The 60,948-nt window shown below is 41.4% G+C and overlaps 1 protein-coding gene across 1 annotated transcript; it reads right to left on the reverse strand.

Moving 5' to 3' along the window:
• Nucleotides 1–28,497: 28,497 nt before the first annotated feature.
• Nucleotides 28,498–52,243, reverse strand: abhd5a (abhydrolase domain containing 5, lysophosphatidic acid acyltransferase a). The gene is made up of 7 exons (XM_043688722.2): nucleotides 52,186–52,243; nucleotides 44,345–44,430; nucleotides 38,589–38,961; nucleotides 34,572–34,726; nucleotides 33,939–34,053; nucleotides 31,875–32,061; nucleotides 28,498–29,128 (listed from the first exon to the last, which is right to left on the reverse strand). Exons 1-7 carry the CDS (start codon nucleotides 52,233–52,235, stop codon nucleotides 29,039–29,041), a joined length of 1,056 nt encoding a protein of 351 aa, XP_043544657.1. The 5' UTR covers nucleotides 52,236–52,243; the 3' UTR covers nucleotides 28,498–29,038.
• Nucleotides 52,244–60,948: the final 8,705 nt, after the last annotated feature.

The following is a 60,948-nucleotide window of genomic DNA, read 5'->3' on the forward strand; positions in this document are numbered from 1 at the left end:
ATCACTTGCTCATCATTGGCAAGTGACAGCCCTTTAAGTGCTACTGCTTCACCAGATTTCCCGTCTGATTGCTATAGAGAGTGGTGTAGTGATAGTGTCATTGGATGAATAATCCAAGAACACCAGGATTTGAATTCCATTGTGGCATATGGTGAAGTTTAAATTCAATAAATATATGGAATTAAAAGCCAGATGAAAGGTGAACACATAACCACTGTTATATGTCATGAAAACCCATTTGGTTCACAACTGTCCTTTAGGGAAGGAAATCTACCATCTGTACCTGGTCTGGCCTACATGTGACTCCAGACCCACTGCAATATGGTTGTCATTTTACTGCCCTTGTGGCAAATAAAGCCAGCAACATTCATATCTCATGAATAAACTAAAAAGGACTGTGAGATCTGTACTTCCCTGAACTCAGTACTCAGTACACTCAGTACAAAAGCCAATTGAAATTTGGAGGTGGAGCTAATCTTGAAAGATTGAAGAATTTAAATTCAGTCAATAAATAAACATGGAATAATAAGCCAAATTGTCAGTTATGTGACCACATAATGACTGAAAACCCATCTGATTCATCAATTCACTTTTCACTGATGTCTGTTCAGGTGAGGAAAACTGTCATCCTTATCTGGTCAGGCCTACATGTGATTCCAGACCTGCCTCAATGTCATTGACTCTTAACTACCCCTTTGAAACGCCCGAACATGCTACTAGATTGTATTCATGAAAGCAGTAGGTTCACCACTATCTTCACTAGGACAACTTGGGATGGGGCTTAGATGATGGTCTTGCCAACAATGTCCACATGCTATGAATGAATTTTAAAAATGCTCTTACCTGCTGTCATTCTTTGCATTTGTAACTGATCCTTGCAAACTTTGCAACCAAACAGATACTGCTTCTCTGGCAAAAATGCAAAATAAATAATTTACAGTAATTGGAAGATATTGAACTCTTTGCATCATTACAGTATATTACAGTAACTATGTCTTGACTTTATTTACCTTGGTTTCATCATCTGAGCACTGCTTATCTACTGTGTAGTTTGCTGCTGTTGCTCATATTGTTGGCCTGAATTCCACAGTATTGTATCTAGATGCAGCGAAAGAGAAACATCCTGCACTTTGGAGCAGTAGAATTTTGAAACTGCACCTCTTTACTTGCATATTCCCAAGGCAGATGAGAAAGCCAAAGCATTAGCTGTCAGCTGAGAGTCACTCTCCCACCTCTGAGACAGAAGATTATAGTTTGAAATCAGATTCCATACTTATGAGCACATGATCCAGAATGACACATACAATGTAGTAGGAGAAAGTGAGGTCTGCAGATGCTGGAGATCAGAGCTGAAAATGTGTTGCTGGAAAAGCGCAGCAGGTCAGGCAGCATCCAGGGAACAGGAGAATCGACGTTTCGGGCATAAGTCCTGAAGAAGGGCTTATGCCTGAAACGTCGATTCTCCTGTTCCCTGGATGCTGCCTGACCTGCTGCGCTTTTCCAGCAACACATTTTCAGCCCACATACAATGTAGTATCCAGGGAGTTCTACCCAGTCAGAGTTGCCATGTTTTGGATGAGACATTAACTTTTCTGACCTCTTATTAAATTTAAAAGATCTCACTGTACCATTTCAAAGAAGACCAGGAGAATTTTCTCTAATATTTCAGCCAATATTTAGCCCTCAATCAACATTCAAAGGCAAATTCCACAGCTGTGGAAAGGACGATGGATGAAGACTCGCCATCTGAGGTAGTTTGGGCTGAGGTTAGGAATAGGAAAGGTGAGCTCACCCTGTTAGGAGTTTTTTACAGGCCTCCTAATAGTCCTAGAAACGTAGAAGAAAGGATTGCGAGGATGATTCAAGAGAAGAGTGAAAGTAATAGGGTGGTTGTTATGGGGGACTTTAACTTTCCTGATATTGATTGGGAAAGCTATAGCTCAAGGTCGTTAGATGGGTCAGTGTTTGTCCAATGTGTGCAGGAGGGTTTCCTGACACAATATGTAGATAGGCCAACAAGAGGTGAGGCCATACTGGATTTGGTTCTGGGTAATGAACCAGGCCAGGTGTTAGAATTAGAGGTAGGTGAGCACTTTGGGGACAGTGACCACAATTCGGTGACTTTTACTCTAGTGATGGAGAGGGATAAGTGTGCACTACAGGGCAAGAGTTATAGCTGGGGGCAGGGAAATTATGATGCGGTGAGGCATGACTTAGGATGTGTGGCTTGGAAAAGTAAGCTTCAAGGCAAGGGCATAATTGATATGTGGAGCTTGTTCAAGGAGCAACTATTGAGTGTCCTTGATAAGTATGTACCCGTCAGGCAGGGAGGAAAGGGTCGTGTGAGGGAGCCGTGGTTTAATAAGGAATTGGAATCCCTTGTTAAATGGAAGAGGGCGGCCTATGTAAAGATGAGGCGTGAAGGTTCAATTGGGGCGATTGAGAGTTATAAGGTAGCCAGGAAGGACCTGAAGAGAGAGCTAAGAGCAGCAAGGAGGGGTCATGAAAGGTCCTTAGTTGGTAGGATTAGGGAAAACCCTAAGGCTTTCTATAGGTATGTCAGGAATAAAAGAATGACTAGGGTAGGAATAGGTCCAGTCAAGGATAGTAGTGGGAAGTTGCATGTGGAGGCTGAAGAGATTGGGGAGACATTGAATGAATACTTTTCGTCAGTATTCAATCAGGAACAGGACATTGTTGTCAATGTGAGTACTGAGTCACAATTAAGTAGAATGGATGGCTTTGAGGTATGTAGAGAAGAGGTGTTGGAAATTCTGGAAAGGGTGAAAATAGATAAGTCCCCTGGGCCTGATGGCATTTATCCTAGGATTCTCTGGGAAGCAAGGGATGAGATTGCAGAGTCATTGGCCTTGATTTTTATGTCCTCGTTGTCTACAGGAGTAGTGCCAGAAGATTGGAGGCTAGCAAATGTGGTTCCCTTGTTCAAGAAGGGGAGTAGGGATAACCCTAGTCACTATAGGCCGGTGAGTCTCACTTCTGTTGTGGGCAAAATCTTAGAGAGAATTGTAAGGGAAAGGATTTATGAACATCTGGATAGGAATAATGTGATCAAGGATAGTCAGCATGGTTTTGTGAAGGGCAGGTCGTGCCTCACAAACCTTATTGAATTCTTTGAGAAGGTGACTAAGGAGGTGGACGAGGGGAAAGCAGTAGATGTGGTGTATATGGATTTTAGTAAGGCGTTTGATAAGGTTCCCCATGGTAGACTACTGCAAAACATACGGAGGTATGGCATTGAGGGTGAGTTGGAGGTTTGGATTAGGAGTTGGCTGGCTGGAAGAAGACAGAGGGTAGTAGTTGATGGCAAAGGTTCATCTTGGAGTGCCGTCACTAGTGGTGTTCCGCAAGGATCTGTTTTGGGACCATTGCTGTTTGTCATTTTTATAAATGACCTGGAGGAGGGGTTAGAAGGTTGGGTGAGCAAGTTTGCGGATGATACGAAAGTTGGAGGAGTTGTAGACAGTGAGGAAGGATGTGGCAGGTTACAGCGGGATATAGATAAGCTGCAGAACTGGGCAGAAAGGTGGCAAATGGAGTTCAATGTAGCTAAGTGTGAGGTGATTCACTTTGGTAAGAGTAATAAAAAGATGGGGTACTGGGCTAATGGACGGATACTTGGTAGTGTGGATGAGCAGAGGGATCTTGGTGTCCATGTACACAGATCTTTGAAAGTTGCCACCCAGGTAAATGGTGCGGTGAGGAAGGCATATGGCGTACTGGCTTTTATTGGTAGAGGAATTGAGTTCCGGAGTACTGAGGTACTGTTGCAGTTGTATAAGACTCTGGTGCGGCCGCATCTGGAGTATTGTGTGCAGTTTTGGTCGCCATACTATAGGAAGGATGTGGAGACACTGGAACGGGTGCAGAGGAGGTTTACCAGGATGTTGCCTGGTATGGTAGAAAGATCGTATGAGGAAAGGCTGAGGCACTTGGGGTTGTTTTCATTGGAGAAAAGAAGGTTTAGGGGTGACTTGATAGAGGTGTACAAGATGATTAGGGGTTTAGATAGGGTCGACAGTGAGAATCTTTTTCCACGTATGGAGTCAGCTATTACAAGGGGGCATAGCTTTAAATTAAGGGGGGGTAGGTATAGGACAGATGTTAGGGGTAGGTTCTTTACTCAGCGAGTCGTGAGTTCATGGAATGCCCTGCCAGTAGCAGTGGTGGACTCTCCCTCATTATGGGCATTTAAGCGGGCATTGGATAGGCATATGGAGGATAGTGGGCTAATATAGGTTAGGTGGGCTTGGATTGGCACAACATCGAGGGCCGAAGGGCCTGTACTGCGCTGTATTCTTCTATGTTCTATGTTCTATGTTCTATCTGCTCATGATCACGTTGCTGTTTGTGAGAGCTTGGTCTGTACAAGTTGTCTATCAGGTTTCTTGAGGTCATGAAATGTTCTCTATTAATTTAGAGTTTGCTTTCTTAAAGTAGAACTGAGGAATCAGATTTCAGGTTAGGCTGAGTATGGGGGGAGATTGTCCAGGCATGGTCCATCAGGTGGCTGTCTCACCTGAACATTGTTTGCTAACATTCATTCTCTGGGGGGTTGGCAACACTAACAACAAGTCCATCAGGAAGTGGTCAGCACGTAGTGTCCTTGAGACCCTTCGGGAAAAGGAGAGGGCAGATCCTGTCGAGTGGTTCCCTGAGCAGACTGTCAAAGCCATTTGGCAGAATGCCTCATCGCCAGAACTTTCCAACAAGCACCAAGACATGGCTTGGCTGGTGGTGAGAAGGGCTCTGCCTGTGAGGTCCTTTATGCACGCTCGGACTCTCTGCCGCACCGCACGCTGCCCTCGAAGCGGCTGCGGGGGGGACGAGACTGTCACACACCTCCTTCTGGAATGTGCCTACGCAGAGGAAGTCTGGAGAGGAATGCAGTGGTGTTTGTCGAGGTTCGTCCAGAGCAGCGCCGTGACGCGGGACTCCGTTCTCTACGGCCTGTTCCCCGGGACGCACACCGAGACGAACATCAACTGTGCCTGGAGGATCATCAACTCGGTGAAGGACGCTCTCTGGGTGGTCCGAAACCTGTTGATCTTCCAGCTGAATGAGTTGACCCCGACTGAGTGTTGCAGACTGGCACATTCCAAGGTCCAGGACTACGTGTTGAGGGACGCGCTGAAGCTTGGGGCAGCTGCCGCCAAGGTGCGGTGGGGGAAGACCACCGTCTAACATCTGCCTGCCTAAGAAGAACAGGGGGCCCACGCAGTCATTTGGGCTCCGCTGGTGCCTCAGCTCAATGTAATTGCACCAACCTGTGAATAGGAATGATTACCCTGTTTCGATACGCAAAGAAATGGAATGTTTACAGAATGATGACATGTCCAATTGTATAGATTAAATATATATGAATAAAGTATATTTTTGAAATTAAAAAAAACACTAACAACAAGGCATTACTCATCTCCAGCTGTCCTTTGACAAGATAATAGTGCATCTTCTTCTGGAACCTCTGCAATCCAGAGAGCAAATGTTGCTCATCCCAGCAGCATTTGTTCTAACATATATAGTCATCTGACAAGCCAAGAGCAAGCACACGAGCGACACTACATAGAATTGACCAATACTCTCTGGTGTTCAAAAGAGTGAGAGATGATATATTTGAAGCCTACAATTCTTAGGATGTTTGATAGGGAAGATGCTGGGAAGATATTTCCCTTGGGTGGCTTTCAGGATAGGGAGTTGGACATCTAGAACTGCTTCGTGAAGAATATTCTTCACTCAAGAGGCAATATTTCTTCATTGAAGTGTCACCAAATGTTCCCACTCAAGTTAGCTCTCTTTAAGTTTCAAATATAGTTCAATACTGCATTTAAACAAATTAAGGAGCTACACACCTAAAACAAATCACCTACATATTCACCCCACCGTCAGAAATTTAAAAGGGACTGTTGCTCAGAAGGTTTGTGATTCATTTGAATTCTATACACCAGGGAACTGTGAATATTCATTTAATGAGTATATTCAAGACAAAGATTGACAGACCTTGGACATTAAGGGAATTATGGGTATAAGGCAGGTAAATGATCTGACTGAATGGGAGAGAAAGCTCAAGGGACTGAATGGACTCCTGCTGTCATTTCCTATGTTTCAAAAAACAGTAAGTAAACAGTTACTTCCTACTACCAAAGATTGGATGGCTTCAGTTTCTCTCTGTCAAGCAGTAATCTTCACGTGTTCCATCGCATAAATTATATTTTAGCTTCCCTGCCAGAAGAGACTAATAACCTAATACTTCCTGAGGAGACTCTCAGCTGCATTAGTTGCAGATGTCTGATTGATTTTAAACAAAGAGCCAGATTTCCCTAGATAGCCTCTTGGCCTGTCACTTATATGAAGGATTATTTTGGAACTGAAAAAGTGCTCCACAGTGCATTTTGAGGATTACTAAATTGGCAGCAGGTAATTATGTGGCCATTATCCAGAGCTACAAGGGGTAACATAGAGATAGCTGCAAATAAAAATCACTTTTATAAAATACCTTTCATAACCTCAGAACATTCCAAAGTCCTGGATCTGGCAGGGGCATGGGTATTAATAGGGTAGAGACAATTCCAGCTTGAAACTTTAGGCACACTGTTTGCTCAGGTGAAGGGGGAGCAAATTCAGCCACAATGTAACTGGGCCTACCATTAAGTTGCCAACAGGTTAGCCTCACAATTTGATTTGGAGTCCGTAGGCAAATCAAGTGAGTGGCCCCTTAAAGATTATTTACAGACAGTCACACTTAGGTGATAACTTAAATGAGTAAATATCTGCATGGTGACTTTCCGGCAGGTATGGGGGGAGGTATTGCTATGCAGGTATGCAGCTTAGAGAGAATGCTGCCTGGCTGAAGTATTCATCACATGACCTTCTCCCTCCATTTGCTCCACCTTCATGCTTCTGTCATTCATTGTTGATTGTGGCAGTACCCTATCTTTCTGTGACTTACTGAAAGTGAACTGCAGCCTGCTAACAGCAACCACAATGTGGGACAAAGTATACAAGAAGCGGTATTGGGTGCTTGTGATAAAAGGATAGAAATAATCACGAGTGTGTTTAATCTCAGGAAATCTCGGATTGGCAGAAGCAACATGGATGCAGAATTCATAGAACACTTCCAAGAAAGTTTGGAACTGACCAGAGAGCAGGTTATTTTAGATTTGAAATTGTGCAATGTAACAGAATTAATTAATGACTTCAGAGTTACAGCACATCTAGCAGCAAACACTGTATGATTGCATTTTACATCCAGGTTGAAAAGGAGTAGTTTGATTATAAGACTAGTATCTTAAACTTAAATAAGGGCAACTATGTGGGCATGAAATCTGAGTTAGTCCTCACCATTCATGATTAACTCAAGGAACTGGGGAAAGAATCAAACTTAAGAAAAGATATATTACTGTCCAAGGATAAGTAACAGATCAGGTGGTCAGAATATGAAGAATGGCAGAGAATGACTGAAAGGTAAATCAGGAGGAAAAAATTCAAGCATGAGGAGAAGCTAGCTAGGAATATAAAATTGTATTGCAAGAGTTTCGACAGATATTTTAAAAAGATAAGGGTAAGGAAAGTGGGTGTTTGGTCTGTCAGAGAGTGAAAGTGAAAAATTAATCGTATTTAATGAGGGAATGGCAGAAGAAGTTAACAAGTAATTTGGTTTTGTCTTCACTATAGAGGATATAAAATATTTTAGTAACAGCTTAAATCAGGAAGTGGATGAGAAAGGAGAACTTGATGAAATTACAGTTATGAGGGAAGCAGTACTAAGCAAACTGATGGAGCTGTGGGCTGGTATTCTTTTGGGTTCAGCTGGACTTCAGCCTAGAGTTTTAAAAGAGGTTGCTAATGGTGCAGTAGGTGTTAGTTTTCTAGACTCAGAAAATGTTCCATTGAATTGGAAAGTAGCAAATATAACTTTTCTATTCAAGAAGGAGGGAGGTAGTAAGCAAGAAACAATAGGCCAGTCAACTTGATGTCTGCCATATGGAAGATGTTGGAATTGATCATTAAAGAGAATACAGCTGCCCACTTAAAAAGCTCAAGGTATTTGGGAAGAGTCAACATGGTGTCATCAAAGGGAAATCATGTTTAACCAATTTATTTGTGTCCTTTGCAAAGTAACATGTCCTGTGTATAAATGGGAGCCTGTATACTCGGATTTCCAAATGACGTTTGGCAAAGTGCCAAATCAAATTGCAGAAAACAAAAACTGATGGTGTTGCGTGTAACATATTAGCATGGATAGAAGATTGGCTGGCTGGCAGAAAACAGAGAGTACGTACAAATGGGTCCTTGTCTTACATGATGTGATAAATGGGGTTCTGAAGGGGTCTGTGCTGGTCCTCAACTTTTAATAATTTATATTAGTGTTTTAGATGAGAGGACCAAAGATATGATAAATTTGCAAATGACACCAAGTTAGGTTTGAAAGCACTTTTTAAAAATTTGTTCATGGGACATTTTATGCTGCTGGCTAGGCCAACACAGATTGGTCATCCTTAATTGTCTGGACGACGGTTCAAAGTCAACCATATTGCTGTGGGTTGGGAGTTACATGCAAGCCAGACCATGATAAAAATGGCAACATTCCTTCTCGAAAGGACATTAGTGAACTGGATGGGGTTTTTAACAACAATCAACAATGGTACACGGTTATCACTAGGATAGCATGTTTTTCTACATTTTTAAAAATTGAATTTTAGTCTGGGTTTCTGAATCATCAGACCAGTGACTTGTGGGGTGCACACAAAGATATAGGTAGGTTGAGACAATGGGCAAAAATCTGGTAGATGGCGTATAATATGGGAAAATATAAAATTCTTCACTTTTGCAGGAAGAATAAAAAACTGAGTGTATTTAAACGAGCAATGTTTGCTGACATCTGAGGTGTTATGGAATTTAGTTGTTCTGATGCATGAGTCACAAACGTTATATAAATGCATATAAACAAGAAGGTTAATAGAATGCAATCCTTTATTATGCAAGGAATCGAACATTAAAGTAAGGATGTTTTAGGCTTCAGTTATAAATGGCACTGCTCTGACAACATCTTGAATACTGTGCGCAGTTTTGGTCTCCCTATTTAAGGAAGGATGTAAATTAATTGGAGGTGATTCAGAGGAGGTTTACTAAATTGATACCTGAAATAAGTGGGCTGACTTATGAGAATAAGTGGGACAGATTGGGCTTTCTTTCACAGAGGTTTAGAGAATGACAATGCAGTACAGAAGGAGCATTATTAGGGGTAATATAGTCCTGATTTCCTGATCAGGTGGATATAAACAATCCTGCAGTCCTACTTCAAAGAAATTCTGGAGAGTTCTCAACCAATCTCTCACCCAACATCATAAAAAAAAAACAGATTATCGAGTAATGACCACATTGCCATTTTGGAAAGCTTGTTGTGTGCAAAATTATCAGGTGTATTTCCTACATTGTAACAGTAACTGCTCTTCAAACTAATCTCATTGATTATAAAGTGCTTTGTGACATTCCATGGTTATGAAAAGCATTATATAAACGTGAGTCGTTTTTGTCTTTCGTCTTTACTCGCTCATTCCCTGTGCCTGCATCTGCACATGGCCTTAAATATGTACTCTTAACATTTCTGGGTGTAAAAGCCAGATGCAACTGAGAGAAATGTAGGGTTGAGGAAGGAATGTTGACAGAAAAAGAAGGATTGAAACAGCAGAAACGTCTGAGTGAAATTGGAATGAAATGAATCAGAAGAACCAGGATGGTAACAGATAGAAGTATAATTGCATTATGTTATTATTAGTTCAAGTGGGAACGGAGAATGATATTAAGTCAATGTGGTTTCGATTCGAGAGACAGTAATCTTTATTACAAGGAATCATTTTTATGGGAAAGATACAATTATCTCCAAAGCGAATGCGGATAGCCACAAATTAACTAAAATGATATGAACTCACAATTTGAAATAAAACTTCTCAATAAAGATGTAAGTAGCTGCTTTGTTGGTTTGTGAATATGGTTTGAAATTCCTGATATTAAACTGTGTACAATACTTAAGTGACTAGTTTACTACTTCTATTCGAAATAATATTTTAGTCTTTTTGTTGTGAAGAATAATATGTTGCAACTCATGAATGTGTAACTTTTTTTCCCTCAGCTAATTATTTTTCCACATCAAAAATATTTAATCAGGGTTGAGCTTTAACATTAATGGCTCTATTCTGGACCACACTGTTAGCCTTTGCACAATTGAACGGTTCTCCAGCACAAAGCAAATGCAGGAACTTGGCAATAGATCAAATGACAGTTTGGCATCAGCACTGGTTCATTTACTCTCACTCTCTTAAAAGCTTTCAATATGGGCTGGAATTTAGCATGAGAGTAAAATAGAACAGCCTTTACCTCAAGGGCATGGAAAGTAGAGGAGTGGATGTTTTAGTATAGTTACCTCATGGAATACAGGGAGAATTAGCCATTTGGATACAGAATTAGCTCAAAGGTAGAAGACAGAGGCTGGTGGTGGAGGGTTGTTTTTCAAACTGGAGGCCTGTGACCAGTGGAGTGCCACAAGGATCAGTGCTGGGTCCACTACTTTTCATCATTTATATAAATGATTTGGATGTGAGTATAAGAGGTATAGTTAGTAAGTTTGCAGATGACACCAAAATTGGAGGTGTAGTGGACAGCGAAGAAGGTTACCGCAGATTACAATGGGATCTTGATCAGATGGGCCAATGTGCTGAGAAGTGGCAGATGGAGTTTAATTTAGATAAATGTGAGGTTCTGCATTTTGGGAAAGCAAATCTTAGCAGGACTTATACATTTAATGGTAAGGTCCTAGGGAGTTTTGCTGAATAAAGAGACCTTGGAGTGCAGTCATAGCTCTTTGAAAATTGAGTCGCAGATAGATAGGATAATGAAGGCGGCGTTCGGTATGCTTTCCTTTATTGGTCAGAGTATTGAGTACAGGAGTTGAGGAGGTAATGGTGCGGCTGTACAGGACATTGGTTAGGCCACTGTTGGAATGCTGCATGCAATTCTGGTTTCTTTCCTATCGGAAAGACGTTGTGAAACTTGAAAGGGTTCAGAAAGGATTTACAAGGATGTTGCCAGAGATGGAGGATTTGAGCTATAGGGAGAGGTTGAATAGGCTGGGGCTATTTTCCCTGGAGCGTTAGAGGCTGTGGTGTGACCTTATAGAGTTTTATAAAATCATGAGGGGCATGGTTAGGATAAATAGACAAAGTCTTTTCCCTGGGGTTGGGGAGTCCAGAACTAGAGGGCATAGGTTTAGGGTGAGAGGGGAAAGATATAAAAGAAACCTAAGGGGCAAACTTCTTCATGCAGAGGGTAGTACATGTATGGAATGAGCTGCGAGAGGGTGTGGTGGAGGGTGGTAAAATTGCAAGACTTAAAAGGCATCTGGATGTGTATATGAATAGGAAGGGTTTGGAGGGATATGGGGAGGGTGCTGGCAGGTGGGACTATATTGGGTTGGGATGGTCGGCATGGACAAGTTAGTCCGAAGGGTCTGTTTCCACGCTGTACATCTCTATGACTCTATGACTGTGTATAAAGCTTGTTGACTCCTCTTGCCCCCTCAGCTTGTGAGTAACTGTGCCAGTGCTGGATATCAAACCTCACAGACGATACATTGGCCTTGAAAGGGTGCGGCACAAGATTTATAAGAATTATACCTCAGCTAAAAGATTGTATTATGAGGACAGGTTACATTGATAAGGCTTGTATTCCCTTGGGTTTAAAAGATTAAAGGGAAATTTCATTGAGTTGTTCAAATGATTCAAGAATTTGATAAATAGAGATAAACTTCTTTCTCTGCTGAAAGATATCCAGAACAAGGAGGCAGAAGACCTGAATGTTTTAGCCAGACTGTTTATGGGATAATGCCAGAAAACATGCTGTTACACAGAGGGTATTGGTAAGCTGAAACTATCGCCCTGTTGAGACCGAGAAGTTTATTGAAAATTTCAGCACTGAAATCAATAAATTATTGTGAGGTAAAGGTTATGGAACAAAGGCAAATAAATACAGTTAAGACATAGATCAGCCATAATCAAATTCAATGGTGTAACAGGCTCAATCTCCTCATGTTCCTAAGGGAGGGATCTGAATATTGGTGGGCCAAGCCGCTTTATTCCAGACTACCCAAAAGGCTTAGTACACAAGTAGCAGTTCCATTTAGAATGGGTGATTAACAACAATGAGAGAGGTTTTGGGTCTGAAGCAACCATAGGGACAGAACAATCCACACAGGGTTTTAAATACAAATATTATATCACAGTGCAAATAACTTTTTGAACAGCCAGAAATGCTTGGGCTTACTTAACATCTGATTCCTGCAGCACTAGTAAAAGGAAAAAATAGCATCTCTATACATCTGTCACAACCTCTAGAAATCCTAAAGAGCTTTATAGTCAATGAAGTATTTTTTTAAAGTGTGGTGTTAGGATCTCAGTTGATGGTATTACTGGGCAAGTAAGACCCCTGAGGGATGTGGAAGTTTTTTTTGTTGACCATGGAGGTTAGTCACTGAATATATTCACAAGAATCTTTATCAGGAGAATATATGTTTACTTTAAAAAAGACAAAAACATAAGCTATTGGAACAATCTCATTACAACATCAAGAAGAAAGATTCATCCATTTTAGCCCAGAAACAAAATTAGAGATAGGCAAACTTCAGTGAAGAGTTACCCTTACTTTCACACTAAAGTTTCTTGCTCAGTTGGCATGGCTGTTAATTGGCTCCCTTTTGGCAAATTTCTGCATACTCACTAGATGTAATTTTCTGCAGTTAGTGTCTCTCCCAAGGCTCTTAAAACAAGCTAACTCAGATCACTATTATTGAATACTGTTCCTGACACTCATGACTTCAAATAGCCTTGTAGAATGTCTTCCTCCCTGACACACTTAGGAGCTTTTTATTCTCACTGACTTTGAAACATTTCAATGCTCCCCAATCCTGACTGCTCAGATACTGCTACTAACAGCATCTCTATTGCTATGGGCCTCTTCGCCCTGCTCCTCACTCCTTCTCTCTCTCTTGGTTAATCATAAAACCCAAGTTGGCAAACACCTGAGCAATTATCTATCCCAGAAGCACGCTGGTCATCTAGCTGATATCATTTAACTTTTTGCCAACACCATTTAGAACTCAAGGTTTTGGCAAATGTGACAAGTATGGTCTATCCTGGGCTCTCAGCTTTTTATAAGTTATTTCAATAACTGGGCTGAGTATATTGAAGGCATGGTAGCTGAATTTACAGGTGACACAAGATAGATAGCAAAGTATGTTGTGAAGGTGATATAACAAGGATGCAGAGTTGAGAGTGTGATGCTGGAAAAGCATAGCAGGTCAGGCAGCATCCGAGAAGCAGGAGAATCAACATTTTGGGCATAAGCCCTTCATCAGGAATGAAGCTTGTGGGCTGGGGAACTGAGCGATAAATGAGAGGGAAGGTTGGAGCTGGGGGAAAGATAGCTGGGAATGTGATAGATAGATGAAGGTGCGGGTGGAAGTGATATGTCAGAGGGGCGGGTGGAGCGAATGGGTGGGAAGGGAAAAAGATGGACAGGTAGATGGTCAAGGGGGTGGTGCCGAGTTGGAGGCTTGGGACTGAGATGAAGTGGGGGGAAGGGGAAATGAGGAAACTGGTGAAATCCACATTGATCCCTTGTGGTTGCAGGGTCCCAAGGCGGAAGATGAGGCATTCTTTCTCCAGGTGTTGGGTGGTAAGGGTTAGGCAATGGAGGAGGCCCATGACCTGCATGTCCTTGGTGGAGTGACATTTTAACTCTCCCTTTCACTCCACCAAGAACATGCAGGTCATGGGCTTCCTCCATTGCCTAAACTTTACCACCTGATGCCTGCAGGAAGAATGCCTCATCTTCTGCCTTGGGATCCTGCAACCACACAGGATCAATATGAATTTCACCGGTTTCCTCATTTCCCATCCCCCTATCTTATCCCAGTCCCAAACCTTCAACTCGGCACTGCCCCCTTGACCGGTCATACCTGCCCATCTTCCTTCCTTTCCACCCATCTGCTCCACCCTCCCCTCCGACCTATCACTTCCACCTGCACCTTCATCCACCTATCACATTCCTAGATACCTTCCCCCCCAGCGCCACTCCCCCTCCCATTTATCTCTCAGCACCACCCCCCCCCCCCCCCCACCCCCACCCCAGCCCACAAGCCTCATTCATGATGAAGGGCTTATGCCCGAAACATCGATTCTCCTGCTCCTCAGATGCTGCCTGACCTGCTGTGCAAATCCAGCACCATGCTCTTGACTCTGATCTCCAGCACCTACAGTCCTCACTTTCTCCTTATAACAAGGATGCACACACAAACATAGAATGGTCAAAGATCTGGCAGATGGGTAAACGTAAAATTATTCACTTTGGCAAGAACAATAAAAAAACAGAGTATTACTGAAATGGACAAAGGTTGCAGAATTCTGAAGTTCCAGAGGAATCGAGGTGTTCTAATGCATGAATTGCTGGTTAAGGGTTAGTATGAAGCCCAAAATCAGAAAGGGTAATAGGATGCTATCCTTTATCAATGAGGAGTTGAACGTAAAAGTAAAGCTGTTATACTTTAGTTATTAAGGACAGTGGTGAGAACTTACCTCCAATACTGTGTAAAATTTTAATCTCCTTTTTGAGGGAAGCATGTAAATGTGTTCAGAGGCATTTACTAGATTGGCATGGGTTGTCTCCAGGTATTCTGGTTTCCTCCTACAGTCCAAAGATGTGCAGGTTAGGTGAATTGGCCATGGGAAATTGCCCATAGTGTTTAGGTTAGGTGCATTAATTAGGGGAAATGTAGAGCAATAAGGTAGGGGAGTGGGTCTGGGTGGGTCACTCTTCGGAGGTGGATTTGTTGGGCCAAATGGCCTGTTTCCACACTGTAGGGAATCTATGATTTTATACCTGGAATGATTATTATTTTATGAAGGAAGATTTGTCAGGCTGGGCTTGTTTTCACTAGAGTTCAGAAGAGCAAGGGGTGATTTAATTGAAGTTTATGAAATTTTGAATGATATTGGCAAGGTGAACATAGAAATGATATTTACACTTGTGGGTGAGCCCAGAACTAGGTTACAATGTTTTAAAATTAGGGATCATTCTATTAAAAAGAGATGAGGTATTTATTGTCTCAAAGGGGAGACTACATTGGAACCTCTCTCCCTGAGGAGGCAGTGGAGGCTATCATTGAATATTTTTAAGTTAAAGGCAGATAGATTCTTATTAGGCAAGGGAGACAAAGAACATTCGAGGTAGGTGAGAATGTGGACTTGAAACACAACAGATCAGCCATTATCTTCTTGAATGGCAAGGCAAGCTTGATGTACCAAATGACAGTCTATTCCTAATCATATATTTGTATTTATTTCTGATCTCTTAAGGGGAAGATCTTCACAAACTAAAAAGTTAGACCCACTTTTCCTCCAAATTAAAACCCAAGTTTGCAAATACTAATAACATATTATGAACTTTGGATGAAATGTAGTTACTGTTGCAAATAACAGCAAACTGATATGAATAGCAATGTGCTCATGACAGCCTTACTGGTTGTGCCTTCAATCATCCAGACCCCATGTTCTGGAATTTCCTCCCTAAGATTCTTTGTCTCTCTCTCCTCTAAGATACCGCTTAAACCCACATCTCCAACTGAGCTTTCTGACACACACACACACACACCTTAACACCACTTCTACCACACAACATACATTTATGTCTGATTCTGTGAAGTGCCTTATTATATTTCTCTTAATTGAAAAAAATGGTAAAAGTTCAAGTTGAAGTTGTTGATGCTGCAATTTTGAAGTGGACATAAAAATTCAGACATAGAACTGTCAATTCCATTGCCCATATTTCCAGTGGTAATTCCATGAATAAAATAATCATCAGTAATTTCAGTGAATAAGCAAATACTATACCTACAAACAGAAGGGAGGGAAGAACACAGGAAAATTACAATCACCAGAAAAGTGATACTGAGTAAATTGTTGGAGCTGAGTGCTGATAAGCGCTCGGGTCCTGATGGACTTTATCTAAGGTCTTAAAAGAAGTGGCGAGTGAGATAGTTTGTTCATTGGCTAAATTATCTAAAGCTCCCTTGATTTGGGAATCCCATTCGATTGGAGAATAGCAAAATGTGACTCCTTTATTCAAAAGGGGGTGGGGACAGAAAGCAGGAAACTGCAAGCCAATTAGTCAAAATGTTTCAAGCTATTACTAAACAAGTTATGACAGGCCACCTGGATAAATTCAAAGTAATCAGGCAGTGTCAACATGGTTTTGAGAAAGGGAAATTATGTTTAACCAATCGATTGGACTTCTTTGAGAAGATAATGTGCTGTGGACAAAGAGAAATAGTGGATTTACTTTACTTAGATTTCCAGAAGATATTTGATAAATAGCCATTTCAAAGATGATTGAGGAAAATAAAGCTCATGAATAAGGAGTAGGATATTGGCATTAACAGCAGATTGGCTGGCTAACAGGATGTAGAGAGTAAGCATATATTTATCTCTTATATTTGGTTGGCAACATGCAACAAATGTTCTGGTACAAGATTTGGAACTGTTTAAAAATTGTTTATAATTTATATAAATGACTTGAATGAAGAAATGGAAAGTATGTTCACTTAGTTTGCTGATGTTACAAAGATTATTAATTAAGATATGGAGAGGATACAAGGAGGTTATAAAAAGATATTGATAGTTTAAGTGAGTGGGCAAAGATCTGGTAAATGGAGTACAACGGGAGAAAAGGCAAAATTGTCCATTTTGGCAGGAAGAATTAAAAAGCATATTATTTAAATGGTGAGAGATTGCACAGCTCTGAGATGCTAGGAGATCTGGGTGACTTAATGCCTGATTCACAGCTGATTAGTATATAACAAGGTACAGCAAGTAATCAGGAAAGATAATAGAATGTCATAATTAACAGTGAGGGAATTAGTTATAAAGTGGGGAGGGTATGCTTCAGTCATGCAGGTCACTGTTGAGACTATGTTTCGAGTACTATGTGCAGTACTGGTCGCCTTATTTCAGGAAGGATGTAAAAGCTTTGAAAGAAGTTCAGAGAAGATTTTCCAAACTAATACCCAAATCTGTACATTACCTTATGAAGAAAGGTTGGACAGGCTCAGATTGTATCCACTGGAGTTTAGAAGGAATTAAAAGCAACTGCATTGAAACATATAAGTTCCTGAGGAATTTGGCAAGTTAGATCTGGCGAGGATATTTCTCTTATAGGAGGGGATCACAAAAACTAAGGGTTAGTGTTTAGAAATGAGGGACTGTTCATTTAAAAGAGAAATTATGTAATTTAGAATCATGAGGAGCATGGACAGAGAAAATAAACAAGGTATTTTCCCTGGATTAGGGGGGTCCAGAACTAGAAGACATTGGTTTAGGGGTGGGGGCAAGATTTAAAAGGATCCTAAGGGGCAGTTTTTTCATGTAAAGGGTGATGTATGTATGGAATGAGCTGCTAGAGGAACTGGTGGATGCTGGTACAATTACAACATTTAAAAGGCATTTGTATAGGTATATGAATAGGAGGGGTTTAGAGGGATGTGGGCCAAGTGCTGGCAAATGGGACTAGATTAATTTAGGATATCTGGTCGGCATGGACAAGTTGGACCGAAGGGTCTGTTTCCATGCTGTATATCTCTATGACCATGCCTCAGACAATTGTAAATCTTTGGAATGTTCTTCCTGGAAAAGTGGTGAAAGCAGAATCCTTGAATATTTTTAAGGCAGAGTTGGGTATGTTCTTTATAAGCAAGGGGGTGAAAGGTCATCAATGGTAGGCAGAAATGTTAATTTGGAGTTAAAATCACATCAGCCATGATACTATAGAATTGCAAAACAGGGTTAAGGGGCAAAAGGCTTCCTCCTGCTCCATGTCTAATACTGCACCACTGTGAAAATTCAAAGATTACAAAATTTTAATCATCCTGTGATTTTTCTTGACTCAGAAATGAATGTCCTTTTAAGCGGTAATATGCCATTGTTTTACAGTCTCTTGGGAGAATGGTCAAAGAAAAATACATTTCAGGTGCTCAGAGGCAATCATAATTTTGTACAGAGCTCTAATCTAAAGTACTGTCAATTATTCTGGCGGCTATACCATAATAGGCACATATTACGATAGAAATTGACCTGCTTTGCATTGCTGTTTTTGGAGTTAAGACATATCAATTTAACAATAGAACTCACATCCAATGTTGCTTGGTCACAATTCACTCAGGGTGGCTGGGTTGCTGTGGCAACATGCACCTTTACATGCATATTGTAGTTTGAATAGCAAGGAAGGGGACTCCAACATTCTTTCCAGCACATGACTGACCAGGAATCTTTTCTGCTCTTATGATCTGCCATTGGTTGGTGATGGAATGATTTTAGATTGATACTCAACCTGCTAGCCATGGTGGGTAAATGGAGTTAAGATAGCGATCTCCCATGATCAAGTTCAATGGTGGAACATGTGTAAGATTCTGGCTAGCTTCATGTCCCTATGAGAAGGACTCAAACCTGGAGTTTCTCATTCAGAGGTAGGGCCAGTACGCACCAAACCTCCTGAGCAGGTGTCAGACTCACTGGCAAATTCTTGTGGTGCATGAGACAGGCTCTGGATCACCTAAATTCTCTGAGAAAGGGCTGATCTGACAGTGGTTCTTTAAACTTACACAAGGTTTTGTTAGAGTTGATATGGAAAGAATGTTTCCGTTGTCAGGAAGGACATAACCAAAGGTCATTACTATAATAAAGCTACAAATCACACAACACCAGGTTATAGTCCAACGGGTTTATTTGAAAATACAAGCATTCAGAGCCATGCTCCTTCATCAGTTAACTAGTTAAAAATCACACTATTGTGTGATTTTTAGCTTTGTCCACCTCAGTCCATCACCATCACCTCCACATCATTACTAAGACAGTCATTAAGAATCTAATATGGAATTCAGAAGAAACTATCTTATCCAGAGCTAGATGAGAATGTGGAACCTGTTATCACAGACAATGGTTGAAATAAATTGTACAAATGCATTTGAGGAGAAGCTGGCCAGGCGTACGGTGGAAGAGGGAATAAATGGTGACCAATGGCAATGTTGGTGATATTTCCCACAATGCCACGGCTGGCACCTGTATATGGCACAAGGTAAACATTGTTTGAGGCAGTTTGCTTTCACTAATCTTCCTTCATTTGCACTAAGTATCAGTTCAAGTAGAAGAGGCAATTGTCTTAGTTAACTAGATGATAGATGATTTACTGCACAATAGCAATAACTTATGTTGCTAGTCACAAATAGTTTCTAAGGAATCTCAAGGGTTGTACAGAACATGCCTGCTCCCTGTGACAGCTAATATGGAAGTCATTACATTGTCTGAGTGACATCATTACACTGGGTGGAGTTCAATGCAACATGAATACTAATCCCTTCACAGCCATTGCCTTGCATAACAGTGATGATATTAGATGAGGAAAGATATGGGGAGGTTCAGGTGCTGCTTAAAGGCCAATATAGACTAGTTACCCCAAATGGCTAACCTCTGAACTGCATGACCTCTTGGAGTACTGCAAATGCTGGAAATCAGAGTCAAAATGTGTGGTGCTGGAAAAGCACCACCGGTCAGGCAACATCCGAGGAGCAGGAGAGTCGACGTTTCAAGCATAATCTGATAAAGAGCTTATTCTTGAAACTTCGAAGCCCCTGGTCCTCGAATGCTGTCTGACCAGCTGTGTTTTTCCAGCACCACACTTTCTGACACTGCATGACTTCTGTAATATTATGGAATTCTGTAAAAGGAGTCTTCTACAAAATATATTGCCAAGGAGAAGGGAAGAGGTCAGATGTGTGTTTGATATCCTGGTGCAGTCACTGTGAATGCCAAAAAAAAAGTGGTTTTAAAATTCAGTAATTTTGCTGTGAAAATAGACTGTGCAACTATTCCCACCTCCCACATCCTGACTCAACACTTGGGCATCTGAGCCGCACATTATGCTACTTGATGCCCCCTCACACTACCACCATGATACACACATTACAGTTTACCCATCCAATTGGAGCACGAGGTTAAGTTGTGGTCTGCCTCAGGCCTTCCCCTCAGGGCTGGACTGAGCCGAAGACATGTTTATGTCCTCAATGGCTGTGTAGAAGGAACTGCAATGCACTATGGGGAGAGGCTCCTGATCCACAAGGTATGGAAGGCAACTGATTGATAAGACTAATTGCTCACTTTGTCAACTAGAAAAGAATCAGAGAAGTCTTACTTAAGTATTGAAGGTCAGTTTAATAATGTTACAGTCTTCATCTGAGCCCTATGAGAGTAAAATAAATTGTAATTTGCAAAAAATGTGGGTTATTGCATATATTTCTGAGGAAATTTTCATTCAATATGTTTCATGTTGCCAATTCATCTACAAATTAACCCAGATGCAAGCTGAACATAGATTGATACAGCAATTTGACAGAGGCCATTTGACCCATCATATAGTGCCAGCTCTTTGAAAAATGATACAGATAATGTCATTCCTATTCATTCCCTTTTTCTTTTATGCAGTACCTATCCAATGCCTTATTGAAAGTTGGTACTGAATCAGCTTCTGCCAGCCTTTGAAACAGTATATTTTCAGATCACAACTGCTGCATGAAAGAATTTTTCCTCATCTCCACGCTGCCTCTTTTGCAAATCACCTCTCTGGTGCAGACCCTCCTACTACAGCTATACAGTTCATATTTAATTATTTTGCATACATGGTGATAATGGACTGTGCAGAGAACTGAACAAATCCAAGAGGAAATGGTAATAATATTTGGCAGGGCAAGTGACTGGGAGGGAAGTGCAGAATAATTTCTGGATTTGACTGAGCTGAAGGATTAGAGTAGTTCTTTCCAGATTTGTACATGCCTTGGTCTTTGCCTTTCCAGGGCTGGCAGTAATTATACTTGATAAAATAATGCGTATTATTCAAGGTGATGGCATATAGAATAATGAGTTACTGTCCTTTTGTTGTTAGCCCGAGGCAATAAGTAGAATGACCTTAGGTGGACATGGGGAATCAAATCATTAAACTGTAAATAACAGCTAATCACTTTACCATTATTGCTTGCTGCATCCCCCATTATCACAATCCTAGGGTTACCATTGACCAGAAACTTAACAGAATGAGGCATATGGATACTATGGTTATAAGAGCTGGCCAGAGTCAGGGAAATCCTAATTAACTCACCTCCTGACTGTATGAAACCAGTCCACCATTCACAAAGCACAAGTCACAATAGTGGAGAATACTCTCAACTTGCCTAATTGATGCACAGTTTGGGTTCTGTCAGGGCCACTTGGCTTTAATCCTCATAACAGTCTCGGCCTAAAAATGGACTAAGTGTTGAATTCAACAGATGAGATACAAGAGATTGCCCTTGACAACAAGGCACTACTTATCTGAGTGTGGCATCAAAAAGGCATAGCAATGGTGGTGTCAATGGGGATCAGGAATAAAACTCTCCATTGATTGGATCATACCTAGTTTAGGTTCCGAGATGTTGGGTGTGCTTGTTGGAGGCCAATCATTTCATTTCATAAGAAATTGCTGCAGAATTCCTCAGGGTAGTTTTAAAATGTATTCTTTCATGGAACCATGGTTACAACATTTTTATTACATATCCCTAACTGCCCTCAAGAAATTGCTGATGAACCATCATCTTAAACAGCTGCAGTCCAAGTGATCTGGGTACACTCACAGGGCCATTAGGGAATGCCAGGGTTTTGACTCAACAACAGTGACAGAACAGCAACACAATTCCAAGCCAAGGTGATGTGTGGCTTGGAGAGGTGCTCCCCTACATCTACTACTATTGTACTTTTAGCAGGTAGAGGTTATGGGTGTGAAAGGTACAATCAAAAGTTTAACCACTACAGAACAGGTTGTAACAGTTTTGTCCAGTTATGACAGGGTTATACATTTCAATGAGATCCCCTCTCATTCTTCTAAACAGCCCCAGTCAACCCAAGTTCTTATATGAAAAAACAGCCATCGTAGTCTTATCTAGTGGCAAATATTTGTTTTCTTAGGTAAGACCAAAACTGTTCGTAATACTCAAGGTGGAGTCTCATAAAGGTCCTATACAGCTGCAGTATGACTTCCTTGTTACTGTATTCAAACCTTCTTACAATGAAGGCCAACATACCATTTGTCTTCCTAACTGATTGCTACACTTGCTTGGTTACATTCAATGACTGGTGTATAAGCAAGCATTCCATACTAATGAATTTAGCAGCACAGATTGACATTCCCATTTCACAATGGCACAAATAAAAATCATTAGCAACAAGGAATGACTTGAAGGGTTCTGAAAAATCAAAGCATAAAAATATATAAATAACCCAATAGGTAAAAGAAAACTCACACTGGCAATAGGACAAAACTTTGAGACATTGGAATCAAACCTTTCAAGAATTGCAGATGTGATAAAAAGTGAGCAATGATGCCAATATACTGTAAAATAGTTGAGAATGACTACCATTGTCATCAAAACAGTATTTGACAATATATGGCATCAAGGAACCTGAGCAATACTAGAGTCAATGGGAATCAAGAAAAAACTGTCTCCACTGTTTGGAGTCATATCTAATCCAAAGGAAGATAGCAGTTCACCGTTACCTTCTCAAGACACTTAGGGATAGGCAACAAATGATAGTTTAACCAGTAATGCCTACATTCTGTGAATGAATAAAAAAAAAGTAAACAGAGTAGGCAGGCAACTGATAGACGGAATTTATTCTGAAGGGTGAAGTGATGTATTTTGACAGAAAGGATAGAGAGAGCAAATATAGACTTAACAGAGGATGTATAGCAGTCTCCCACAGATCACATCACATTTAAATGAGAGTTGAGGCCAATTTTGATTCCAATGCAGCAATCTCTGTCAACATCTAATTTGCTCTCAATCCTTAACCCAGGCTTTAGAAACATGAAACAAAATTGCACTCAACTTTTAAAAAAGGAAGAGTGAAGTAATGTAAAATATTAATGCTGCAACCTCTAGTTGCAACAGGAAGCAAGCATTTCAAAATGAAAGCTAGATCCTGAGCAGTTCACTAGGAATTGATTGAATAAGGAATTGAATCTGTTGATTCTTAACAGAGGATGTGTCTAAAACAATTAGCAGAGCATATCTAGCCACAATGGTTCTGCATTAGAACAGAGTTTCTGCTCTGTAAGTTTAATTCTCATATTTGGGAATTGACCCCTCTATGAAACCGTGAGCATACAAGGTAAAAAAAAAAATCATTCAAAATATTGCTAAGAGACTTACACAAGAATTAGAGAGAGATTATGGCACAGTTGTAATGTCATGACTCGTATTCCAGAGGATCAGGTTAATGTCCTAGACATGAGTTCAAATCCAACTACAGCAGCTGGTGAAATATAAAGCTAACTTCAGCTATGGTAACCACAGAACTACTAAATATTGTAGAAATCCATTAGGCTGACCTTCTATCCTACAAAGACACACACATTTAAGGGAGGAAATCTCTTTTCTTCACCCAGTATGGCCTGCATTTGATTGCAAAACTACAACAAATTGTTGATTCTCAAGTGCTGTTTGAAATAGTCTAGCAAATCAAGGAGAATTGAGGATGGCAATAAGTGCTGGCCTTGCCAGGGGCACCTTTGATAAAGAATAAAGGAGGAGCAGGAGTTAATCATACGGTCTGTTGAGCCAGCTCTGCCATTCATTACAATCATAATTGATCTTGGGCTTCAACTTCATTTTCATACCTGCACCTCATATCCCTTGATTCCCTGACAGACCAAAAATCTAACCATTCAGCTCTAAATACATTTTCTGATGGAACATCCACAGCTTTCTGAGATGGGGAATTAAAGAGAACTAGTATCCTTTGAATTAAACAATTTCTTACCATCTCAGTCCTAAAAGATCAAACCCTAAGATGGTATCCCTGTGTTTTAAAATGCTTTACCTATTGTGCAGGCCAACACAATATTATACTGTGAAAACTTGTTAAATTTAGCAATTAGCCTGCAATCTATAGGATTAACCTTTTGCCTGTGTGTGACGATGCTGCTCCTTTAACAAGGTTATTCTAATTAGATTAGATTAATTACCTACAGTGTGGAAACAGGCCCTTTGGCCCAACCAGTCCACACTGACCCTCTGAAGAGCAACCCACCAGACCCATTCCCCTGATTAATACACCTAACATTACGGGCAATTTAGCATGGCCAATTTACCTAACCTGTACATCTCTGGACGGTGGGAGGAAACTGGAGCACCTGGAGGAAACCCACGCAGACATGGGGAGAATGTGAAAACTCCACACAGACAGTTGCCCGAGACGGGAATTGAACCCGGGACCCTGGCGCTGTGAGGCAGCAGTGCTAACCACTGAGCCACAATGCCGCTTTGGTTTTTTTTCAGAGGGGTCGTAAAAGCAGAGGTTCCGATATGTCTTGAAATATCTACTTGAAAAAGCTTTTAAGTGCTTTTTAAAAAACACTTGTACAATGAAAAGCAAGTGGCCAGTTCTCCCATTTCAGGGTTTTTTTCTGGTTTGGTTTTAGCAAGCAGTCTATTTGAAGTTGCTGGTCAAGGTTTTAGCTGGGAACCCAGAGAAGCTGCTGAACCCAAAGAAACAGCTCCATGCCGAACCTCTCTTTCTCTGTCCCTCTGCAATCTCTCTCCTGTAAGAACACATGGTTGAATTTACCATTTTGCCAAGAAAGGGATTACTTAGATTACTTAGTGTGGAAATAGGCCCTTCGGCCCAACAAGTCCACACCGCCCCGCCGAAGCGCAACCCACCCATACCCCTACATGTACCCCTTACCTAACACTATGGACAATTTAGCACAGCCAATTCACCTGACCTGCACATTTTTGGACTGTGGGAGGAAACCCGAGCAGACACGGGGAGAACGTGCAAACTCCACACAGTCAGTCGCCTGAGGCGGGAATTGAACCCGGGTCTCTGGCGCTGTGAGGCAGCAGGACTAACCACTGTGCCACCGTGCCGCCCTCATAAGGATGATCACCTTATTGGGATTGTATTGTAGACCCCCCCCAATAGTCAGAGGGAAATTGAGAAACAAACTTGTAAGGAGATCTCAGCTATCTGTAAGAATAATAGGGTAGTTATGGTAGGGGATTTTAACTTTCCAAACATCGACTGGGACTACCATAGTGTTAAAGGTTTAGATGGAGAGGAATTTCTTAAGTGTGTACAAGACTAGAGAAGGTGCAAAACTTGACCTACTCTTGGGAAATAAGGCAGGGCAGGTGACTGAGGTGTCAGTGGGGGAGCACTTTGGGGCCAGCGACCATAATTCTATTCATTTTAAAATAATGATGGAAAAGGATAGACCAGATCTAAAAGTTGAAGTTCTAAATTGGCGAAAGGCCAATTTTGATGGTATTAGGCAAGAACTTTTGAAAGCTGATTGGGGGCAGATGTTCGCAGGTAAAGGGACGGCTGGAAAATGGGAAGCCTTCAGAAATGAGATAACAAGAATCCAGAGAAAGTATATTCCTGTCAGGGTGAAAGGGAACGCTGGTAGGTATAGGGAATGCTGGATGACTAAAGAAATTGAGGGTTTGGTTAAGAAAAAGAAGGAAGCATATGTCAGGTATAGACAGGATAGATGGAGTGAATCCTTAGAAGAGTATAAAGAAAGTAGGAGTGTACTTAAGAGGGAAATCAGGAGGGCAAAACGGGGACATGAGATAGCTTTGGCAAATAGAATTAAGGAGAATCCAAAGGGTTTTTACAAATATATTAAGGACAAAAGGGTAACTAGGGAAAGAATAGGGCCCCTCAAAGATCAGCAAGGTGGCCTTTGTGTAGAGCCACAGAAAATGGGGGAGATACTAAATGAATATTTTGCATCAGTATTAACTGTGGAAGAGGATATGGAAGATATAGACTGTAGGGAATAGATGATGACATTTTGCAAAATGTCCAGATTACAGAGGAGGAAGTGCTGGATGTCTTGAAACGGTTAAAGGTGGATAAATTCCCAGGACCTGATCAGGTGTACCCGAGAACTGTGTGGGAAGCTAGAGAAGTGATTGCTGGGCCTCTTGCTGAGATATTTGTATCATCGATAGTTAGAGGTGAGGTGCCAGAAGACTGGAGGTTGGCAAACGTGGTGCCACTGTTTAAGAAGGGTGGTAAAGACAAGCCAGGGAAATATAGATCGTTGAGCCTGACCTCAGTGGTGGGCAAGTTGTTGGAGGGAATCCTGAGGGACAGGATGTACATGTATTTGGAAAGGCAAGGACTGATTAGGGATAGTCAACATGGCTTTGTGCATGGGAAATCATGTCTCACAAACTTGGTTGAGTTTTTTGAAGAAGTGACAAAGAGGATTGATAAGGGTAGAGCAGTAGATGTGATCTACATGAACTTCAGTAAGGCGTTCGACAAGGTTCCCCATTGGAGACTGATTAGCAAGGTTAGATCTCATGGAATGCAGGGAGATCTAGCCATTTGGATACAGAACTGGCTCAAAGGTAGAAGACAGAGGGTGGTGTTGGAGGGTTATTTTTCAGACTGGAGGCCTGTGACCAGTGGAGTGCCAAAAGGATCGGTGCTGGGCCCTCTACGTTTTGTCATTTACATAAATGATTTGGATGCGAGCATAAGAGGTACAGTTAGTAAGTTTCCAGATGACACCAAAATTGGAGGTGTAGTGGACAGCAAAGAGGGTTACCTCAGTTTACAACAGGATCTGGACCAGATGGGCCAATGGGCTGAGAAGAGGCAGATGGAGTTTAATTCAGATAAATGTGAGATGCTGCATTTTGGGAAAGCAAATTTTAGCAGGACTTATACACTTAATGGTAAGGCCCTAGATAGTGTTGCTGAACAAAGAGACGTTGGAGTGCAGGTTCATAGCTCCTTGAAAGTGGAGTAGCAGGTAGATAGGATAGTGAAGGCAGCATTTGGTATGCTTTCCTGTACTGGTCAGAGTATTGAGTACAGGAGTTGGGAGGTCATGTTACGGCTGTACAGGACATTGGTTAGGCCACTGTTGGAATATTGTGTGCAATTCTGGTCTTCTTCCTATCGGAAAGATGTTGTGAAACTTGAAAGGGTTCAGAAAAGATTTACAAGGATGCTGCCAAGGTTGGAGGATCTGAGCTACAGGGAGAGGCTGAACAAGCTGGGGCTGTTTTCCCTAGAGCGTCAGAGGCTGAGGGGTGACCTTATCGATGTTTACAAAATTATGAGGGGCATGGATAGGATAAATAGACAAAGTCTTTTCCCTGAGGTCGGGGAGTCCAGAACTAGAGGGCATAGGTTTAGGGTGAGAGGGGAAAGATAAAAGAGACCTAAGGGTCAACGTTTTCACGCAGAGGGTGGTACGTGTATGAAATGAGGTGCCAGAGGATGTGGTGGAGGCTGGTATAACTGCAACATTTAAGAGGCATTTGGATGGATATATGAATAGGAAGGGTTTGGAGGGATATGGGCCGGGTGCTGGCAGGTGGGACTAGATTGGGTTGGGATATCTGGTTGGCATGGACGGGTTAGACCGAAGGGTCTGTTTCCATGCTGTACATCTCTATGACTCTAAGGGTGTTATGGGATGTTGCAGATATTTGGAACAGCATCATTCAGTTGCGATAAGAGTTGATTTTTTTTTTTAGATAGATTAAGTTATTCTAAATTCAGTTCTCTTTTGTTTGTGTTTCATTCAGTAACCTATAAATAAATTCTGTTTTGTTTAGAACTGGGACAACTGCATTACTCTTAGAATATCTACTTTATACTTGCTTAAAACAACTAGAAAAGTTAGGGTCTGGGACTATCTCCTTGAAATGTTTTGAGGGGTCTGGCCTGGTCCATAACATGTATCTCTGCAGCACACAGATGCATGAATCCTTTCATTACATTTAATAACTGGCTTACAATCTACAGAACATACTTTTTGCCTATGTTTCTCATTGCAGTCCTGTTGTTGCCATGGCCAAGGCAATGTCCAATCAGTCCATCAGACTGAAAGAAAGCAGAAAGCAATGTTCAATGACCATAGGTTAGCTTCCAGCAATAGGAGTGCTATTCTGTTACTGAGGATATCAGATGTTTTATCTTCATCTTTCACTCTAAACAGAGGTGATGTACATTACTGAAATCCTTCTGAAGTTTAATGCAGAGTTCTGATTGTTGAACTGGTGCTAGAAGTGTCTACAGACAGCCAATTACAGACACCGATCAAAGTATCAATAGAATGTGATTCTTGCTGTGAATTCTTTGGAAGAGGGAACTGAGCAGCAATTGGTTACCACAATCTTCGACTAAGACATAAAAAGATCCTCAGTGACACAGCAATTTATCAAATTTCTCAGAAATGCCTCAGGGTGTTCATGGAGTGCAGTGACTTCACTTATGCGAGCAAATAATATAGAGAAAATGAACAGAAGACTAGGGCAAAACATATTTTGAAATAATCTGTTGTCTAAGGTGTATTTTAAGTGTAAATTTAAATTAATAAATTTCTCTTAAAAGCTTTTACATTTTCAATCAAAGCAAAAATCTCTGTAATCAGACCATTAAAATTGTACAAATATATTAAATAGTTAAGACATCAGAATTAATATTGCACAATTAAATACTGCAATGGCAGAGGTAATCAAAACTAAAACTTGGTATAATAATACTAAATAGGTTCAAAACAATGTTTCAACAAAGATGAAAGAAATCAGCATGAGTTTCAGTTTGAATTTCAAAGTTTCAGAAAGAATTATGCAACTTCTGATGCTAAACTAATGTAGTTACATTGACTTCCTTGCTTGCATTCATTACATTTTGAATTAGAAATGCAGAGGTTAGTTAGAAGTGCTATAGAAATCCAAGATTGAATGATTAATATACAGAACTGCAGATTCTTAGCACTGTCTGATTGGCAACGTACAGGAATGCAGATTCTTGGTGTTGTGATTGTTAAAGTACACAACAGTAAATTCTCGGTACAGCTATTAGTCTATAGTACTACAGATTCCCAGTACTGTTTGATTGAAGTCTTCTGGTTGATCAGCATACACATAATGGCCTGCACCTCGAATTGCCTATAAAGCAAAACGAATGACAAATGTGTTAATGTTGACAAAATATATTGAACAATTTCTAGTTTTGACATTTAATGCAACTTTACATCAAAGTTGTTACATTTTATGAAGCTTTCAGAGTGTCCATCTGACCTATGAGATTTATAAGTGTTTGTAGTATGCTTGATCAACAGCCAACAAGCCCCATTGTTAATTGCTTTTAAACAATGGATTAGTTTAATTCCTCTACAAGACTATATTTCAGACCACAAAAAAAAATCCAGAAGCCTTAATTCAAAATATGAAAACCAAATGATCTAACAGCAAACAAATACAGTCACATATTAACGGACATTTTTTCTCACTCCTTGAATAAATAAAATGAAAGAAACAAACTAAGCTTTTGTATATAACTTTCAAAAGCAGGTAGCATTTTTCCTTGCTTCCAGGAATATCAACCTATCTTTCCAAGACTCTGGAAAAGTGTCCTGACTCCCTTGTAATTTTTAGATCGTATTTTCATCAGTTTATCTATAAGCTAGTGCTTCCAAATAAACCTGTTGGACTATAACCTGGTGTTGTGGGATTTTTAACTCTGTTAAAAAAAATTTGCATTTCTATCATACCTTTCACAACTTCATGAAGTCCTAAACCACTCTGCAGTGAATAAAGAAATTCTTGATTTGTAATGTAGGAAGCATGCAGTGACTGCTCACAGCAAGCTTCCACTGTTCTCTGGGATAACTCCCAAGGATAAAAAACACCCGAAAATTCAGACCGGAGTCTTTGAACAAAATTACCTTTAGAACTAACAGATGATTCTGCCTAATAGCTGATGCTAAAATTGTTAAATCACCAAGGACATTTCACTAGGCAGTTGTGTTTTCTAGAGATAAGACGTGTATGAAAGACTTCTCAAGGAAAGTGGTTTGTAACGAAAACTGCCATGTTTGTGACAGAAAAGAAGGACCTCATTATAGTCTAACAAATCTAAGAGTACGGTGAATTGTAAAACATCAAACAATCAGGCTGACCTCAGGTGGCTGATTAGAACCTGACAATCAGAAGTTTCGAATATGCATGTGGTTTGAACTAATAACACTAAAAAAATGAATTACTGTTCATTTGGTAAAGCAACCTTGGTGATTTGAACATTTTGGTTCCAGCAATTAATTAGAATCATGTTCCAATTCTAAAAGTTATTTTGTTCAAATTCTCTAGTCTGAACTTCTCAGGCCTTGATTTAACCCCATGGGTTTTCTAGAAAATGACTTAATTGCTTGTTTGATCACTGAAAAGGAAGGCATATTGTCGAAGATTTTCATCTTGAACTCATCAGGACAAATGTAAGAATTCCAAATTGCAATCATAACAATTATATTACATGAGAAAAGTATGATAATTAGTTGACAATAAACTCGAAGTGGTGAAGGTATTGTCATGAAGAAAGAAAAAGACACCATAGGTTCCCAAGCTCCTGGGTAATTAAACAAAAAGTGAAAAGCCTTGAGAAAGGATCCCTGCATCTTTTTAAGGACAGATTTCTTTCATATGTTTGTACATAACGTAGATAAGAACCTAAGAAATAAGAGCAAGAATAGGCCTTGAAGCTCACAAGCTTGACCAGCCAATGAATAAAATCAAAGTTAATCTGGTTTAAGTCCCAACTTCACTTTAATCATGGTGGCTCAGTGGTTAGCACTGCTGCCTCACAGCGCCAACCCGGGTTCAATTCCCATCTTGGATGACTGTGTGGAGTTTGCACATTCTCCCCGTGTCTGCATGAGTTTCCTCCAGTTTCCTCCCACAATCCAAAAATGTGCAGGTGAGGTGAATTGGCCATGCTAAATTGCCCATAGTGTTCGGTACATTAGTCAGGGGTAAATGGGTCTGTGTGGGTTACTCTTCGGAGGGTTGGTGTGGACTTGTTGGGCCGAAGGGCCTGTTTCCACACTGTAGGGAATCTAATCTAATCTAAAGTAGGTCAGAAAATGAACCTCTCTTGGTCAAATTAAATACAAATACAAACTGGCTTTCATATCCCCAAAAAAGGAAGGTTGAGACAGAAATCAAAGTTACAATAAAGAGAAACTAGAAGAGATCACGAGATCTGGTACGGTTCCATTAGCCTACAAAGGGGGTTTTATTAGTGAAAAAGATCAAGAATGAAATCCCAACATATTTTAGTAGTTTATTCAAATGTTCATTGCTTATATGTGAGCATGACATGTCTCAGAGCAGAAAAGCTGAAGTCAGTTCCTTGTATGTGAGTATGAAGGGAAAGACAAGATCAATGGATCAGAGAATTGGGTGTAGAGGTCAGTCCTTCCTGTAAAGAAATGAATTAAATCGGCACGGAAGTTCTACATGGTAATTTTTCCAGGCTTGTTTCTGTCAGTGTGAAACTACTCAGTGTTCCGCAGAGCAAAGCAAAAACAAAAAAGACAAATGGGCAGTTTTTTTTTAAAAAAAATCTACGTTGACATAAATTCCCATTTAATTCCCACTCTTTGGGTGTCTAGCTGCCAAGAACACAGGAATATGGCAGGCTGGACATAGCATTCAAAGCTGTAATCTATTTCACTTGGGAGCTTCTTGTACTGACCCTCTCCTATCACAGAAATGATCACAAAATGGAGGTTAGCAGCAAATTCCAAAGGTCTCTTCATTTTTCCATTCTTGATGAACTGCATACAGGCGTAATGGGTTCTCAAACTGACACCTGAATGTGAAGATTTTGAAAGAAAATATAGAATTTTTTACTTACTATTATGTTGACAGAGGATTTTGGTCTTAGTGCTTTGATCTGTTTTCCAGAATAGCCATCTATGCAAGAGCGTGCTCCATAAATTGCTGTGATGGAGATGTCCTCTTGTATCTGATTGATCCGCAATAGCATTGGCTGTTTAGCCCAACCATAAGGTATAGTCATGTTCTTGAAAGCAACTTCACCACTAAAAACATGTGAAAAATTAAAACTTGATAGGGAACACCTACAATTTTCTTTCCGTTCTCACATAACTGCTGTTCAACTGGGGTGGATTGAAAGGTGTGCAAAACTTTATATAGCCATCAGGTGTTGACTATTGAGAGGAATTTAAATAGCTTGTTATGTTATACCATTTCTGAGTTGGAACAATTCAGTGATAGCTGTAACAATTCATATAGTATCTGAATGGAAGAATTGTCAAAATTTAATCCAGTGCTTTCCAAATCTTTTTCCTATGTGTCCCAATTTTAATTCCTCAATCTGTTTTTGTGAGCCCAAAATGAATTGGGATTGATCAATGGTTAGAGAGTGGTTAGTCAGAGGGATTGAGACTTGTTTAGAAACTGCAGTATATTTTAATTATAGAACAACAAATTTTGAGCAAGTTATCTATGATGAGAATGGCCAGCAAGACAACAAATTCTTGGGACATCTTCTATTCCCTGGAAACTCTGGTCAATAATGAATTTAAATGCAGAGGACATGGCAAAAAGAAACTGGTTATTGATGGAAATGGGTTGTGAATGAAAGAGTAAAAAATATAGCTAGGAGGAAGCAATCGTACCATGCAAATATGGATGAGCTCTCAAAAAGACCCAATTCATGTTGATGAAACAACAAATGGTGTCATGCTCCCCTCCTCTGATAGTGTGTCCTGCACTAACACAAAGGCAGTGTCTGCAGTTGGCTTTGTCTACGACATCTCTCAGTCTCTTCCTCCCCACCTGCCCGAGTCATATCGTACAATGTGAACTATACTGCTGCACTAATGAAGTAGAATGAGCTTATTCTACAGAAAAAACACAATCTTATTCCATTTAAATTTTCAATTGGATCCTATTAGGAACTGATTACATTGTGTGCATGTATGTGTGTTGGGGAGAGGCGTACGATGGGACTGTTACTCTGTTGTTTTATTGCTGTTCTGTTATTGCATGCCCCACGGTGGGGGGTGGTCACATTACTTTCAAGTGTCAAAATTGTTTCAGATTGGAAAATAGTTTGGTAAACACTGATTTAAAAGTTTATCTATACTATAACAACTTTACGATTTCCCAGTAATAAAATGTATCTGAGTCCTTATATTGAATAATTAATGAAAGATGCAGTTTTCATGATCTGAACGAAGCTCAGTGCAAGTCATAAATTCCTGACTACTTTACTTCTTGAATATTGAGGTTTTAGCATTTTGTTAGCACAACCAAAACCAATCTCATATCTATTGATATTACATTTAAACTCAATTTACCCTGGTAAAGGGGTTTACTTCTCATTGCCAGAGCAGTTCATAGAATTGGAGAATAGTTACAGGCAAAAGAATATTTTGCCTGTTGTGTCCACTGGCTCTGTGCAATGACAACTTACTTAATGCTACACCCTCCCCCTTTTGTTATAGCTCGGTATTCTTTGCTCTTCGGATAATAATCTAATTGTCTTCTGAAATCCACAACTGAATCTGCCTCCACTACACTGTCAGGCACTGTCCAGATCCTAACTACCTACAGCATAAAAAGTTTTGTCTCATGTCACCATTGAGTCTTTTGCTAACTAATGAAATTAGTGTCAAATGCTTCTAGACTGCCCCTGTCCCCTCAACGGATACTGTCTCTCCTGGTCTACTCTGCCGAAACCCCTTGTGATTTTGAACAACTCTATCAAATCTCCTCTCAATCTTCTTTTCTTCAAGGACAACAATTCCAAATTTTCGAATTTATAGACACAACTGTCATTACTGAAATTTATGGTTCAGTTCAAAACATATGCCATAAAGATTGAGGAAACAATCACGCTAGAGAAAAAAAAAATTAAAAAAACATCAGCACAGATAACTCTGGTGTTTACCTGGGAGTTTGGGCATTGCAGTGATAAATATACTCGGTGACAGTACTTTCATCTTCACAAACCGAGGAGAACTTTTGTTTGAAGTCTGGCCTTAACCGCTGAACCAGAATTGGACCTGTGATAAATTAAGAAATATTTCACCACTGACGTACCTTTGTTATTAAGGGATATAGGGATATGGGCTAAAGGCAGGTAAGTAGATGTGAAATACAGATCAATCATGAATTAAAGAGAGATGCTAAGAGGCTGAATGGTCTCTTGCTGTTTTGATGCAATGTTTCCCAAGGAGGTTACATTGGCTGAGTATAGTTTATGATAAAGAGAGCCAGATGGAGTCAATGGAACTAAAGGGCCTATTTCTCAATCATTAAATTGTAAAGTAAATAAAGCCACAATCTGGAAACAGCAGAATAAAATCTATAATCAAATTTATCATTATGGAATATGGCATTTATTGTAGCTACACATTTTCTGTGAGAATAACTTCCAGTATGAAAGTTAAAACATATTTTCTTGCATTCAGATACGTATCCTTGTTAATTACTCCTGTAACATTGTCCACCAATGCTAGTGTACAGCTGAGAGTGAATTTTCTGGTGTAAAATAGGATGTTGCATATTGATGCTTTCTTACCAAAGGGTCCAGCCAATCGAAGGCCTGCCAATGGATTGAAGGGACTGAGGATTGCACCCAGGGCTTTTATCCAGATTGGCATTGGTCGCTCCTGTTCTCCATGGTTCAGTCGCTCCGGAAATCCCCATGGCTCAACCAAAATAAGGTGCTTTACCCTAAACAAAACAGATCCATTCACTGTTATGTGTCTCCACAATAGCCACTTTCACATCTGCTTAACTTAAGCTATTAGGTGTGATTTCCATAATTAAAGACTTGTATTTCTAGAGGGCCTTTCACAAGAAGAGATAGTGGCCGAACAGTACTGTCACTGAATCAGCAATCTAAAAAAACAGGTAAATGCTTTAGAAACATGGGTTTAAAGTTCCACCTTGACAGATAGTAGAACTTCACTTCAATTAACAAACCTGGTATTGAAAGCTGGTCTCAGTAATGGTAACATCAAACTAATATTGATTGTACAAAAGCCCATCTAATTCACTAATGTCCCTTAGAGAAAGAACTTGGCCTTTCTTATCCACTCATGCCTGCACATGTGACTCCAGATGCACAGTAATATGGCTGAGTTTTAACTGCCCTCTGAAATGGCCTAGCAAACCACTAATTTCAGGGACAATTAAGGATGGGTCAGGAACACTTACATCCCGTTAAAGAATAAAGCAGTTTACAGCACTGAGTTGATTTTTGAAGTGTTGTCCCTGTTACAACACAGGAGACACAGCAGTCAGTTAGCACACAGAAACAGACCAGTTAACGTTTGTAACGTGGTTTGGGGATATATATTGGCCCAGGTCAATGAGGAGAACTATTATGCGCTTATCCAAAATAATTCCATGCAATATTTTACAATCACCTGATAGAGCAGATAGGACCTTGGTTTAAAATCCTGTATGAATGATGGCACTTCCAACTGTGCAACATTCCCTCAGTACTGCACTGGATTGTCAGCCTGGATTTTGTGTTCAAGTCTCTAGAATGGGAGTCTTCTTGAGTCCATGACCTTCTGACTCAAACAAGATTTACCTGTTGATCTACAGCTATCCAAAGTTAGAAAAGAGGCTTACAGAGCACCTCTTCAATGCCTCTATAGTAGCAGTGTGAAATTTAAGAAGAAATAATCCCACAAATGCAGAATGTAAGGAACAGAAAGGACACAATGAGGAAGTTGAAGAAAATAAAACTTAATTGATAAAATTATAAATGCCTTTTGTAACTGTTAAAGGTAAATTGCATCAGGTCTTTCCAATTCAGCTTTATCCAAAGCTGAACTTTGAAATTCAGGTTTTATCACTGTACTAAAACATGATTAGAAACTGCTAGATAAATAGGTGTAGGTTCAAACCTGTAACATATGCAAGTACAATATGAAATTTCAGCTTTGTTGTGCTTTCTAAAACTGAGCTCAACAGCCAGGATCCAAGACAGGAAAGCGGGGTGAGAGACACATAAGACAGAGAAAAAGAGGAACATGCAGAAATTAAGGTGAGAAACATGAGGTGCTGGTGAGGCACAAAGAGAAACAGAACAATATATTAGTAAAACAGAAATGGAGTGCGAAAGACACTAAAACAGAGAGAAACAGATAAAAAGAAAGCGGAAGACAGGAAAACAGTACAGTAAGGAGATACAGTAATAATTTAGGGATTAACATAAAACAAAACATAGAACTAGGAGAAAAATGAGAAACACAAAAGAAGGGACTGCATTAAGTGAGTGAAAGCTCTATTGATGGTAAAATAATTGGTCTTTAAAATCTGGGGATAATTTAACTTTTCCTGCCAATGAGGAACTAAAAGTGATTTGGTATGTTTTTGAATTTACAGCTTTGCCAGGTTTTATTCTCCTTTCAAATCAACAATATGGGCAGGTGTAAAATACACTTTAGATTAAAAGTCCATCCACAGTCTCATCAGAAGCTCCCTCAGCCATAAACTAGGCTTAGATTACAGTGGTGCTGGAAAAGCACAGCAGGTCAGGCAGCATCCGGGGAGCAGGAAAAATCGACGTTTCGGGCAAAAGCCCTTCAACAGGAATGAAGGCCGGATGAAGGGCTTTTGCCCGAAAGATCGATTTTTCCTGCTCCTCGGATGCTGTCTGACCTGCTGTGCTTTTCCAGCACCACTCTAATCTAGACTCTGATTTCCAGCATCTGCAGTCCTCACTTTTGCCTACAAGCGAAGCTTTCCTAACCATGCCACCATTTTCTTTAATTGAAGTGACTTTATGGTGATTTGGACGAACCAGCAAGAACATGTTTTCTCTTTCTTCCTTGCATTTATGTTATAGAATTGCACAAACAGTCAGTAGGAAAGGATGCCAACTGCTACAAGCATTGATCTTGTATTTCTTGTTGATGTGTCACTGGTGTTCATTCATCAATACTTTGTAATTGACTATCTGTAGTGTAACTTGGACAACAATCACAGAGATGGTGGCATAGTGGTGATGTCACTAGACTCGTAATCCAGAGGCCCAACTAATGTTCTGAGGACATGGATTTAAATCCCACCATGGCAGCTGGTGGAAATTATGGATGATGGTTAAAAACCCACCTGTTTTGCTAATATAGAAAAGGAATTCTGTCATTCTCGCCCAGTCTGACTTACGATTGATTGCAGACCCACAACAACATGGTTGATTCTTAACTGTCCTTTGAATTGATAGGCCACTTAGTTAAAGGGTCATCAGGAATTGGTACCAAATGCTAATTTTGTGAGTGACACCCTCATCCCATGAAAGAATAAAATCAGCACTGTTCAGAGATCATCAAATCATTCCACCAAAACAGGATTGTTTTGATCACAATACTTTCTGCCGTCTGTATGATTCTTGAACGTGATGGACATTTCATCAAACAAAAATCCACCTCAGTCTCGAAAACTCCAACAGCCCTTCCAATATAGTCTATTGGGATGAGAGATACCAGATTTCTATCAATGTTTGGAAAAGTGTTTTCTAATTTGACTCCTCTAATTTTAAGGGTGTAAACTGGAAATAGTGCAGAGACAGAAGGTGATGATCTTGGTACTGTTTAAGATGTGGGACTTAATGGCTAGTTGGGGTTGAGCAAGGAATCAATACTGCAATTAATCAAGCACTACAAAATGGTTAGGGAGGGAGAGAGGGATGAAGTGAATGTGAAGGGGAGCTGAATTTTTGGTGAAGACTGAGGAGAGAAAGAAATTATTACTAGGGATAGGCAGAACTACTTTTTGTAACACTATTTGTCTAGTACTTAATAAAAGTTAACGTGTAAGTAATTTCCTTGTTCCCTTCCTTCAACTCTCATTCTCGGTTATTTACCTTTAAATTTCTGATTGATTTGTTTCCTATATGGATGGGAAGCTTAAGTTAACATGCAAGGAAGGACTTTTCTATTCTTGCTTCCTTGCTGTCAATGTCTCATTTTTTCCTAGATATTTGCTGTCACAATATGAGGTATGGTCCTTCATTTCTCACAACAGACTTATGGTTTCCTCTGAAGCTGCCACTGGCCAGGATGTTTAATTAACCTTATCCTCATCCTAAAGAACAGCTTTGTTATTTAGTGTTGAATTTTATAAAGCAGCTGAATGTTTGTTTTATTTTTACTCTTAGTGTGCTTTTTCTATCCCTCATAATTGGAAGTTGTCATTTTGAGTTTCAGTTCCTGTTTGACTCTCATTCTTCAACAGGTTTGTCAGGTTATCAACCACTGGAGCTCCGATGCTGACCCTCACAAATTGATTGGAAAAAATACATTTGAATAATAAACACTGAAAGCGCAATACAAACAGTACTGATGACGAATGATGGAGGATCTACGGCTCACTAACTGGGTCTGCACAGGAATTTACAGCCTACACCTTGACAGAAGTTACATTTCATGTGCGGAAATATCATCAGCAAAGAAATTATTTCAACTTTTCCAGTGCTCGTGATAACTAGTAACTATAGATTTACTAAAACTGCTTACAAAACCCTCCAAATTTGCACCTTATTATAAACTGTTATTTGTACAAAATGTTTTCTACCTACCTTTGTGGATATTTAATTGAGTATGATGCAGCCAAATAAGCTCCAAGATTATGTCCCAACAAAATCATTTCCTCCATTCCCACTGTAGCTCTCCATTCCTCTATAGACTCCACAAATTGTGTTTCTGCCAGTACAGAATCAGTACTGAAATGAGGCCTACTACTTTGACCAAAACCTATAAGGTCAAAAGCATATACAGTGCGTTGTATGCTAAGTGCATCAAAGTTCAAAGTCCAAAGTCCAACTCCCCCTCCAAATCCATGAATCAGAACAAGTGGAGTTTTGTTATGAGTGTCCTGATTGAACATTAGTGTCCATATCTTGTTGCCACTTGGTAGCGTAATATATTTTTTCGTAAATTTACTTCTGACACCTGCAAAATGTAAAGTAGTTAAAATCAGTCAGATTTGGTTTTTTTTCCCTTTCCGAACTTAGCAAATTAGTCAAACAATAAACTAATGAATCAGCAACCTATCTTGGATTTAGGGATTCAGGTTGACTAGAAACTGACCAGGCCCAGCCATATAAATACTGTGGGTAAAGAGCAAGTTACAGGCTAATAATCCTGCAGTGAATAACTTACCTCCTGACTCCCCAAAGCCTATCAACAAGGCACAAGCCTGCACTGGCCTGGATGACTGCAGTTCCAACAACACTTGAGAAATTCAAGACTATTGAGGACTATTTGATTGATAATCCATCCACTACCTTCAATGTTATCTCCTTCCATACCAATGCAAAGTGACAAGATACAAGTTAAACTGGAGGAATTTTATAAGGCTTCTTTGACAGCAAACCACCTGGAAGCACAGGACACAAGACATAAGCCTTCCTAACTTGGTACTAAATAGCTATTCTTTCACTGTCACTGGAGTCTCCCCAACAGCACTGTAGCTGTATCTACACCATATGGCCAGCAGCAATTCAAGAAGGCAGCTCTATTGGTATCAATCTTGAACATTCTCAATGACTGAGCATCCCTAGATCTCTGCTACAATTCCAACGAGTCACAATCCTCCTCATCTCAGTCCTCAACAGTTAATCCCTTATCCTGGGAGAGTGACTCTCCAGTTAAAGCAAAAATCTTGCAGCATCTAAGTCCAGCCCCTTCCCCCACCCCACGGTCACCTTTCTTCTGAACTCTAGGGAATATAGATCCATTCTATTCAACAGGTTAGAATGCAATGAACATGTTTGGATGCCATACTAGAAGATAACTCGATGTTTAACCTACTAATCAATCGGTCCTCCTGTATTTTTTTCTAAACAAAGATCTGTTTAAATACATTTTTCAGTGTAGGCAGAATTGAAAGCAGAGACAAACAAGGTAGGAGACCATTTTCAGTAGAGTTTGGGCTGGATTAGTTCCTCAACTGATACAATGTACTCTTGTTTATGATGGAATTCCATAATGTGAGAAAGCATTCTGCTGAGTCTAGAAATAACTTCAGAACAACCATTATATTTTTTCTCTCCACTACTTAACCATTGCCAAATATTTTGATTAGATTAGTTTAGATTCCCTACAATGTGGAAACAGGCCCTTCGCCCCAACAAACCCACACCAACCCTACGAAGAGTAACCCACCCAGTTCCATTTCCCTTTGGCTAATGCACCTAACACTCTGGGCAATTTAGCATAGCCAATTCACATCTTTGACTTGTGGGAGGAAACGGGAGCACCTGGAGGAAACCCACGCAGACATGGGGAGAATGTGCAAACTCCACACAGTCACCCAAGGCTGGAATCAAACCTGGGACCCTGGTGCTGTGAGGCAGCAGTGCTAACCACTGAGCCACCGTGCCGCTCTTAAAAATTAGATTAGATTACTTACAGTGTGGAAACAGGCCCTTTGGCCCAACAAGTCCACACCAACCCTCCGAAGAGTAACCCACCCAGACCCATTCCCCTACATTTACCCCTTCACCTAACACTACGGGCAATTTAGCATGGCCAATTCACCTAACCTGCACATTTTTTTTTGGACTGTGGGAGGAAACCGGAGCACCCGGAGGAAACCCACACAGACACAGGGAGAATGTGGAAACTCCACACAGACAGTTGCCGGAGGTGGGAATTGAACCCAGGTCTCTGACACTATGAGGCATTAGTGCTAACCACTGTGCCACTGTGCCGTCCTTTTTGCATAGAAATTTCCTTTTGTTTCAGTATTGTCATAATTAAATATTTGCATACCTGCTTTAATTCTGTCCTCAAAAACATATCTTGGTCTGACATATTAATTAATGAGGTAAAAACAATGACTGCAGATGCTGGAAACCAGAGTCTAGATTAGAGTGGTGCTGGAAAAGCACAGCAGTTCAGACAGCATCCAAGGAGCAGTAAAATCGAAGTTTTGGGCAAAAGCCCTTCATCAGGAATACAGGCAGAGTGCCTGGAGGGTGGAGAGATAAATGAGAGGAGGGTGGGGGTGGTGAGAAAATAGCATAGAGTACAATAGGTTAGTGGGGGAGGGGATGAAGGTGATAGATCAGGGTGGAGGTGGAGTGGATAGGTGGAAAAGAAGATAGGCAGGTAGGTCAAGTCATGGGGACAGTGCTGAGCTGGAAGTTTGGAACTGGGGTGAGGTAGGGGAAGGGGAAATGAAGAAACTGTTGAAGTCCACATTGATACTCTGGGGTTGAAGTGTTCTGAGGCGGAAGATGAGGCGTTCTTCCTCCAGGCATCGGGAGGTGAGGGAGCGGTGAAGGAGGCACAGGACCTCCAAGTCCTTGGCAAAGTGGGAGGGAGAGTTGAAATGTTGGGCCACAGGGCGGTGTGGTTGATTGGTGCGGGTGTCCTGGAGATGTTTCCTAAATCGCTCTGCTAGGAGGCGTCCAGTCTCCCCAATGTAAAGGAGAACACATGATGTTCATTTTACTATTAGTGATCTTAATTTCTAGTCTTAATCAAGGTGTATCACAAAAATAAAGGACTACATCTTTTAGCCCAATGAATCCATTCAACCATCAGTGGGTCTATCTTTTGAAACAGATAAATCATTTCTCCCTTACTTTCTACTAAGATTAGATTAGATTACCTACAATATGGAAACAGGTCCTTCAGCCCAACAAGTCCACACCCACCCTCCGAACAGTAACCCACTCAGCCCTGTTCGCCCACCCTATATTTACCCTTGTCTAATGCACCTAACACTATGGACAATTTAGCATGGCCAATTCACCTGACCTGTACATCTTTGGACTGTGGGAGGAAACCGGAGCACCCGGAGAAAACCCACGCAGACACGGGGAGAATGTGCAAACTCCACACAGACAGTCACCCGAGGCAGGAATCAAACTCAGGTCCCTGGTGCTGTGAGGCAGCAGCACTAACCACTGAGCCACCGTGCCGCCTAAGTTTGCATTGCATTGAGACACCTTAACTAATTCTGCATTGATGACTTTCTGGCACTAGTATTCCAAATCCCTCTAATTTCTTACATAATGAAAGGTTGCTGGTTTCACTGCTCACCACCTTACCTCAAATTCTAAAACTATATCTGTGGCTTCTGAGTTACCTGAGTGGAGAGAGTTATTTCTCATTTATTCAGTCAATGTTTTTTAGAAGGTCAATCATATTACCCTCACCTCTGGCAGGAAATTAACCCAGGTTTAACCAACTCCTCACCATAGGTCAGTCCCTTTGTCCCGAGCAACAGCCCAGTAAATGGATATTCAACAATCTTTCCAGACACTATATCTACCCTAAGGTTAGATGCTCAAAATTAAACACAATCTTCTTCTTAAGCAGTCCATTGAGAGTGAAGATGAGTTTCTTCCACTCCACAGGTGTCCAAGGTCCTAAGGTGGCTGAACAAACCAACAGTGGGTCTGTACTCCCTGTCACAGATAGGGCAGGTGAGTGGAAGGGATGCTCAGATTGTACACCTTCCGCTGTTTACACTTGGCCTCCACCTATGCCTGTCAGTGATGCCCAATTTGGTTTGCACCTTCATGGATGCTTTTTCTCCAGCTTGGGCGGTCTTCAGCAAGAGATTACATGAGAAGATGGGGATATTGCATCTTTTCAGGGAGGCTTAGAGAACTCCTTGGAAGTGTTTTCTCTTCCCTCCTGGTACCCGCTTGCTATAATGGAGATCAGGGCAGAAAGTTTGTTTCGGAGGTCTCGAGTCAGGCATTATTTTTTTAAAATTCATTCATGGGATGTAGGCATTACTGGTCAGCATTTATTGCCCATCCCTAAATGCCTGGAGACAGTCAACCACATTGATGTGAATCTGTCACATAAAGGCCAGACCAGGTAAAAACAGCGGATTTCCTTCCCTAAAGGACATTAGTGAATCAGGTGGGGTTTTACAACAATCAACAGTGAATACACGGTCACCATTAGACTAATCAATTTTCATTTAACTCAAATTTCACTATCTGTTACTGTGGGATTCAAATCTATGTCCCCAGAACATTAGCCTGGTGTTCTGGATTACAAATCCATTGACATTACCACTCCTGCAACACCTCCAACACACACCACTCCAATAACCACCTTCCCCTCCCTCCAAAACACATATATTCTCCCCATCTCCACCCCCTCTTACACCTCACCTCTGATACACAGGGTAGATGACATGGTCAACTCAACACAGTGAAGCAAGCCTGGCTGGTTAATGCAAAGAAAGATGGGACAGCAGATTCAGAGGAGAAAGTGAGGACTGCAGATGCTGGAGATCAGAGCTGAAAATGTGTTGCTGGAAAAGCGCAGCAGGTCAGGCAGCATCCAAGGAGCAGGAGAATCGACGTTTCAGGCATGAGCCCTTCTTCAGGAAGAAGGGCTCATGCCCGAAACGTCTATTCTCCTGCTCCTTGGATGCTGCCTGACCTGCTGCGCTTTTCCAGCAACACATTTTCAACAGCAGATTCAGAGTCAGGATCAGCAAAGGGAGCGTTGGAGTCAATCAAGTTAAAGCAAGAGTAGAAAGAGAAGTAGCTTTTCTAAAAATTCATTCACATGATGAGGGTATCAACAACTCAGCTAGCATTTAATGCCAATCCCTAATTCCCCAAAGGGCATTAAGAGTCAACCACATTACTGTGGGTTTGGCGTCACATGTATGCCAGACCAGGTAAGGATGGCAGTTTCTTCCCCGCAGGACATTAATGACCCGGATGGTTCATCAGGTCTAAAAAGTAGCAGTAGTACAGGGGAAAACCTGCTTAGCTATTTAAACACATGAAACCTGCTGCTCTGGTTGCAATGATTTAGAGAACAATCTCAACTATGAAACCAACTGGCAAGCAAGCAGGAGCTAAATATAATAACTTTTTTATTTTATTTATTTTTCCTGTCGTTTGCTTGTTTTCTTTCAGTCAATAGCATACAGTAGCACTCTGGGCAGATATTTTAGTTCTTTGTTTCTTTCCTTCCCACTTCATTATTCTCTTTGGTTCTGGAAGACTAAGTTTTGTCATTCAATCTCTTCTCTCTTTCATCCTCACACAGACCTTCGTCTTGATCTTGTTCCATCCACCAGTTATTCAAAATCATCATATTTCTAACTTTCTCCTCTTTTAATCAAAGGTAACAGTCCTGAAGCACTAATTTTGTTTCTCTCTCCACAAATCCTGCCATAACCTGCTGAGTACTCCGAACACTTTGTTTTAATTTCTGATTTCCACCAACTATATATTAAGCATTACAAGGACCAGCACTCTGTAAATGCAGCCACAGTTTCATATTCTTAAATCAGGACTCAGCAAAATCTATGAAGAATGTTCAATAGATAATCTCTCCTTACCCTGTAACATTTTACTCTCAGCATCCTCGAGAAGAGACAAAGAAGTGGGACACCAAGTAGGCAGCCAACTGAGAAGCCATCCTAACCTATCAAGAGAAAGGAGTTAAAGATTGAGAAACGTGTCTTATTGTACGTGCAATATCAGTTCTGCGAGATGAAATCATTTGTAAAAGTGCTACTCAAGTATGCACTTATCTCAAGCAAGAACAATCATATCACTATTGTGGTAAAAACAATGACTGCAGATGCTGGAAACCAGATTCTGGATCAGTGGTGCTGGAAGAGCACAGCAATTCAGGCAGCATCCGAGGACAGGCATATCACTATTGTGCCTCACATGAAGAACAGAGTGGACATTCACTCTTACTGGAGCATTGCTGTCCAGTAATAGAATGTAGTTTCACTCTGGGCTACAACCATATGGCATAAACCCTGGATACGCAGTCTCACAATGGACTGTGATTGTTTGGAATTTAGATGGATATTCAATCTCACTCTGGTCTTTGACTGTTCCAGTTTGTGGGCGGCACGGTGGCACAGTGGTTAGCACTGCTGCCTCACAGCGCCAGAGACCCGGGTTCAGTTCCCGCCTCAGGCGACTGACTGTGTGGAGTTTGCACGTTCTCCCCGTGTCTGCGTGGGTTTCCTCCGGGTGCTCCGGTTTCCTCCCACAATCCAAAAGATGTGCAGGTTAGGTGAATTGGCCATACTAAATTGCCCGTAGTGTTAGGTAAGGGGTAAATGTATGGGTGGGCTGCGCTTCGGCGGGGCGGTGTGGACTTGTTGGGCCGAAGGGCCTGTTTCCACACTGTAAGTAATCTAATCTAATCTAATCTAATCTATAAGACTGGATATCTAGTCTCCTTCTGGACTACGAATGTCAAGTTTCTTGAGTGGAAATGCAAACCAACTTGAGTCAATGATGGTCCGGTTTCTCGAGGGGACATTCAGCCTCTTAAAGGGTATCATGGCCCAGTTTTCAAGTGGTCATTCAGTCCCTCTGGAATATTACTGCCTGATTTCTTGACTGAACATTCAGACTCTCTGGGGTATTGCTGTCTAGTATATAGTGGACATTCAGTCCCTCTGGGTATTGCTATCTGGTCTATAGAATGGACATACAGTTTCTTTGGGGTATTCCTTTCTGATAGGCAGTGGACATTCTGGAGTCTCTCTGTCTGTTATCCAATGGACATTTAGTATTTATTGAATATCACTGATTTACAGTGGATATTCATCTCTCTTTGGGTGCTGCAGTCTAGTGTATAGAATGGGGTATTGTTTCCTGCCATGCAATAGACATTTAGTATCTGCGGAATATCACAAACTGGTATACAGTATTTGGTATATGGTTTTCAGTCTCTGTGAAGTATCACTGTCCAGTTTACAGAGGACATTCACACTCTCTGGATATTGCTGTCCGCTCTTTCCAGTACAGTGGACATTCAGTCTCCCTGGGGTATCACCTTCTGGTAGGCAGTGGGCATTCACTCTCCCTGGGGTAAAGGTGTTCACCAAATCATAGACATTTCCTCTCACTGGAGTACCATTATCTGGTATATAGTGCATTGCTGGGAAAGCACAGCAGGTCAGGCAGCATCCGAGGAGCAGGAGAATCGGCGTTTCGGGCATAAGCCCTTCATCAGGAATGAAGCTTGTGGGCCGGGGGCTGAGAGATAAAAGGGAGGGGGTTGGGGTTGGGGGGGGGAAACAGTCCGCACCACCCCCCTGCGGTTTCTTCGTTACATCGATGACTGTATTAGCGCCACCTCATGCTCCCATGAAGAGGTTAAACAATTCATTAACTTTACCAACACATTCCACCCCAACCTCAAATTCACTTGGGCCATCTCGGACACTTCCCTCCCCTTTCTGGACCTCTCCATCACCATCTCTGGCAACCGACTAATCACAGACACCTATTACACCGACTCCCGCTACATAGACTACACATCCTCCCACCCTACCTCCTGTAAAAACACCTTATTCCCAATTCCTCCACCTCCACCACATCTGTTGCCAAGATGACCATATTGACCTCAAAGTCCCAGATAGCCTCCTTCTTCCAAGATCGGAACTTACCTTCCCACATGGTTGACAATGCCTTTTAGCGCATCTCCTCTACTCCATGCACCACTGCCCTTGAACCCCACCCCTCCCAACACAATAAGGACAGAACCCCCGTGATCCTCACCTTCCGCATACATCGCATCTTCCTCTGCCACTTCCACCATCTCCAAACGGATCCCACCACCAAAGATATACTTCCCTCCCCATTCTTATCAGGGTCCTGGAGTGACCATTCTCTTCACGACTCCCTCGTCAGGTCCAAGCCCCCCACTAGCCCACACCTCACTCATTTCACTTTTCCCTGCCACAGTAGGAAGTTCAAAACCTGTGCATACACCACTCCCCTCACCTCACCTCCATCCAAGGCCCCAAGTGATCCTTGCACATCTGTCAGAGATTTACCTGTACCCTACCAATGTCATCTGTTGCACACTATGTGGTCTCCTCTACATTGGGAAGACAGGACACTTTCTTGTGGATCATTTCAGAGAACATCTCTGGGACACCTGCACCCATCAATCCCACCACCCCATGGCTGAACACTTAAATCCGCCTCGCACTTCGTCAAGGATATCCAGGTCCTGGGCCTCCTCCACCGCCAAACCGTTACCACCCGACACCTGGAGGAAGAATACCTCAGATTTCGCCTTGGGACCCTGCAACCACACGGGATAAATGTGAATTTCAACAGCTTCCTCATTTCCCCTCTCCCTACATTATCCCATTCCCAAGCCTCCAACTCGGCACCGCCCTCCTGACCTGTCCATCACTCCCCCCTCTGACCTATCACCTTCTCCCTCACCTTCATCCACCTATCGCTTTCTCAGCTACCTTCCTGATAACCCCACCACCTCCCTTTTATCTCAAGCCCCAGCCCACAAGCCTCATTTCCTGATGAAGGGTTTATGCCCAAAACGTTGATTCTCCTGCTCCTCAGATGCTGCCTGACCTGCTGCGCTTTTCCAGCAACACACTCTCGACTCTGATCTCTAGCAACTGCAGTCCTCACGTTCTCCAGTATATAGTGGACATTCACACACACTGCTGTCTGGTATATAGTCCACATTCACTCTCTCAGGTATTATCTTTTGATACACAGTGGACATTCAATCTCCCTGGGGTGTCACTGTCCAATATATATCAGACATTCACTGTCTTGGGGTATAGCTGTCCAGCATATGGTGGACATTCACTCTCTTGCTGCCCAATATACAATAAACATTTGCTTTCTCTGAGGTATTGCTGTCCAGTAGATAATAAACATTCACTCTCTTTGTGATATCACAGTCCAGTAGGTAATACACATTCCCACTCTCTGACGTATTGCTGTCCAGTATATAATAAACATTCTCTCTCTCTAGGGCATCACTGTCCAGTATATAATAAACTTCAAGCTCCTACTTATTGACTACAGTTCCACATTCAACACTATCATCATAACCAAACAAATCAAAGACCTTTCTCACCCAGGTTAAAATCTCTACCAACTTCTTCTGTCAGGCAGAAGATACAAAACTTAAACACATATACCAACAGATTCAAAAACAGTTTCTTCCCTGCTATTATTAGAGTTAACAAGTTGAGAAGATTTGTAGATCAGATTGAGGTTCTGGACGTAGATTTGCTCACTGAACTGTAAGGTTTGTTTTTAGACGTTTCGTCACCATACTAGGTCACATCATCAGTGAGCCTCCAGTGAAGCACTGGTGGTATGGCCCGCTTTTTATTTATGTGTTTAGTTTCCTTGGGTTGGTGACATTATCACCTGTGGTGATGTTATTTCCTGTTCTTTTTCTCAGGAAGTAGTAAATGGGATCCAAGTCTATATGTGTGTCTATTCGCGTGTATGTCTGTTTGGTTTGTCCTAGATTGGATGTGTTGTCCCAGCTGAAGTGGTGTCCTGTATGTAAAGATACTAGTGAGAGTGGATCATGTCTTTTTGTGGTTCGTTGATGTTCCTATATCCTGGTGCCTGGTTTTCTGCCTGTTTGTCCAATGTAGTTCTTGCAAGGTATTTTGTAAATGACATTAGTTTTGCTTGTTATCCTTATAGGGTCTTTCAAGTTCACTAGCTGATGTTTTAGTGTGTTGGTGGGTTTGTGGGCTACCATGATGCTAAGAGGTCTGAGTAGTCTAGCAGTCATTTCCGAGATGTCTTTGATGTTGCAGAGAGTGGTTAGGGTTTCTGGACATGTTTATCTGCTTGTTTGGTTATTTGCTGAGAACTGTGTTCATTAGGTACCCGTTCTTTTTGAATACACTGTATAGGTGATTTTCCTCTGCTCTTCGTAGTTCCTCTGTGCTGCAGTAAATGGTGGCTCATTGAAATAATGTTCTAATGCAGTTTTGTTTGTGGCTGTTCGCTCTACTGTGACATCTAGGAATGGCAGTTTGTTGTTGCTTTCCTCCTCTTGAGTGAATTTTATGCCAATAAGGGTTAGACTACTAGAGTGATGGGTAATATTTTGTGCAGTGTATGCCAAAATCTGTATTCACCAGATGTTTATATATTCATTTGCCATGCTGCAGGACTTATTGGACAGCAGTCTGGAGTGTGAACTATGGATGGTCACCAATTTCTGCAGTGAAATTCTGAGGTTGGACAATTGTAGAATCCATATTACTACAGGGGCTAAAGCCATTAACTCAGCAATAACTCGGGCTACACCTCTAGATATGACAACCTTGATGCTTCTGTTCCCCACTGACAAATGAATGGACATCTCAAATGTCAAATCTAATGTTGATTTTGCTTTTTGTACACCTTCTTTGCCGCCATAACTTTGTATTCCTTGGTGTATTCAATCACCCTATTATTTTTGTGTCTTGCATGTTATGATCTGCTGTACTGCACAGAAAATGAAACTTTTCACTGTACTTAGGTACATATGACAATAATAAATCAAATCAAATCATTCACAATCTCTGGGGTATCGCTATCCAGTATATAATAATCCTGATTTGGAGGTGCTGGTGTTGGACTGGCATGGACAATGTCAGAGGTGACCACATCTGACAAAGAAACAGTGCTCCAACAGCTTCTGATTTCAAATAAACCTGTTAGACTGCAATCCGGTGACGTGGGACTTCTGACAGTATACACTGTATAATAAACATATTTTCTCTGGGGTATGGCAGTCCAGTATTTAATAAACTTTCACGTTCTTTTGTGTGTATAGCTGTTCAATATATAATAAACATTCACTCTCTGTGGGGTATAGGTGTACAGTATAATAAACATTCACTCTCTTTGGGGTATAGGTGCACAGTATATAATACATATTCCCATTCTCTCTGGGGTGTAAATGTACAGTATATAATAAACGTTCACTTTCTCTCCGGGGTATAGGTGTACAGTGTATACTATATATTCACTGTCTCTCCGGAGTATAGATGTATAGTATATAAAAATGATTCACTCTCTCTCTGGAGTATGGTTGTAGAGTTTATAACAAACATTCATTGTCTCTGAGGTATAGGTGTACAGTATATAATAAAGATCCATTCATTCTCTGTTGTATAGGTGAAAAGTAGATAATCAACATTCACGCCCTCTCTAGTGTGTAAGTGTACGGTATATCATAAACATTCACACTCTCTCTCTGGGGTGTAGGTGTACAGTATATATTATATATTCACTCTCTCTCTGGGTATAGATCATCGAGTCATAGAGATGCACAGCATGGAAACAGACCCTTCGGTCTAACTCGTCCATGCCGACCAGATATCCCAACCCAATCTTGTCCCACTTTCCAGCATCTGGCCCATATCCCTTCAAACCCTTCCTATTCATATACACATCCAAATGCCTTTTAAATGTTGCAATTGTACTCGCCTCCACCCCTTCCTCTGGCAGTTTATTCCATACATGTACCACACTCTGCATGAAAAAGTTGCCCCTTAAGTCTCTTTTATATCTTTCCCCTCTCGCCCTTAATCTATGCCCTCTAGGTCTGGACTCTCCGACCCCAGGGAAAAGACTTTGTCTATTTATCCTATCCATGCCCCTCATGATTTTATAAACCTTTATAAGGTCACCCCTCAGCCTCTGACGCTCCAGGGAAAACAGCCCCAGCCTATTCAACCTCACCCTATAGCTTAAATCCTCCAAGCCTGGCAACATCCTTGTAGATCTTTTCTGAACCCTTTCAAGTTTCACAACATCCTTCCGATAGGAAGGAGACCAGAACTTCATGTAATCTTCCAAAAGTGGCCTAACCAATAACCTGTACAGCTGCAACATGACTTCCCAACTCCTGTACTCAATACTCTGACCAATAAAGAAAAGCATACCAGACGCCTTCTTCACTAGATGTACGGTATATAATAAACATTCACTTTCTCTTTCTGGAGTAAAGGTGTACAGTATAGAATAAATATTCACTTTCAATGTATTATGTACTGTACACCTATTGGTGTACAGTATATAATACACATTCCCATTCTCTCTCCGGGCTATGGTTGTACAACATATAATAAATATTCATATGCTCTCTGTGGTGTAGATGTGCAGTATATAATAAACTTTCACTCTCCAGGGTTTAGGTATACAGTATATACAATACATTCATTCTCTTTTTGGGGTATAGTATATAATAAATATTCACGCTCTCTGGGAGTATGATTGTAGATTATACAATAGACATTCACTGTCTCTGGGGTATATATAATAAACATTCACTCTCTCTGTTGTAAAGATGAACAGTGTACAATAAACATTCATGCCTTCTCTGGGGCATAAGTGTACAGTATAAGCATTCATTCTCTATCTCTCTCTCTCTCTCTCTCTGAGGTACAGATGTACAATACTTAATAAACAATCATTCTCTCTCTGCGGTATAGGTGTACAGTATATAGTAAACATTCAATCTCTCTCTGGGGTATTGGTGTACAGTATATAATAAACATTCACACTCTCTCTGTTGTCTAGGTGAACAGTATACAATAAACATTCATGCCCTCTCTGGGGCAAAAGTGTATGGCATATCATAAACATCCACTCTCTCTCTGAGGTATAGATGTGCAATACTTAATGAACATTCACTGTCTCTTTGGGGTATAGGTGCACAGTATATAATAAACATTCAGTCTCTCTGAGGTGTGGGTGCACAGAATATAATAAACATTCACTCACTCTCTGCGCTATAGGTGTACAGTACATACTATACATTCACACTCTCCCCAGAGTATAGGTGTACAGTATATAATAAACATTCACTGTCTCTCTGGGGTATAGGTGTACAGTATACAGGTATAATAAACATTAGCTGTCTCTCTGGGGTAATAAGTGTGCAGTAATTAAGAAACATTCACTCTATCTCTGGGGTATAGATGTACAATATTTATAAACATTCAGTCTCGCTGGAATATAGGTATACAGTATATAATAAACATTCTCTCTCGCTCTCTCTGTGGGGTATAGGTGTACCGTAATTAATAAACATTCACTTGCTTTCCGTTGCACAGGTGAACAATATATAATAAACATTCACTCTCTTTGGAGTATAGGTGTATAGTCTATAATACATTCCCTCTCTCTCTCTGGGATGTAGATGTACAGTATATAATAAACATTTTCTCTTTCTCTCTGGGGTATAGATGTACAGCATATTCTACACATTCACTCTCTGTGGGTATAGATGTACAGTATATAATAAACATTCACTCTTTCTTTTTCTCTCTCTCTCTCTGGAGTATAGATGTACAGTATATAATAAACATCCACTGTCTCTCTGGGATGTGGATGGACTGTTTGTTCGCCTTTTACTCACGGTCCTGTCCCGGAAGATTCCGCCGCCATATTATCCCCAGCTGACGTCATTCGTCACACAGGAGAACAAGGAGGCGGCGGTGTGACAAGAGCAGCCCGTGTCTCCAGCTGGGAGGTCTGGGCGGCCATCTTGACGATGACTCAGGCGGACTATAATGACATCATGGGCCAAGTTGACGTGTCAGGCTGTGATAACGTGTCATGTTATTATCCCGTGAACAGAATTAGTTATGATGTGGCGGTGCTGATGTTGGACTGGAGCACACGACTCCGGTTTATAGTCCAAAAGGTTTATTTGGAAGTGCAAGCTTTTCGAAGCGCTGTTCCCTCATCAGGTTGCTAGTGGAGCAGGATCATAGGATGCAGAATGATTCGTATATTGAACATACCGAGATTGCTGTTATTGTCTTTCATCTTTTAGAATGGGGTTGCAGGTTTTGATTCATTAATATGGAAATCCCGGCTCTTCATTCAAGTCACATTCCTAAGATACGTTTTTTTGATAAAACCTTCTTGATATCTCAGCTCAGACAATGCATTAAAGGTGTGAGGTTAGAGTGTGTATGTGTTCCAATCTTGAGTCAAAATCGTTCTATTTCCAAATTAGGAATTTATAAAATGTCACATTGGTTATAAAACAAAATTGATTTCCTACGGATTGTGTGCTTTTTGAACAAAATAGAATGCATCTGCTAATACAATCTGTAAATGCAAATTCACCCCATCGACTTATATGTGTGTGTTATTTATAATTAGTTATGAAACAGGGACAGGCAACTGTTCATCAAGTTCTCATTGCTCCCAGTTACAGAATCATAGAAATGTTTCATCAGGAAAGGTGGGAAGTCATGTCTCACAAACTTGATTGAGATTTGTGAAGAAGTCTCAAAGAGGATTGATGAGGGTAGAGCGGTAGATGTGATCTATATGGACTTCAGTAAGGTGATCAACAAGGTTCTTCATGGTAGACTGGTGATTTCGCTGCTCGTTGGATGCTGCCTGAACTGCTGTGCTCTTCCAGCACCACTGATCCAGAATCTGGTTAGCAAGGTTAGATCACATGGAATACAAGGAGAGTTAGCCATTTGGATACAGAACTGGCTCAAAGATAGAAGATAGAGGGTGGTGATGGAGGTTGCCTTTCAGACTGGAGGTCTGTGATTAGTGGTGTGCCACAAGCAGTTGTGCTGGGTCCACTACTTTTTGTCATTTATATAAATGATTTGGATGTGAACATAGGGGGGTATAGATAATAAGTTTGCAGATGATACCAAAATTGGAGATGTAGTAGACAATGAAGAAAGTTACCTCAGATTACAATGGGATCTTGATTACATGGGCCAACGAGCCGAGGAGTGGCAGATGGAGTTTAATTTAGATAAATGTGAGATGCTGCACTTTGGAAAGGCAAATATGTAATGGTAAGGTCCTGGGGTGTGTTGCTGAACAAAGAGAGCTTGGCGTTTAGGTTCATAGTCCCTCGAAAGTGGAGATAGTGAAGAAGGCATTTGTCATGCTTTCCTTTATTGGTCCGAGCAGTGAGTATAATAGTTGGGAGGTCATGCTGCAGCTGTACATGAGATTGGTTAGGCCACTTTTGGAATATTGTGTGCTAGTCTATCACAAGGTTGTTGTGAAACTTGAAAGGGTTCAGAAAAGATTTACAAGGATGTTGCCAGGGTTTGAACTGTAGGGCGAAACTGAATAGGCTTGGGCTGTTTTCCCTGCAGCATGGAGGCTGAGGGGTGACATTACAGAGGTTTATAAAATCATGAGGGGCATGGATAGGATAAGCAGACAAGGTCTTTTCCCTGGGATGGGTGAGTCCAGAGCTAGAGTGCATAGGTTTAGGGTGAGAAGGGAAAAATTTAAAAGGGACCCTAGAGCCAACTTTTTCACGTAGAAGGTGGTGTGTGTATGAAACCAGCTGCCAGAGGAAGTGGGTGGAGGCTGGTGCAATTACAACATTTATAAGACATCTGGATGGGTATATGAATAAGAAAAGTTTAGAGGGATATGTGCCACGTGCTGGCAAATGGGACTAGATTAGTTAGGATATCTGGTTGGCGTGGACGAGTTGAATTGAAGGATCTGTTTCCAGGCTGTACAAACCTTTTACTCTATGCTGGATATCACAGCATGTCAGGCAGCATCCATAGAGAAAGAGCAAGCTAATGTTTAGAGTACAGATGAATCTTCATCAGAGCTGATGTTGAAGTGTGGAGGGGCCAGCATTTATGCTATTATCTCAGGGGCGTAGGAGGTAGAATGCTGGGGGAGAAAAGATGTTGATAGTTCAGTTTAAGTGATCATAATGTGGGAATGACAGAGCAATGGTGTGTCTAACTGCCAGACTTGAAAGAACAGACAGTCGCACTGGGATGGGGGCGGGGGGGGGGGGGGGGGGGCGGGGGGGGCGGGGGGGGGGGGGGGGGGCGGGGGGGGGGGGGGGGGGGGTGAAAGGGAGAGAGGACATGGTAACAGAGAATGTAACAAGTAAAAGGTAAAAGAAAGGAAGGTAATTAGTTCTTCCCCAAGAAGCTTAGATCATTGAGTACAGGATTTGGGACATAATGTTGAGGTTCTGCAGGATGTTGGTACATTTTTGAAGTACTGAGGACCATTGTGGACGTTCTGATATAGGAAGGATATTATTAAATTGAACAAAGTTCAGAAAAGATTTACCAGGAGTATTTGATTTATAAGGATAGGCTGGGACTTTTTTCACTGGAGCATTCTTGCAAGATTTGGGTCCAGGAGACTGATCCAGCTTTCTTGCAGGAATTTGTAATCTCTGCATTGAGATCTCTTTTAATCTGGGTATGTTTGGTTGTTCTTGTCTATACACACAAGTGGAAGGACAAGCAATGTTTTACCTAAATCATTGAATTGGCAAAAAGATTTGGACCTCTAAGCTTTAAAGAATTGTAGATCTAAGGGTGATTAGATTGAATTTTAAAAGGTGATGAAGCGAATCAATATTGTTTGAAGTGACAACTTATTTCTAATTAAATAAGTTCAGGAGATGAAGAGGTGACAATTTTAAGTGGTAATAAGTGAGTTGTTTTAGTTTTGATGTCAGAGATTGGTTCCTTTTGCAGAGATTAATGAAGCACTGGAACAGGCTGCTCTCTCATATGACACTGATTCGCTAGGAGAAAGTAGAACGGCGGATGCTGGATAGTTAGAGTTGAAAAGTGTTTCACTTATGCCCAAAACATCGACTCTCCTGCTCCTATGATGCTGCCTGACCTACTGTTCTTTTCCAGCTCCACACTTTTCAACTCTCACCTATTGGCTTTGAGTGAGAAATGAGTCTCTTTCTGATTGGTGTGGAAAGCACATTGTAACAGAGGCCAGAACAATCTCCTGGACTAGTTACCATCAATTCAATAGGTCAAAGAAGAATACACTGGATAGTGTCAGCCATGGTTTAGTTATAGAGTTGTAGAGATATACAGCACAGAAACAGACGCTTTGGTGCAACTTGTTCATATTGACCAGATATCCTAAATTAATCTAGTCCCATTTGCCAGCATTTGGCCTACATCCCTTTAAGCCCTTCCTATTCGTATACCCATCCAGATGCCTTTTAAATGTTGTAATTGTACCAGCCTCCACCACTTTTCTCTGGCAGCTCATTCTGTAGATACACCACCCTCTGTGTGAAAAAGTGGCACCTTCGGTCCCTTTTATATCTTTCCCCTCTTAGCCTAAACCTATGTCCTCTAGTTCTGGGCTCCCCTAACCCAGGAAAAGACCTTGCCTAATTACCCTATCCATGCCCCTCATGATTTTATAAACCTCAATAAGGTCACCCCTCAGCATCCGAAGCTCCAGGGAAAACAGCCCCATCTTATCTCAGCTTCTCCCTATAGCTCAACCCCTCTAACCTTGGCAACATTCTTGTAAATCTTTTATGAACCCTTCCAAGTTTCACAACATCATTTCTGTAGGGGGGATGATCAGAATTGCATGTAGTATTCCTAAAATGGCCTAAGCAATGTTCTATATAGCCACAATATAACCTCCCAACTCCTATACTGATTACTCTGACCAATAAAGGAAAGGATACCAAACATCATCTTCACTATCCTATCTACCTGTGACTCCACTTTCAAGGAGCTATGAACCTGCACTCCAAGGTCTCTTTGTTCAGCAGTGCTCCCCACGACCTTACCATTACGTGTATGGGCCCTGCCCTGATTTGCCTTTCCAAATGCAGCACCTCACATTTATCCAAATTAAACTCCACCTGCCATTCCTTGGTCTGTTGGCCCATCTGATCAAGATACCGTTGTACTCTGAGGTAACCTTCTTCACTGTTCACAACATCTCCAATTTTGGTGTCATCTGTAAACTTACTAACTATACCTCCTAGGCTCACATTCCAAATCATTTATATAAGTGATGAAAAGCAATGGACCCAGCACCGATCCTTGTGGCACACCACTGGTCACAGGCCTCCAGTCTGAAAAACAACCCTCCACCACCACCCTCTGTCTTCTACCTTTGAGCCAGTTCTGTGTCCAAATGGCTAACTTTCCCAGTATTCCATGAGGCCGAACCTTGCTAACCAGTCTACCATGAGGAACCTTGTTGATCACCTTACTGAAGTCCATATAGATCACATTTACTGCTCCACCCTCATCAATCCTCTTCATTACTTCTGCAAAATGCTCACAAATTTAGTGAGACATAATTTCCCACGCAAAAAGCCATGCTGAGTATCCCTAACCTGTCCTTGCCTTTCCAAATACATGTAAATTCTGTCTCTGAGGATTCCCTCCCAACAATTTGCCCACCACCGACGTTAGGCTCACTGGTCTATAATTCCCTGGCTTTTCCTTATCACTTTTCTTAAATAGTGGCAACACGTTAGCCAACCTTCAGTATTCTGGCACCTCACCTGTGACTATTGATGCTATTGATGATTTTAAGTGCGAGCAGCAGCGGAGGTAGGACGAACTCTGAAGACTGCAGATAAGGTGAGGCAGTTTTTATTAAATTACTTACCGGTAGCGGGTAGTGGTGTTTTTCTCTTTCACAGAAGGAGCAGGAGCAGTGGAGGAAGTGACGGGGACTAGAGGGGTAGCCGAGAAGGTAAGCAGTGAGTATAAATACTGACCCTTCGACGCCAACGGCCATTTTACAAACTCTGGTTTGTTAAGGTAAGGGTTTTCTATTTCTTTATCGGTGAATGGTTAAAAATTTACTTTTTATGGTTTATTTATTAATTGGTTTTTACAAAACGACTATAGCAGAGAGGTATCAGAAAGTATTTTAACTCAAACCTATACAAAGTAATAAAGTAATTAACTAAGCAGAGATGGCTGGGCAGGTGATGTGCTGTAGCTGTAAGATGTGGGAGTTGGCTGATCACATTGTGAATGGCAGTGACCACATCTGCAGCAAGTGTTGGTTGCTGGAAGAACTCCGGCTCAGAGTTGATGATCTGGAATCTGAGCTTCAAACACTGCGGCACATCCGGGAGGGGGAGAGTTACCTGGACGCTTTGTTTCAGGAGGCAGTCACACCTGGGAGTTTAAGTAATTCACATTCAATTAGTGATCAAGGATATCAGAGTGTGACTGTAAGTGAGGCAGGCAGGGGGAACTTGAGTTCAGGAGTGCAGGAGCCTCAGCCCTTGCCCTTGTCAAACAGGTATGAGATTCTTGCTCCCTATACGGATGAGGAAAAGGGCTCTGGACAAGATGAGCCAGCTGACCACGGCACCATGGTGCAGAAGGCCATTCAAGAGGGGGGAGCAAAAAGACAAGTAGTTGTTATAGGGGATTCTATAATTAGGGGGACAGATAGTATCCTATGCAAGCCGGATCGGGAGTCTCGCATGGTGTGTTGCCTGCCCGGTGCCAGGATGCGGGACATGTCCGACCGGCTTGAAAGGATATTGGAGCGGGAGGGGGAGGGGGAGGATCCAGTTGTTGTGGTCCACGTTGGGACTAACAACATAGGCAAAGCTAGGGTGGAGGACCTGTTTGGGGATTATCAAGCACTAGGAAGGAAATTGAAGTACAGGTCCTCAAGGGTCATAACCTCCGGATTACTGCCTGAGCCACATGCCAATTGGCATAGGGATAAGAAAATTAAGGAAGTAAACACATGGCTAAGAGATTGGTGTGGGAAAGAGGGATTCCATTTCATGGGGCATTGGCATCAGTTTTGGAACCAGGGGAATCTGTACCGTTGGGACGGTCTCCACCTGAACCGATCTGGTACCAATGTTCTAGCGAAGAGGATAAATAGGGTGATCAGTAGGACTTTAAACTTCTGAGTTGGGGGGAAGGGAAAGTGAAAGCGACAGGGAGTATGGAGTTAAATGGAAAGATAAGGAAGAAGATAGCATGTATGTGGGTGGATTTAACCTTGAGGCAGATTAGGAATGCAACAAAAAGGAAGGATAACTTAGGACATCTTATGACTTCCAATATCTCCAATGATAAGAATGTTAGCATTAAGGCACTTTACCTGAATGCTCGTAGCATTCGTAACAAAGTAGATGAACTAACGGCACAGATCATTGTGAATGATTATGATGTGGTAGGCATCACAGAGACATGGTTGCAGGGGGGTCAGGACTGGCAGTTAAACATCCAAGGATTTACAACTTATCAAAAAGACCGGGAGGTGGGCAGAGGGGGCGGGGTGGCCTTGTTAGTTAAGAACAAAATTAAATCTATGGCACTGAATGACATAGGGTCGGATGATGTGGAGTCTGTGTGGGTGGAATTGAGGAACCACAAAGGCAAAAAAACCATAATGGTTTTTTAGTAAAGACTTCCTGACAGTGGTCAGGACCAGAGGCGCAACATGTACCAGGAAATAGAAAAGGCATGTCAGAAAGGCAAGGTCACGGTGATCATGAGGGACCTCAATATGCAGGTGGACTGGGTAAATAATGTTGCCAGTGGATCCAAAGAAAGGGAATTCTTGGAATGCTTACAGGATGGCTTTTTGGAACAGCTTGTCATGGACCCCACAAGGGAGCAGGCTATTTTGGACCCTAGTGCTATGTAATGAACCACACTTTATAAAAGCTCTTAAAGTAAAGTTGTGACACGGTATGTGTGTGTGTGTGGGGGGGTGACACTGTGTGTGTGGGGGGGTAAAACACTGTGTGTGTGGGGGTGAAACACTATGATCTCTTACGAAGCAGCGATCATAATATGGTAGAGTTCAGTCTGCAGTTGAAAGAGAGAAGGCAAAATTGGAAGAAATGGTGTTACCAGTTAAACAAAGGTAATTATGAGGGCATGAGAGAGGAACTGACGAAAATCGACTGGAAGCAGAGTCTAGCAGGGAAGACAGTAGAGCAAAAATGGCAGGAGTTTGTGGGTATAATTGAGGACACAGTACAGAGGTTCATCCCCAAGAAAAGAAAGATTATCCGGGGAGGGATTAGACAGCCATGGCTGACAAAGGAAGTCAGGAAATGTATCAAAGAAAAAGAGAGATCCTATAAAGTGGCCAAGAGCACTGGGAAATCAGAAGATTGGGAAAGCTACAAAAACAAAAAGAGGATAACAAAGAGAGAAATAAGGAAGGAGAGGATCAAATATGAATGTAGGCTAGCCAGTAATATTAGAATTGATAGTAAAAGTTTCTTTCAATACATAAGAAACAAACGACAGACAAAAGTAGACATTGGGCCACTTCAAACTGATGCTGGAAGCCCAGTGATGGGGGTTAAGGAAATAGCTGGAGAACTTAATAAGTACTTTGCGTGGGTCTTCACAGGGGAAGACATGAGTTATAGCCCAACAATTAAAGGGAGTTGAGTAGTTACCATTACAAAAGAGATAGTGCTAGAAAAGCTAAAAAGGTTTTAAAATTGACAAATCTCCTGGCCCTGATGGGCTACATCCTAGAGTTCTGAGGGAGGTGGCTAAGGAAATAGCGGAGGCATTGGTTGAGATCTTTCCAAAGTCACTGGAGTCAGAGAAAGTCCCGGATAATTGGAAGACCGCTGTTGTAACCCCATTGTTCAAGAAAGGATCAAGAAAAAGATGGAAAATTATAGGCCAATTAGCCTAACCTCGGTTGTTGGTAAAATTCTAGAATCCATCGTTAAGGATGAGGTTTCTAAATTCTTGGAAGAGCAGGGACGGATTAGAACAAGTCAACATGGATTTAGTAAGGGGAGGTCGTGCCTGACAAACCTGTTAGAATTCTTTGAAGAGGTGACAAGTAGGTTAGACCAGGGAAACCCAGTGGATGTGGTCTATATAGACTTCCAAAAGGCCTTTGATAAGGTGCCACATGGGAGGCTGCTGAGTAAGATGAGGGCCCATGGTGTTCGAGGTGAGCTACTGGCATGGATTGAGGATTGGCTGTATGACAGAAGGCAGAGAGTTGGGATAAGAGGTTCTTTTTCGGAATGGCAGCTGGTGACAAGCGGTGTCCCACAGGGTTCAGTGTTGGGTCGCAGCTGTTCACGTTATATATTAATGATCTGGATGAAGGGACTGGGGGCATTCTAGCGAAGTTTGCTGATGATACGAAGGTAGGTGGACAGGCAGGTAGTACTGAGGAAGTGGGGAGGCTGCAGAAGGATCTAGACAGTTTGGGAGAGTGGTCCAGGAAATGGCTGATGAAGTTCAGTGTGAGCAAATGCGAGGTCTTGCACTTTGGAAAAAAGAATACAAGCATGGACTACTTTCTAAACGGTGAGAAAATTCATAAAGCCAAAGTACAAAGGGATCTGGGAGTGCTAGTCGAGGATTCTCTAAAGGTAAACACGCAG

This window comes from Chiloscyllium plagiosum, unplaced genomic scaffold, assembly GCF_037043375.1.
Source record: "Chiloscyllium plagiosum isolate Xiang-an unplaced genomic scaffold, Cpla_swu_hap1 HiC_scaffold_4, whole genome shotgun sequence".
In the NCBI taxonomy this organism is placed as follows: Eukaryota; Metazoa; Chordata; class Chondrichthyes; order Orectolobiformes; family Hemiscylliidae; genus Chiloscyllium; species Chiloscyllium plagiosum.

Excerpts from the sequence above, each read along its gene's own strand:
- abhd5a (XM_043688722.2), bottom strand. The coding sequence starts at position 52,235 with ATGACGTCAGCTGGGGATAATATGGCGGCGGAATCTTCCGGGACAGGA. Across the intron at positions 34,727-38,588 it reads TCAATTAAATATCCACAAAG|GGTAAAGCACCTTATTTTGG; the intron begins GTAGGTAGAAAA and ends TGTTTTGTTTAG. Across the intron at positions 34,054-34,571 it reads TCGATTGGCTGGACCCTTTG|GTCCAATTCTGGTTCAGCGG; the intron begins GTAAGAAAGCAT and ends AATTTATCACAG.